This window comes from Amaranthus tricolor, chromosome 13, assembly GCF_026212465.1.
Source record: "Amaranthus tricolor cultivar Red isolate AtriRed21 chromosome 13, ASM2621246v1, whole genome shotgun sequence".
Taxonomy (NCBI): Eukaryota; Viridiplantae; Streptophyta; class Magnoliopsida; order Caryophyllales; family Amaranthaceae; genus Amaranthus; species Amaranthus tricolor.
Genome location: NC_080059.1, coordinates 802085 through 874173, shown reverse-complemented (window position 1 = coordinate 874173; position 72089 = coordinate 802085). Strand labels below are relative to the sequence as shown.

Below are 72089 nucleotides of genomic sequence, written 5' to 3'. Positions count from 1 at the left end.
TTCGTTTTCATTAATATATATTTGATTAATATATATTTGTTTTGTCAATATTTTCATAAATTGTAATTATTGTTGATGAAAAATATTAAGCGTAACTATATATAAAGTTATGTACCTTTAATTATATTTGACTATAAAATGACTAATTAATTTATATATACATCTTATTTATTTAAAATTACATAAGAATTTGTTACTATATAAAAAAAAGAATTTGTTACTAAAAGCCAATTAGAAACAACCATTTTATTGTTGCATAGATGTGGAGTATAATTTTTTTGTCACTTAATGACATTAAAGTAATAATATACTAGATAGTGCCCGTGCGATGTACAGTTTTATTAAATTTTTCGACATAAATTACATTAATTTATATAAAGTATTACAACTATTAATAACACATTTCAAAATCAAGTTTAACACAAAATATATGTAAAATTATTTTATAAAAGTTTAAATGAAGAAAATAGTTTTTGTCACGAAAAATATAATTGACTTACATAAAAATAGTCACAACCTGAATCATATTAGAATTACACTGCATTTAAGTAACCAATTGTATAAATAAGAAAAAATCCTAATAAAAGTATATTATGTTTTAACCATCTCAAAATATACACTACACTAAATAATACTTATTTAATAAATAAAATAAAAAAGATTTTATAAATAATTAAAAAAAATAATATATATGATTTTCTAGTACATTAAATGATGTGAGTAATAAAGTCACAGATAAAAAAAATAATCACAAAAACAATGACTATCATCATAGAGTGTTGGAGGGAAAATTTTTATTGAGATTATGAGAGTAAGCAATTTTAAATAGTGATGATGTCAACAGTGTTTTCTTTTAGCAATAGTTATAGATTATTGCAATTAACGTATGATTTTTTTACAAATTCTCAAATGAGACAGTCTTACGGTGAGACTTTTTCTATTAAGTTGATTTAATATACACTTACTGAGTTATTGTCTTAAAGTGATTATTTATAACCTTAAAATGATCAATGAAAAAATTAGCTAATTATATAGACTTATCTCATGATGAGATTGTCTCATACAATACTTACTTAAAAAAAAAAGCTAATAGTTTTCATAGACTAATGGACATGGGCCAACACATGAGATCCAGACGTAAAAACCTTAAACTTGCCGATTTGTAATTGTTCATTGAACTTGTTAGAAAGTCCAATCATCTCGTACTTCAATGAACTTCTCCGAAGTCCAAAGTCCAAACTACACTTTGTAAATCATATTTTAATCTTAATTACTGAAGTATGACTTAATTTATCACAATTCTTGCGAGAGACGGTCTTTTTGAGAGACCATTTCTAATTGGGCTGGCTTATTATATATTTTTTAAGATATTGTAAATAGGTATTAAGAATGATGTAAGTTAATATTTAAAATATTATAAGTAGGCATTAAAAATCCGTTAAATAGGCATTAATCTTTAATGGATTGGGTTTGAGATATGTCTCTCAAGAAACAAACTGTTAATTTATTTGTTATTAGTTAAGATTCATTGTATTGTAGGAGGATATCACTTATATGGATGATCATTATTAAAAAAATCGATCTTATCTCGGTTGAAGAGTAAATATTTTAAAATAATTTTTAGATAACTCTTCTTTTCTTAACATAACCCGTTAAATAAAAAAATCAATATTATCAGATTATAAAAAAAGCAAATAGTGTTCCTAGTTCACCCAACATGAGTGTCAGTGTGTCTTACTTTAGCCTAATCAAACACTTTATCAGTTTATCTTAATTGAGAACACATTTAAGATAAAACAAGTTTATATTAAGAGTATTAGAAGGATAAGTTTAAAGGAAAAAATATATTTGGGTAAGGACGAGCAAAAGCATAAGTTTATTTTAGAAAAAAAAAGTTTATATATATATATATATATATATATATATATATATATATATATAATAGAAAAAATTGATGAATAATCTAATTTTTTACTCGTCCGCTGTGAATAATCACACATATAGATTATTTTCTAATGATCGAATATTTATCCTTAGTTCGCTTTGAATAATTCAACTTTTATCTTAGTTTGTTGACAACATATTCAATTATTACCTATTATTAATAGTATGATATATTGTAGGTAAATATATGACAAATGTTAAATTACTCTGACAACAATTGGAACTTGATGTTAGTCTTAGATATTGAAGCGCTCTGTGGAATAATTTGTCCAACAAAGTTGACAGAGTTGAATACTCGTGTTCAAGTGTTAATATGTGAAATTGATTAGGGATTTTGGATTGGGCCTTATTGAATACAAATTGGGTTCCATATCCTATATTTCTAATGGATTATCAACTTGATAAACATTTTATATAATTACTGATCCAATTTTAAATTTCTTAAAATTTAATGAGAAAATCGTTTCTATCTAATTAACTCCTTTGTAACTTTAATTTTGGGCATATGAACTCATTTTAAAGTGAGACGGTCTCATACAAGACTTGTAGTAATTTTATATTTCTTTCGTTTTTTAAAAGTTTGTTAATTTTGCACAATTTTTAAAATATATTTTGAACTTTAATATCTTTGAGTATATGTTATAAAAAATTACAAAAATTATATATCAAATTTTATAATTAATAAGGACAAACTTTTAAAGACGAAAAGGGAGTAATTTATTTTCATGCTTTGTTGTCGTTAAACTCTAGCTAGCGTTACAATCAAACCACATTTTCATGACATGTTCTTCCTTAAATTATCAAATTGAACTAAATTTATAATCAATCCAAATATAAACGATAATTATTAAGATTAATTCTTTTTAAATCTTAAGCTAATAATTAAAGTCTCAGTACGCATTTACCCTATCAGAAGAATCATGCCCTAATTAGTCATTTATTAGTTAATGTCAAAAATAAAAAGGTCCCTCTTTTGTTGTATACTTGTTTACTTATAATTGGGAAATGTGGTGATAAAATGTAGGTTAACACTTCAATCAAGCCACAAATCATAATTTCAAGGAAGTACTATTACTACAATTATGGGGAATGAGAAGTTGATATGAGGCACGAAGTTTCTAAGGAAAGCAACGCCACAAATTATGTAGACGAGGATTCTATCATTGCTTAAATCTCAAGTGTGTTCTATATCGATGGGTTATAGTTGTCCTAGAAGTTTCGATCATTAATTCATACAAGTGATCAACCTAAAATTTTTCATGTCATTTGGATACTTCGTATCACTTATATTATTGACACCGTCTTTATTTTATGGGTTATAGAGTAGGCTTGAAAGAAATTAATGAGAATTGTATTCATATCTCGCCCGAGAAATATAGTACTTATTTTCAATGAGGCATCATCTATTGGCATCATCGTTTTGTTATTTTTTTTATATTGAGATGGCTGTAAGAGCAAATATTATAAAAAGAATTCAGTCTAGAATTATATATATTATTTTCATTTGACTTATCAATTAAGTTAGTTAATTAAACTTTTTGCTGAAATTATATTAATTCAATTATAAGTTTTAAGTTTCATTGATGAAGAATTACGAGTGATTTTGAAAATATGTAGAGAAAAAATACATATAATGTATATAAAAGGGCTCAGAGCAATCATCTCTCTTATCATACCCTGAGTGAAACACCAAATAAATATAATGAATAGGTTATACTCTTGAATTGTTAAATTAGGCTGGACTTATTGTAAATGCCAGCATATTAACGGGGGGACACAAGTGCACATACTTCATAAGCCAAAGAGATATATACCATCCCAAAACCATATGGCAATGGGAAGAAGGTCTCTAATAGCTTATAAAGCGTGCACTCCATTTTCAATTTATCGATGTGGGATAACTCATCCCAAGATAAATAGTTAGATTATTATTATAATATAATGTGTATACAAGTAATATTATCATTATAAAATTAATATAGTTTTGTAAAAGTAATAGTTTTAAAATGGCGTAAAATGTCATTTTATGAAAAAATATAATATAAATAGCATTTAAAGAACTAGTTTTTAGAGTACTTAAATGTACAATTAATAACTATAAAAAAGGGCTCGTTGATTATTTAGTAGTTGGGTAAGTGCACTACAAATAAGCATATGCATGTAAAATGATGCTAAAATTGGTTTAATTATTTCCTTTTTCTACATATACTATAATAATAACTTTCTAGCCATGAGTTGGATAAATAGATTACTCTATCGAGTATGGAGTATTACTTCATCTTTTTAGCTACTAATCCATAGATTTATCAAAACCAACAAAGTTGCACGTAAACAAGGATCGCAATTAGCAACCCCATGGTTAATGCAAATCCATTGTTATTCATTTTTTTAAATTATTATAAAATAGAAAGTCTTGTATGAGATCATTCATCTCATCGTGAAATAAACGAACTCATATAATCAGCTTATTTCTTTAATTGATCACTTCAAAGTTATAAGTGATCGATATTAGTATATGTTTGTTCTTGGCTTATGATAGAAATTAGAATTATTATATGTTTGTTCTTGGCTTATGATAGAAATTAGAATTATGGATTATTCAATGCATTACTATTGTCCTATATTAAGTAATTTTCAAACTTTTTGTTAGATATTGAGGATAAACAAAATAAGCAAAAATTATGGAGAAGAGTTGATGAATATTGTAAATCATATAATTTTTGTGGACAATAATAATTTTTGTGAAATCATGACAATTTTTAGTTTGTACGTTTGTGCTTCAAGAGAACCTCAATCTCAATAAAAATAAAAGCAATTTTATCCTCTAATTTTTGTTGTTTTTTTAACTTGGGTGTTTTATATCATTATTATCATAATTCATAGGGGCTTAAGTTAGACCCGCAGCCCACAGGCCATATCACTCTTCTTGTTACACTGCCCACTCGAGTCCATGCAATTGGCATTAAGTGGTCATTATCAGAGTATATGTGATTCAATGGATAAAGCATCTGCATGTTGAACAGAAGATTTGGGGTTCGACTCCTATTGGGCGCAGGTATCAACTGGGGCTTTCTTGACTGCGCACATCCTCTTTATTCACTCCTTGAGGGGAATACGTATGGCTTGTCCGCATCTTTCAAGAAAAAATACCCCCACTGGGATCCTATCTTGTGCGAGATATGTATTTTGTTTCATTTTTCATTTGGGCTTGAAAAATAGTTCATCCTAAATATTTTGTCTTTCTCTCTTCTATGATTGTTTGAGGGGTTTTTTTTTTTGATAATAACAATTTTTTTTATTTGACATAATATTAGAAACTGACATTATAAAGTCATTGTTCAAAATCACCCAATAAATCTTTCAAATAGAATATTAAATTAGTGTCAATTTTTTTAAAAACAAATACATTAGCATTTCTTATCCAAAAAAATCTTTCTACTACGGCATAATAATATGTATAGTATATTGTTAAATATTAATCAAACTAAATTTCATTTTTATTAAGAATATATTACGGGTACCATCAATATCATCATTACTATATTTTGTCATTTTTAGGTAATATTTTCATTGTTCATAATCATAAGTGATATTTTTACTTAAATTTGGCGGATTATTAGTATCGCTACTTCTTGAACTGACTAGTACTAATAATCATAATATTATGTACGTCCACCTAAATTAACAAATTATTTTGGTATTGTTTTAATTATTAGCCATTGTGGTGGTAGAGCAAACTACTAATACCTTATAGGAGATTGGAGTGATTGATTTGACTAACTGATATCATTAACTGATTCAACCTGCTGATTTTGAACCCGAAACTATGTGTAACTTTATCAAAAATAGCTTGTTGATAATAATAAGTTGTTTCACTTAGCTAATTTATAAAATAATAACAATAGATGATTCGGCCATCCAACCTTCTAACTATCCATTTCCTAATAATGTTCTATTAACATGGATTTGGTCCCCTTTGTACTAGAGAAGGTATTTTGGTGGATGTATTTTTGTAGCAAACTATACAACTTGGATGCTTTTTAAGCTAGGTTGGGTTGAGTCTGGTATAGAAGAGATATGAGTACAGAATTATTAGTGATAGAAAATAAAAAAGGTGATTAATTTAAACTTTTTTAAAGTTTGATTAATTTGATCTCCTTATTTAGAATATTATAAAGATTAGAATAAAAATAATAAAATTTTATAAATTAAAGTTCAGTGATTAAAGTGGCGTAAAAATGCAAAATTTAGAGTTTTTTATTCAAATTATTATACAATCTACAACTGACACTCTCTAGTGTCTATCCCTTTGTGTAAGCAACATCTTTGTGGTTAGTTGTTTTAAATTTGCAATATTTTCTTTTATGAAAATGTCAACACCATTATCTTTCAATTTCATCACGCACTCTCTCTTTCTTTTAATATCTTCCACCTAATTAAAATTTTTCTACTATTCCGTAAGTATTGTATCATTCTATTATGTTATTATTTTAAAAACATAAGAATTTTAATTTGCATTTATATAACATACTTTATTAAAATAATTATTTGTAATTAGTGTATCACTTAATTGAATATGGTTATTTTGCTAACTTTACAGTACCTATGACCAAATACTCAGTATTTAGGTAAGATTTACAGAAAAAATTAATGGATGTTACTCCTATTATTGTTTTCCTTTTATTTCCCCAACAGAAAGTGTTCTAAATTATAAGTACTACTTCTAGTTTTCAAACTTTGCGTGGTAAGTCCACCAAGTATATCATTATTGTTGTGCTTTATTAGCCTTTTCTATTAGCCTTTTCTATTGCTAGCTCTTTTCTCATCCTCTTCGTATTACTTGGTTTAATTTTGGTTACTTGGTTTATCGGGTTTGGATATTCTCGGGTTTATGTTTTCTAGGTAATATAACACTTTTCTATACCATATTGGGTCGATTTAAATTTCAGATCAGGTCAATTTTAATTCGGATTTATATCGGGTTAGTTAATTACAGTTTAGATCCAAATCGATTATACTGCAGGTTGAACCTAAACTACAAGTGGGGTCATTTTCTTTTTAGGTTAGCATTTTTTCGGATTATTTTGGATCTTTAAATTGGTCATATTATTTTTAGAGTTATGCATCGATTATTTTTTGGATTCAGATCGGTTAAAATCCAATTCAATTGAAAATATGTAAATTAAGTAAAAATCTCAAAAATTATAATATATTTTTACTCAAACTCTATACATAATTATAGGATAATGGATGGGAGTATATCTAATGAATAAGCTCATCTAGTACCAATTATTTGATGAAAATTAAGATAGATATTGAGTGTAGTGCTCCAATAATTAGACTCATATATATACCAATTATTTTATACATTGTAGCCTTTCTTTTGGGTAGCTCTCCTTTTGGTTCACCATGAGCTGTATGCAAACTCAAATAAACAACATTTTAGTTACCAACCCAACACGTTTTTCAGAAAGACCCGTCCAAATTGTTCTTGTTTTCATTCCTTAATAAGTCCTTGAATCATTCATCGAGTTTGTTTTTTATTTTAGTGATTTTTAATATACAAAAATTTTCAAATAATTTTCTTTTTATAATAATTTTTTTTTCAAACATCAAGTTATTAGTAAATCAAATTCTATCTCAGTTAAACAGCAAGTACTCTTAGGTTCAATGCTCACCTAGTTCTCCTCCCTCAACCTACCCTGTAATAAAAAATAAAAAATCACATTATTAATTTTTCTTTAGATCAAAGTAATATCTGTAAATTTTCATTGTTACGTTAGTATTTAATCATCATATGACCTATTAAACGCAAAGTGTCAAATTATTTTTTCCATAAAAATAAATAGTTAAAACGTTTATATATCATCAAAATAGAAATACTTGAAAGTAAAAGTTATACAAAATGATTGTATAAATATAAAAGAAGTATTTTATAATGTAATTTTTCATATAAAAAATTACTGTAAAATTGACATCATAAATTATTTAATTTTATATTTATGAATGCGTCCCATTCATCCACGTCATAAGTCAATGACCCAATGGTCAAGATTGAATTGGCCAATTTCCTTAACTCGTTGTCATTTTATATTAGTCATTTTTAAATAATTGCATTCAAAAATAATTACACACATCATATCAAATAGCTTAATTACTCAAGCAATGACATGTAATACGGCCCACATAAAATAATTTTTTAAAAAAAATTAAAAAAATAGCAGAAAAATCTGTGCTTATTGGGCCTATATAAAGGATTCAGATTAGAACCATTTTCCTTCCCCCTCTCCTCTTTTTTTTTTTCTTACATTTCGTTGCAATTACATATTCTTCTCTCTTGAACACCCACAATCTTTCATAATCTGGTATGTTTTACTCTTCATATCATTGTTAACCTTTTATTTTCATCTCAAACTTTTTTTAACTTCAATGTTGGTCATATATACGCATATATTTTTAAAAGACAATTAATTTAATCAAAATCCAACCCGATATAAGGTGGTTAAGGATTCGAATCTCCATTAATTTTCATTTTAAATTAAAGTGAAAAAAGTTAACATCATATGTGAAGAAAGTGTAGGAAATAAGGAAGATAAATTTAAAATATTTTGTTTTTATATTTCCTACAGAAAGTATAACCTCTGATGATCCATACTTCTAGTCTAAAAGATTTTAGTATATGAGGCGCGTAATAGACAATATTTTGAGTAAATAATATATACTAAGACTTTAATTACGGTGGATTTTCCACTTTGAATTCTTATTTAAAATCTAAAAATAACCCATTATATGCAAATATTTATATATAGTAGAAGAAATGATTAGTGAGGACTTAAAATTTGAAAAACAAAAACTCGTACATTGGAAATCAAATGGGAATAAGAAAACTTATTTTTGTTTACTAATTTTTTAACGTAATTCACTAATAATCAGACACACTAATAATGGTTTGATTAATTTTTTTTATATATTATTATAAAAAGTTTTTATTGGCCTAAGAAAAAAAATAATTACTTTTCATCATTATGTGAGGAATATTATACGTCATGTCTTTACTTTACTAGCCTATTATTATTATTATTAAGTAAATCTTCATCAAATTGACTTTTAATTAAGCTGATGCGAATTGTTTTTTCTTAAAAAAAGTTTTTTGTATTTTTTATCAGTACTTACAACAAAATAATTATGGCATACGAGGATAGATACGTGCAAGCTTCAAAATATGATTGTCTTTTGTTTGGTAAGTTTTCATCTCTCCCGATTTTACTGATTTACTACTCCGTCTTACTCATATTGCTGCATTACAAATATTATATAACGTTAAAATGATATTTTTATATTACTCATCTGAAATTATATTATTGGGAATTAGATTTTGTCTCATACTGATTATATATCAGTATTCTTGATAAAAATCTCGCGTTCAATAATTTTGATGGCCCCTTCATCAGCCCACCCCTTTTCCGGGCCATCAGCCTACACTATAACCAAAAAAATATATAATTATTTTGATAGCATTAATCATATATATGTTTCTATTGACAGATCTTGATGATACTTTGTATCCTCTTAGTTCTGGGTTGGCAAAAGGAGTTCTCAAAAACATTCAGGGTAACTAGTCTATTTATATATACATACATAATTTTTTTTATCATTTTTCATTATTAATTATTAAATAATATTATTTAATTTAAAAATAATTATTTTTGAAAAAATCCACAGATTATATGGTTGAAAAGCTTGGTATAGACAGGAGTAAGATTAATGATTTGTCCAACCTTCTATACAAATATTATGGTACAACAATGGCTGGTCTTTGTGTAAGTTAACTTCTTATTTAGAATGGTACATCATTTAATTATTTGAAATTTGAATTATTACATTTTAAGACTTAACTAGTACCTTTCATTAATTAGATTATTAACAAATTGTTTGTTTATTTTTGTGTATTTTTCTTGCAGACCATTGGTTATGATTTTGACTATGACGAATATCATAGGTGGGCAAGTTATTAAAACTATAAACCTTTTTATATTTTTAGATTAGTTTTTATCAAGTAAATTTATTTTGATATATCCAACAAAAAATATTACTTTTAACTTAAATGTTTAAAATCACCTTTTTTTGCAGTTTTGTACATGGTAGGTTGCCTTATGAAAACCTTAAACCTGACCCATGTCTAAGAAGTCTTTTGTTGAGCATACCTATTCGAAAAGTGGTAAGTTTCTTTTATAACTCGATTCTTTTTCTATATAATTTTTTTATCAACCTTAACATATGCATCCTTTTAACGTGCAGATATTCACAAACGCAGATAAGACACACGCTATTAAGGCTCTAAGTCGACTTGGATTAGAGGACTGTTTTGAGGGAATCATCTGTTTTGAGACTCTTAATCCTACCCATAAAAATTTCGCTTCCGATGATGAAGATGATATCGAATTTGTTGGATCAAAGCAGAATCTCAACAATAATAATAAAAAGAATGAAATATTTGACATAATTAGTCATTTTGCTAATAACCAAAATGATGCAACAACATTGCCTAAGACACCCATCATTTGTAAACCATCAGAATATGCATTTGAGAAAGCTCTTAAGATTGCCAACTTGGACCCTCATAGAACCGTAAGCTATTTTGAAATTTTTTTATACCATTTCACATTTTTATCTCATATTTTATTTTTTTTTTATTCCTAAGTTGAATTCAAATAATTGGAATATGTGTTTTGTCCTTTTCAGATATTCTTTGATGATAGTGTCAGAAATATATTAGCCGGAAAGCGTGTGGGTCTTGATACAGTTTTGGTAAGCAATTTTGAAGTCCTACTTCTCTTCTATTTCTGCTTCATATTTTTCTTCACAACATAATATTATTTTCAGTAATAATTTTAATAAGATAGAAGAATATCAAGTATACAAGCTGTGATTTTGATATTAGTAATATTACCTCTAAATTATAGTATCATTATAAACTTTTTATTAGTAGTAGCTAGTAAATTTAAAATTCTCATATCGACATAATAATTAAAAGACATATATTTAATTTCGATTCTAATAATACGTAAAGGTTAATCTTTATTGAAGCTCAAAGTGGCATGACCCCTCTGAAATGTTTTCAATCATTATAAAAAATAAATTTTTATATATTACTACTATAACAGAGAAAGATGTAGCTTAATAGTTAGGAGTATAGTTTTTAAACGTTTAAAGTTTGACCGTTATAGTTGTTTTGTTTAAATAATTACTTTAGTCCCTGGGCCAAAATTAGTCACTAATAATATGTGCTAAATTTGATTTGCATAAATTATTATAATAAATAATTCACAATATGAGGCAGCTAGCTAGGTTTATTGATAAATAGATGTGATTTTTTCTGATATTAGGAGTCTCTTAACCATCACAGTTTACCATGCACCTCTCATAGATAATAATCTTATTAATCACATCCTATTTTGGGTTTATGTGATAAAAGCCACATAACAATAAATTTTTAAAAAGTATTTATTTTTATTAAGATTATTCTTGTATATTTTTCTATTTTATAAATACGTAAAGAAAGAGTCATAGAAAATAATCAAATATAACAAGTCATTTTAATTTTGTTGTTCATACCCATCTGACTTGTCAAATAGAGAACTTAATCAAAGCATAAAAATGAATTAGTCTCCACATAGATAATTGTATGATAATCTTGAGATGTCAATTTTCATTAATATTATGCTCAAAATGGGACCTACATTTTGTTCATTTATTTTTGTGGTGGATCCAAATATCTCTAAAAATTTGTGGAGTTGTAATTTCTTTTAATAATTGATAATAAGATAATTATAAATTGTCAATTCTCATAATAATTTTGCTCCTTGTGGGTCCCTGTATTTTGGTGTTTATATAATTTTAATTTTGGAAAAATGTGGTGTATGTATTTAGGTGGGTACTTCTCAAAGGCCCAAAGGAGCAGATTATGCATTGGAGAGTATACATAATCTAAGGGAGGCATTGCCACAACTATGGGATGCAGATTTGAGGCCTGAAATTTACTCTGAAAAATTATCAATTGAGGCTTCTGTAACTGCTTAAAGTATCGATTATCTTTTGATTCGTGATTTTCATGTTCGATCCAAATTCTTATCTCTGGGCACGAAGCAGAATGAATAAAAAGATCGAATTTGATATTAAATAAAATTCAATGCGTTAAATCAATTTTGAAGCGCTAAAAAATTAATAATAATAGTAGTTGTAAATTATTATATTGTATTTATATAATATCAAAAAATTGATAAAAAATGAATTTATTAGTAAAAATATAAGGTTTTATTTTTTCCTAAGTTCTCCAATAATTTGGCATGATGTCAATTCTTTAGCTAGCATGTCCCACACTTAGGTTTGTTGGTTTTTTCTTCCTGTACTACTGGAGTCCATTAACCAGTTGGCAACTTGGCATTTGGCAGCCATTGCATGCATGTATGAGATTGAGAAATAAAAAATAATAATTTTATTCATTTGTTTATTTAATTATAGACATTAATTAATTAACATTGCTAATTATTTTATACACCAATTAGCTTCTAGAAATGTTTGTTGCGTGAGATTGACTATCATAGAATGACAACATATATTGGACGTAACCTAATAGCAATAAAAGACAACAAAAGTTAGTGCAATTTCGATTTATTTGGACATTCTTTATAAAAATGTCATATGTTTGAAGTTTTTATCGTTGAATAGTGTAGTAATTTGTTCAAATTATTAATTATTAAGGACTCATATAACCTTTAATTTAAATAATTGGATCAGCTGCATACCGATGCAAAAAGCATGAATGACCAAGTAGGAAATTAAGTTGATAAGAAACGATAAATGTTTATGGTGCAATTAATGGATTAGGTTAATATAAGCAAGTTAATGATGATTTAAAACAATAAATAAAGCTGCCTATACAACTAAAAACAATTATCGAGGCTCACCAATAGGCTATGTCCTTACTAAGACATAGATATATTGATTGTCTTTTTAAGGACAAATTTCATATCTTGAAGGAATTAAAATAAATAAATAAGTATCTAGAAGAGAGAATAAAACATCTGAGAGTTTTAAGCAAGCAAGGTAGATCTTTTAGACGTGATTTAGGCTTACTAAACAGGTGCCAAGATTGTAGGATTTATATTGACATAGTTAGGTCGTGAATAAAAAAGGATCACAATATAGATAGGATATATGTTCGATCTTGGTTGATTCAAGTTGTGTTCGTTCGAGCACATAACATACTCGTTCGAGCAAGATAGTCTTGGTAACTTCTAATAGATTTCTTGGCTCTTTTTCGTGATTCCTTTTGTCCCCACTTCATCCAAACAACTTCATACAAGTGTATCATTCATTTGCTGCCCCTCAAGAAAATTTTTTATTCAATCATCCATATTTGTTTTGGCACCAATTTTGAATGATTGTGCTACTTCTAGCCACCAATGATCAATCTGAAGTACTAACCTTGGACCCTTGATCTCATTCATCATACTACCATAACCTAATTAATTAAGTCCTAAAGGAAAATACTAAGTGAACTAAAAAGTCACCATAACCCAACAATTAGAGCGTCAGTTAGAGCTTTGTCTTGCTTGTTGTCGCATGCAATTGAACAAAACTTAAAATTTCATAATATTAAATTTTTTGTTGGTGATCTACATCGTATTTGCCTATGAATGTAGAAATCTGTTCTAAAAATTTTTAGAGTACTTCGTATAAATTTCTATTTAACAGAACCTTACTAAGGTCCAAATTATTCAATTATGAGAATATATATATATATATATATATATATATATATATATATATATATATATATATATATATATATATAATTCAAACTTATAAGAATTGTTTCATTAGACGAGCTAACTCAATGATATCATATACTTCTATATTATACATTAAATATCAGCATCATCTATAGGAATTAGGGGTCTACATGACAAATCATGAAAGTAAAACAAATTGTAATGGAATTATTATTGGATGTTGAAGGAAATTTCACGTGAAATTCTTTGCTTTAAAGTACAAACCTAAATACTATAGAAGACAATTTGTTATGATTTCCATATCGTGTGAACTTATAGATATGTAATTGTTCGTACTCAGGATGTTTGATCGTGACTCCTTACCTACTTCTATTAATCACATGATAATTTAAAGTACAAACTCTAAAATACCATAGAAGTACTAAAAATTTGATCATTACTCTTAACCTACTTTTGTTTAGGAACCAATTCAATCAAAAGCTTAAAGTTATGGTTGAGACATTAGGATATGTAAAATTTTCTAACATGTCCCTCACACCAAAACCCTTTGGCTAAAAGTGTAGTTGCAACACAAATCTTCCTCATACTTGATGCTAAATATTCCACTTTAAATGAGGGTTGATTGAGATTCGAACACAAAATCTTTTGTCACGTTGACTTCTAATATCATATTAAGAAACTAACTCAACCAATAATTTAAACTTATAATTGAAACCCTGTAACAGTCACTAGTGGAAAAAAAAACGTATTTGTTGCTTATCATTTGCTGCGGTTTATGTATATTCGCAGCAATAAATAGGAAAAAGAATTGGAAAAAAAAAGCCAATTAATTACTGCGGTTTTAAGGTTTGACCGCAACAAATACTCAGTACAATAGCTTAGGGCTAAAACCACAGCAAATAATGGCCAAAAATCGCTACAAATAAGGTTTTTTTCCACTCGTGAGTGTACTCTAACATACTTCTATTAATCACATGATAATTGTATAACTAGTCTTACTCATACAAGATGAAATTAAAGAAATTGAGTCCTTACTGATTTTGAATTTTTTAGAATTTCTACAACCCACAAAATCATATTATTTTCCTTTGCGAATTTCCAACTTAATTGTTTAAGTGGACATATAAAATTATTTTGAAAACACTACTTAGAAACAATTTGTGAGGTTTGCCTAGAAGCAGCCACCCTTGAAAGAGTGCGTAATAGCTCACTGATCGAGCGCTCTTGCGCCGAAGATGAACGGGGCTAAGCGATCTGCCGAAGCTGTGGGATGTAAAAAAACATCGGTAGGGGAGCGTTCCGTGTTAGGGGGAAGCATCAGCGCGTCTCTAAGCACGACTACTTGATGAAATGTGGAGGGAAGTGGGGTAAATGGCTGATACTACTGGAAGGATTCCTCTTTGGATAATAGGTACTGTAGCTGGTATTGTTGTGATCGGTTTAAAACGTGTTGATTTATAACAAAAAGTTATTTCAACCAACTAATTTGCCAAATACCAATATTAGATTATTAACTATTTAATTATGCATTTGTATCGAAATAAGTTAATATGTCTAATAAGCTATTTTACCAAATACTGTACCCTCAAAGTCTGAATTGATACAAGCAATCAAAGATACATATATACACACGAATAGAACTACTTTATTTTGAATCAATTTATATACAAAATCGAGTCAAATCGAGTGGCATGGATTCGATTAAATTAAGCAATCAATATGTTTAAAAGAAAACTTTATTGGACCAAAATGAGTTTATTATGCCTAATAAACATTTAAATTAAAAAAAACTTGGAAAATGTCAAGTTGGAAAAGAATTATTTTGAAAAGACAAATGTTAATTAGAGTACTCCTATTAAAACGTCATCCCAACGTAAAATAAAGTCCTAATTTTCAAAAGTCAAAATCACTCAAATATTTCAACGAAAACCTAATTTCTTTCATACATTATAAATAGGAATGACACTGACAATCTAATCACTAACCATGCACGTTTTAGAAGTTTTCTTCCTCAGGAGTTTACTCTCAATTTACTAAATTAGTAAATTTTAAGCGAGATCAATAATTTAGTTTAATTATTAATTGGAAGGACATATCATCAATAATTTAAACTTATATTTGAAACATTAAGATATGTTTTATTCTCATTCACGATGGATCTACAAAGGGGCATGAGGAGGTCATAACCAAACTAGATTTGTACAAAATTACGATGATCACGCTTAATGTATTTTGCTCATTATATAATATATATATATATATATATATATATATATATATATATATATATATATATATATATATATATATATATATATATAAGCAATGCTCACGGTTTGTGGAGAAAAGCAAAACGACAATTAAGGGAGGCTGCGTCTAGTGTGAGACCCTCGGCTCGAGAAAGACATAACAAAACAAAATACCTTGGGACTAAAGCTTTTGGTTAAAATCGCATAATATATTATATACTCCATCAGAAGCCAACATGACAAGAATTCACGTGTTCGATTCTCATTCACACCTCATTTAAAATGGAATATTTAATACTTTTTATAAAGAGAGAATGTGTTGCATTTACACTACAATAAAATATACTTTTAGTAGGATATAGGAGTATTAAGTGACATTTAATACTATTTTAGATTTCTAATGTTATATATAGTGAATTTAGTAACATTTATTAACCCTTTAGCAGCATAATAAAAAATCATATGAAATCTTTTTGCGACATAAGATCCAGTGACATTTCTCATAAATGCCCTTATAGACTATAGTAACAAATAACAATTACGTATGTCATTAAAGGCCAAATGAAATGTCAATAAATCTTTTTATAGTGGAATTTAAAATTAAAACCAACAATTATTACACTAAGAGTATAAATCAATGACATTTTAAAAAATGTCACTAAATTCTATATTGCCAAAAAGGTTAATTTTATTGTAGCGTTAATTGAAAATTAAACTTATAAATAAAATTTCAAAATATGTTACGACTCCGTCATATTTTTTGAATTCAATAGGATTAAAATGGGTATTTTCTTCCCCATCGTTTATGAATATGTTTTCATGGAAATTTTGGTGCACAATAATTAAATGAGTGGTGATATGAGTCTTATAGAGAAAGGTTGGGAGGTGATGTTGTGAGGTTGAAATAATTAAAATGTTGAAAATTTCAAAGTATAATGTCATCTTTTATGCTAAATAATAATAACTAACCATGAAAATGAAAATTAATAGTACTTGTGCTTTGCTCATGATAATCTCATTGCTCTATCAATGTATATTCAATCAACAATGTATAATAATACTTCTATTTGCACAAATTAATTAATCTTATTCAATGTTTTGTGTGGATGCATCAAAAGTATATATTAAAATGTTACATAATTAATGTCAGTTTGAATTATCTCTATTATTTTTTTGGTATCCACACTAACATTCAAGCTAAACCTAGACACATTAACCACTACTAATAAGTTTGGTTCCACTTAATAGAGTCAAATTTTTGCTTAAAGGTTTTACTTTTTTTTTTTTTGGATTATAAGTTAGGCCGAGAGCAGTAGCAAAATAAAGAATATAAATATCTAATTTTTTTTGGCAATTTTTTTCAAAAAGAATCCTTTATAAATAATTAAAAGATAAAATTTCTTCCAGTTTAAAAACTAACAAAATGTTGTTGAGTCAAGATCCAAATGTCACCTTGATGGAGGTGAATTCGATCACCTCATAGCGTACTTTTTGGCTTGCACGTTAGAGAACGAAATTGTGAGTGCAAGGAAGTATGCGAGCTTATATTTTGAGTCACTCAATAAAGTGGCTAATGAGATGATTTGATCTGCCTTGATGAAGGCAAGGTTCAAGCAACATGGTGCTCGACCAGCCGAGTTGAGAGAAACAAGTCGAGCAAAGCTTCAGAGATGATCCAATGAGTACTGGACTGCTGCTCAACCACTCGAGCATGTCTGCTCGCCCGAGCGAAGGTCAGCACACGAAAACAGTAGGTTTCTGTTTTATGTGCGAGATATTATGGGCTTTTAAGCCTTTTGTCCTAGGTTATTTTAATATATAAGGACTCTTAGAACATCATTAGGGTATTGAGAAAGGCATATACAAGATTGAAAGCTAGTGTTCACACCATAAGAGTTCTTCATCCTTATTTATGCATGTTGGTGTGAGATTGAGTTAAAGGTTCAATCTTTGCTTTGAGAGGTTGTTCTTAAAGCTTAGAAAAGTGAGTCATTAATATATTGTTGATTATATTAAAGATAAATACTTATTTTGAGGGGGAGGTATCCATTCATACCTCATATATTGTGTGTTTTGCTTCTTACATTGTTGTGCTCTGTTTTGGTTATTTTCTTTGCACTTGCTTTTGTACTTGTTTCTTCACCATTGTCATAGCCCATTCACAACAAATGTATTATTAAATCATATTCCAAAAGTTACCTAAATTTAGAAAGTTACAACATATGCATTTTTTTAGTAATGTGCATTCAACACTCGGTAAAACCATACACATACTTAGATTCTTAATGCTCTAATTACCTTATAATTGATCCGAAAAACTAATAGAGAAGACCGAAGAAAGGAAAAGGATGCAATTTTAGTCAATATTCTAAGAGAAATACTCTAATTGCCTTATACTATTTGCAATATATAATATTAAAGACTTTTTATTTTTGAGGGCTCTAAGCGGTCGAACACTTAAAATGAGCTCAAAATCTCTCCATAGTAAGAGAAAGAGAGTATTTTACTAATTAAATCTATATAGATTGAGGTTTTAGATCAATCTATGAATTTATTGTTAATTGTCTTAAATATTATCTTTATTCATTCCTTTAAATTAATTAGACATATGAATGAAAATAGGTTAGGTTTAATAATCATCTCTAGCTAAAACTATATTATTATTGGTTAAAGAGGACAAATAGATATTATAGGAACTTAGGAAGGCGGAAAAAAATGTTCTAGAATGTCAGCAAACATGTGGCATTTGAGTTTCCAACTTGTTCTTGCATTCTCTAGGGATTTCTAGCAATTGACATCATCAGAAAATATCTTTACATCCTTAGATATTTCTAGAGCTAATCTTCCATTTTTCATACTCCAAACCGATGACATCTTTATCATAATTCTTAATTCTCCCACCTTAATTCAACACCTAATGATTGGGATTTGGAATATTGAGCGATTAGCTCAACCACAATTCATTTTTTCTTATATAGCCGCTGATTTACTCTATATTAGTGTTTTTTTTTAAAAAATATTTTTAGATTATAATAAATAAAAATGATGAATAGCTTTTGCTAATATATTTGTAGTTGTGAGAATCAAATTTTGTTTAGTTAGAATAATTATATACTATTTTCTTTTGATAATGTCTTAATTTTAATTCTCATTCATCATTTCTTTTTGTCAGTAAATAACACATTAATAATATATATATATATATATATATATATATATATATATATATATATATTATAATTACAAGATGATTAAAAATATGTATATACGACCGTTTTAATCTTACTTAGACAGTATACTTGTAACACCCGAATTTCCTCCCGTCCTTTACAATTTTGGTTTCGTTAAGGGTTCGGAAATTCTGGGGTGTTACAGGATCTGAGAGGGTCAGCTAAAGAGGGTATGAGTTCATACTTTGCCATGGGCGCCGGGTGGCCGATAACGCCCTTGGCCGTGTCACTATGCCAGGAAGTAGAAAAAAGATCCACTGATAGAAAACTATTCGGTGATAGAAAGTTATTTAATGATAGAAGGTTCATTCTTTGGTAGAAAGCTTACGCGTTGATAGAACGTTTACTCTTTGATAGAATATTTACTCATTGATAAAACATCTACTTATTGATAGAATAGTTTGTGCTAGTGAGAAGTGTGCCTAAGTTAAGTTACCTCAAGGGTATTACAGACTATGATCACACTTACCTTAAGAAAGACAAGCTCTATAAGGTCATTTGTTAATGCCTTGATTGAGTTGATACTACATGTGTTTTACAAGAGTTTATGTTTTGCAAAGAGGAGTGTGAAGACCTGTATTTTACCCACGAACACATGGTTCGGGTTGGAAAGGACGTAATGAGATTAAGAAGTATAGGTGGACGATAAACGGTTAATGTTTGTGTCTCATGAAATCATCTTATGTTGTTGTATAACATAATGTTATCTAGTAGATTGGCCTTATTATGTTTGATGTTAGTTACTAACACGTACGTGTTTGTGTTTGTGTTTATGTTTGATTGTTGATGACTTTCTATGATTGTGTCCTGCTATGACACATTGGCCTTTTGTCTAATGTCGAGCAGCAGGAGGATCATAGACAGGCGTCGCAGGTACTGGAGCTTCTTTTGTATTGCATTGTATTTGGGGAGAGTGATGAGGGCGAAGCATAACCTGTGTCATACCACTATCTTTCGGATTTGTAGCTCTTGTTATCTTTTGTAAACTTTGGTTGTATATTTTCTGTTATGAGACCTTGTGTCCTCCCTCGTATATTTGTATTTCCGCTGCGTAGTTTATAACTCTGTATGGTTTTAAGGAGTTAAGTCTTTTTAAAACGCAAACGTCGACATTGGAACCACGATCCATGCTTGGCATGTTGATTTGAGGAGCCGGCGACGAATCATTCCGCCGTGATATAGTTTTGATAGGCCGTTGGTTTCTTTACTTTATTAGCTTCTAAATAACTTTTGTTTTTCTACAAAGGCGCACAGTTTTAAGGCAGATGCTGCCGAAATTTCCACTCATTTTTAAGTTAATATTAACATTTATCTAAATTCTTTTCCTTTTCTTTTAAAACACAAACACGTACACATCTCATTCAACAAGTTACAATATTGTTAAGGGTTCGAAAATTCTGGGGTGTTACAATACTTGATAATATATTGATATTGTACGTACAATATCGTTTTTGTTGTTGCAAGACTATAGGAGAGAATAACTCGACCCGCTAATAAAGGTGTTTATTAAACAGAGAATTGAATCTATATTCTCTCATTTCAAATATAATCCCTCCGATTGGTATATTGGTAATTTATGAAAAAGTGAAAGCAATATATGTATTCGTGCCTATTCACAAGTATGTTAGGATGATTTGTCCGTTAAAGGATTAAAGATTGTGTGAACTTGTCTTTCCTTACATCGTCATGTGGTTTTTGGATAGTATTTTCTTGGCTTATGGAGTGCACACACTTTGTGTTTTCGATTATATATTAACATTTATAATAAGTCCAGCTCAACTTAACATGGTATATATCTGATCTGAGTGAATTTATTTCTTATCCCTAGCAACTACTATTCTTCTAAGTGAAACAGATGAACTGTAAGAAGAAAGTTACATCACAAAGCAAAGGACATAATATGATGATGTAATTTTTGTGGGCCAATGGGCTTGTTTTTGGGCTGGAAGTTTTGGGGTTTCTGGGCTGAAAATTCTGAGGTTTCTTAGGCTAGTTCAGAACTCTCTGCACAGTTGCACTCCTATAACTGACCTTATTCCCATTTGCTGTATTGGGCACTGTACTATTCTGTTTTTTCGAATTTGCTATTTTACATGCTAAATTCTTTTGTTCTTATGAATTTGTTTTATCAGGCAAATCAAATAAAACTTTAGACATGAACTAGTTGATATCATTAATTGGCTCCTACTAAACTCCTACTATCATCAGTTTGCTCCTACGAAAAAAAATAAAATTCATCATTGTATTATCATTAATTGACTCCTACTAAACTCCACTTAGACAGACGCAACTAAACCTTTTTATAAATAAAAATGATGTTTCAATTCAAGCCGTAACAGTTAATATCATTAGCACCTTTACATAAATACGAGGTTTGCATGATTTAATGAGCTATAGTCCTTAACCAAGCAGCTAAGACTTGCTAATAACATAGTGACATGGTTTCTTTGTGGGTGAAATGAAAACCTATTTTTGACAGTGTATAAATAAAATGGACAATGAACAATTGCATTTTTGGTCAAACCCAAAACCCAAAATAGAAGGTCTGAATGATACTGCAAGCTCACTCAAACAGCTATATGGCATGAAATATGACATACTCCTCCGTCCCACTCATTTTAAATTATAATCTGAGAGTTTTTCATCTAAATAATGTAAAATGAGTAGGGCAAAACGAGTAGCAATTATGCTAAAACAAAGCAGTAGACACTTGAATGTGGCTCACACACAGGTAAAACTGCGCCAAAGAGGAGGTTTAAAGGACTCTTCATACAAAGTGCTCAAATCCCAACAACAATATCAAAACCTTAACTCCCAATCCGTTTACAAGTGTTCATACATCTACCATGAACAAGCATAAGAAAAGATTAATTGAATCCACAAACTTTTGAGCATATTGCATGAAGTACTTCACCATCAATAATCAGCTAATCATCAACACTAGTAACATGGCATGTCAGCTTAAAAAGGTTATAATGTACAAATTCATATACTCTCTTTATAGGAATTGCTATATTTCTTCTGCAATTCAGCAAAACCATAAGCACTAAGCAGATTGACATAGCACAGAAAAAGGCAGAATCGTATTCGAACAGAGCAGTGGACGAAGACATCAAAACGTGACAGCAAGTTTAGTGAACATAATGGCTCTCAAAGCCTGTTAATAGCTCTAAATCGATGCGCTTGTTGGTCGAGAAATTTAATCTCATACATATAATGCAGCCACAACCAAAACGGGCATCAAGACAACCGTTTTCGTTTATCAAAAGAGTAAAAAAATGACAACAGAGAATGATTCAATGTTTGATACAAGTAAACATATGCAGTTCCTGGTAAGGTAAAATATGAGAGAAGGCATCAAAACAAGACATAGCAACTAGCAAGAATCACAAACATAATTCCTCAGTAAAATTGTTACGACTTTTAATCAATGCACTTGATACAAATTCATCTACTGACCGAGTTAATGTTTACACACATATGCAATGCTTGTTCAACCGCAGAAAAACGTAACAAATGAACACAGAACGTCAAAGCTTAGTCAACCCAGATAGCAACTACAGAACCATTGAACACAGAACTTTGATGCTTAGTCCAAATAGAAAGCTATATGCAACTTATGCAACCAAAATGTAATGCTAATCCCACATGTGCAGAGGCACAAACATCGCGGGTGTTTGGCAAATGGCAGATAGCTGATTACAATGGCTAATTTGACCAGCTGATTTTTTTAGCTGGTTTGACCGCCCATTGCTATGAGCAACTTGTTCAAAAAAAGCTTATTCATAACAATAAGCTATTTCAACCAGCTAATTTACCAAACATGAAGATTAGCTGGTTTGACCACCCAAGTCTCTAAATAAATCATAATAAGCAAAAATTGCTCAATAAGCTATTGTCAAACACCCCATCAACATTTGTCCTTGGAGTTAACCATACTATTGCATACATATACACCCACTAAGGCACAAGCATAAGAACAGTTGAATCAAAATTGTAAAGGTGTAACAATACAATGAAGCTATATATGCAAAATGAACAAACATTGATAGACTTAAATCAGCAAGACAATAACTTAAACTTGTAAAGGTGTAAATTAAATTGCACATTCATCAGAATACTCAAATGTTTGAACCCTAATCCCCAAAAAAACAAGTAAAGGGGGGAAATTTTACAGCTTAGCCCCAATCTCATTATACCCCAAAAGCTCCCTAACCAAATGAGCAAAACCCCCACTCCCCCAACAAAAATATATTCAAATCATACTCACTAATACTATTATCACAACACTACTCAATAATGGCCTGAATCACACCAGCACCAACAGTCTTTCCACCTTCCCTAATAGCAAACCTCATTCCCTCCTCACAAGCAACGGGAGCAATAAGCTCGACTTCCATCTTAACCCGATCACCAGGCATAACCATCTTAGACTCCTCATCCTTATCGTTCATAATCTTTGAAACCTTACCCGTCACATCGGTAGTCCTCATGTAAAACTGAGGCCTATAATTAACAAAAAATGGCGAATGCCTACCGCCTTCTTCCTTCTTCAACACATACACAATAGCTGAAAACTTGGTGTGAGGTGTAATAGTTCCAGGCTTAGCAATAACCATACCCCTCTGAATATCCATCTTCTGAATACCTCTCAACAAAATTCCAACATTATCACCAGCCATTGCTTCATCTAGAATCTTCTGGAACATTTCAACACCAGTAACAGTAGTATTCCTAGTTTCCCTCATTCCTACAATATCCACAGTTTCACCAACCTTCACAGTACCTCTTTCAACCCTCCCAGTAGCCACAGTCCCACGACCCGTAATCGAAAACACATCTTCTACAGCTAACAAGAAGGGTAAATCAGTTTGTCTAGTAGGAATTGGAATATATTCATCAACAGCATCCATAAGTTTGTAAATTTTATCAACCCATTCATTTTCACCCCTCTTAATATTAGGGTTTTTCATCAATTCTTCAAGAGCTAATAATGCAGAACCAGCAATAATAGGAATATCATCACCAGGAAAATCATAATTAGATAACAATTCCCTAACCTCAAGCTCAACTAATTGAAGAAGTTCTTCATCATCTACTTGATCTTGTTTATTCAAAAAGACACACATGTTAGGAACACCCACTTGTTTAGCTAACAAAATATGTTCTTTCGTTTGTGGCATAGGGCCATCAGCCCCACTAACAACAAGAATAGCACCATCCATTTGTGCAGCACCAGTAATCATATTCTTTACATAATCAGCATGACCAGGACAATCAACATGAGCATAATGCCTATTTTCAGTTTCATATTCAACAGTAGCAGTGTTAATAGTAATACCTCTTGCTCGTTCTTCAGGTGCAGCATCAATTTCATCGTATTTCTTTGGTGCAGAATTACCCATTGAAGCAAGCGCCATTGTTAGGGCTGCAGTAAGGGTAGTCTTTCCATGGTCAACATGCCCAATTGTGCCTATATTTACATGGGGTTTTTTCCTTTCAAACTTACCCCTGGCAGCACGAACTGTGAAGACACGGCCATGGGAGTAATGAGTATTGGAAGGTGATGATTTGAGGTTGAAAGATGGGGTAAAAGATGAAGAAAAAGTGAGTTTTTTGAGATGGAAAGTGGGGTTTGGAAGAGGAGAAAAGGGTTGTTGTGGATGGTGAAGATTGTGAAGAGATTGGTATGAAATTGTTGAAGAAGTAGCTGATAAAGCCATGGAAATGGAGATTGAAGATAAGGAGAGAGAAATGGAGGAGGGCTTTTGGAGGAAATGAGAAGGGGATAGATTGAATGAAAGGAAGTATCTTGAAGAAGTGAAATATGGAAAGGATTGAAGAAATCGAGGGTAGAAATGATAAGAAAGGAGGGCCTCTTGTTTGTAGTGACTTGTGTGTGGTTCTATCCAATTCTATGTGGTGTGGATATGGGTCTCTTTTGTGATTTAACCCTAGTTAGATTATAAACTCTTAGTTAGATTGTGTGGGTTTCTAAAATTTTGAATTTATGTCATTAATACTCACTCCCTTAATGACACAACACACAAATATAAATCATATTACCAATCAACACACAAATAAATTTCAAAAAAAATGTGTTTTTAAAATAAAAGATCTTTGGATGAAAATTAACTCTTGTCTCACTTGGAGTAAGTATTGTCTTTTTCAGGTAAGATATATATTTAAATCTTACATAATCTCAAGGCTATTGACCTATTGTAATTTAATATTTTGGCTTAAAATGTCAAATTTTAAGATTATATTTATCTATAAATTACTAATATTGTTTATTTATTACTTCTATTTCAAAAATACTTCTATAATTTAGCAATGAAATATCATTTATGTTATTTCTAGTCATTTTCTCTTTGTATATTATTTTATATATAAATATACATGCTCTTATAGTGTACTCTTTCTAAAGCATTATTTTATTTAGATATTTAAGAGTTTTTTTTAGTCAAGTGATACTATTTCATAGACAGTATTATTTGTTATATATAATTTTATTATTATTTGTTTATGATCTAATTATTTTTTTTTATAAGATGTAAAATAATTATTCTCCTTATTTAAATTGAAAGTCAATCAAAAAATTACTGTTATATGCAACAAAATCTAGGAAGAGAGAAGTGCAAGTGTGCAACATGAAAATTGAAAGAAGGTATTGAAAAGGAATGGATTAGAAATAAGAATATGGGAGTTGGGACTTTGGCTTGAAGGTGATGTGACTATCCATCCCATGGTCGAGAATGTACGGCTAAATCTAGTCCCCTCTTATGCCGCGTATCCACCCAAATCACCACTTCTTTCATACAATTTTATTTCTATTGTATCTGCTTAAGGAGTATTTACAACTAATCATATATTTTGGGTGAAAAAATATTATTATCAATTGTAAGTATAATAAAATGAAGAAAGTTATAATACATTTATATTTAATAATATTATGATCTGTTGAAAAGTAAGCCTTACTTTTTAAGAAATTTATGAGTTATATTCTTATCTAGCCTCTTCTCTTGTATAATATTTAATTATTCTAATATCATTAAATGACTCCCGATTAAGCGGTGTTTGGAATTCAGATACAAGTTTACACAAATTCTTATATGAGACGGTCTCACCGTAAAACATGTTTCATACTTGAGTTGAATAACCCAATAATAATAACTTTTTGCTTATAGTTTCTTGTTTTGAAATCGTCTCACCGTGAGACCATCTTATACAAGACCGACGAACAACTTTATCCTTATTTGTAATAAGGAAACGAATGTTTCCAATTGACAATAAAGTTACCTTAATATAATCCATAATAATTCGAGACCAAAAAAATATATAAATCATTAACCGTCAAGATAAGGTAGATGATAAGTATATAGAGCTTAAAATCCAAAACTTCTCACTCTATTGGAGGCAAAAAAAGGGACAAAATTTATGCCCATAATTCATGTTTCTGAGAGATGATATACATGAATCACACATCTGATTGTGAGACGGACAACTATCACAAAGTTAAAAGAAAGTAAAACAAATGGCTATATACAAGTATCTAGCCTAATTAAAGTAATTTTCATGAACATCAGCAACACAAGAATGTAATGTATACTTGATCAAGATAAGAATGTAACGTATACTTGCGTAACCACAAACGTACTTACGGTTCTTCTGAATCGTCTTTTAAAATAACCGCAATTCCCATCTCCGGTGTAGCTTCGTACTTAAAACTGTTTATTCTGGGGCTAGAAAGATCAAGAGTACTCGATGAACGTCTAAAAACTCTCCTAGAGACGGGAATGTGTGGAACACAATGCATCTTCTCATTCAATTTAGAATCGGGGATCTTTCGACTGCACAAATTAAACACTTTTAGACATGATTCGGGTGAAAGGTCCTTTAGAAGATGAGAAATAGCCACATTGTGCTTTAGCTTCAGCTCTTCTAATTCTTTTTGCTGCTGAGCAAGCAACTGGTGGAGCTCAGTAGAAATGGTCTTCAAAAACTCTTCAGAATGAGACTCCCCGTCAGATTTTTCGACTTCATCGGTAATACTTCCTTCACACACACTTAAATCCTTGCTACACTCGCAATTTAGTACAGACTGAAGTACATTGTCGTCTTTCTCGATTTGACAACTTGGTTCATCCTTGTGTCTTTTATCCTTATCTTCGTCGAAACCGGCTTCATGTTCATGGATAGCTTCAATTATCTGATTTTCATGAAAATCAATGTTTTCGAGATTTGCACCACTTGTTTCTCCATACTCATAAGCAATTATGTCGGTCTGTGATTCATTCCACTGTTGTCGAAACATGGAATCATATACGGCTTCTGATGGGCTCATAGGATTACACTTGATTGGAGAGTCCGACCAAAACTTACGTCCAGATGGTAATTGATCTGGAAAAATACTGCTAGTAGGGAAGTGTGATGCATCAGTCAACGAAGACGGTTCATCCTTACTTTCATTTACGTGCAATAAATCGTCCTTCAGTTCAGATCCGTGGCTATCGGAAGGAGAATCACCTCCAAATGAATCTCTAGGAGACCAATCTGGAATTAAATCCCGTATTTCAGAGTCGATCATGTCAGCAATGGTTGAAATATCTTGATCTGTCAGGTCCAATTCATGAACCATTTCACTAGCAACAGCAATTGATGTATCGGCTTTGATGTCAAACGGAAAATGAATATTCCGACTTTTACCTGGAAAATTGCAAAGCAAACCAAAGATATAGTCAATTCATTCTCGCGTTGTCATTTGTAAAAAGGTGTAAATAAACCGCGCTTTGGCCAGTTTCAAGAGATATGTCATGCTCTCCATCGATATTTGGTGTTACGATAACATCATTGTATCGTTACAGCGATCACGACCATTACCGCATTATTGCACTATGATAGTTAGCTATATGCTGCTAATGCATATCGTAAGACATCTCTCAAGCACACAATACAAGAATGAAGGACGAAAAAATAAACAAACCTCCAGAACTAACTATCCTCAATTTGATATATATAGTGTTGACATCTTTCCGTTCACCTTGTACTGTGACGTCTTTTGTTGGTCCGACATCAACATTGGCTACCACACTACTTTCAGATGTATTTTGAATGGAATCTGTATGTGTTTCATTATTAAATTAGAAGAAAGGCACTAGAGGTGTTTAGAAGTTTTCGGTATTTAAAATCATACCTGAGCCTGAATCTGAATTTGAAAAATTGACACGAGAAGATTGTCCAGGGTTCTCAGGAATCACATCTAACAAAAAGGGATCACTTAGAAGTTCCCTTGCAGACAATCTATCTGAAGCTTTAGCAATACATTTCTCTATAAATGCCTTGACATTAGGATCTGCCACTTTTTCCAGTGCTAATGGCTTGGTTCCCTAGCAAGGAGAAAACCATGAAGACAAATATATTATTTTTATGGCATGTTTGGCAACTTGGAAGTTCCAAATGCTAAATTGTCACGAATCCTATGTTTGGCAAATCTAAAATAAGTTACTCTTGTGAGAAATCGTCTCTTGGTGAAACGACTTCAAACAAGTTCATATTCTCATAATATATATAAGATGGGCTATTTAACCCAAGTATAAGGCGCGTCTCTCGCTGAGACCGTCTCATACAACAATTTGTGATCTAAAATTTGGAAATGTGGTGGAATTGGGCCAATTTCTTGAGATTCCAAGGACAATGTAAAATGGGCCAAATATCAAAATTGAAAATTCTATGTAGATCGGTATCCTGTACAAATCTTGAATTTGAATTCCAAAATTGAATTCCCCATTTTCAAATGAATTGCAAGTAGCCAAGTACCAAAATTAAAGGTGACCCATATCATGTGAAAACAACATAAAAAAATCCATGGTGCACCTAGAAAAGATCTGCTAATTATATTACAACAAACTATGTACAATGTCTTTAATTCAATATGGATTGAAAATAAAGGAGGGGACATAAATGCAAACCTCTAATTTTCCCTTTTAATAAATCATATTGTTCTAAAGTTGAAAGAGTAGGAGGAAAAACATAAGCTCACTTCTCTCTCCCTACCACTGATGATCTGAATTCCAGATTGTTTTAAGAACTTAGAATATATAACACACACCGGACATGTAAACTTTCAAGATATGAGATCCAGCTACTATTTTCCCTGGAATGATCCCTCCTCATATTTCCTTGACTTGAGAAGAAAAATCTTTCTCTAAGATAAGGGAAAGGGACGAAAATGAAACATACAGCGACACCAAGAGAACCTTCATCATTCAAGCTTCAAGTACACCATATCAAAAAAGATTAAAATATAAGAGCCTTAACTAATTTGAGATAGCTTCTCAACACATGAAAGGCCAATAACACAACATTCCTTACCCCAACGACATTAAGTGGCCCCTGTCAAAACTCCCACCTAGAAAGGGTTTGAGAGGTCGGATGTACAACCTTACCCTTATAAAAACAAAGATGTTGTTTCAGACTAACCTTTTATAGCATGTATCATATACAACTTCACATAAATAAAAAGTGAACATGATTTCCAAACCATATTGTGTACAGAGAAAATTGACAAACGACTAAACATGACAAAATCATGGCATGAAAATTGGAGTTTGAGGAGGAAGTGAACAAAGAAGATAACTGAAATAAACAAGACAAAGTATCAATTAAATGAGAGTTTGTGGAAGAATGTGTGATGCTTAACTGCTACCACTTTCTTATATATCTGAGCTGAGTTGCTACACTCTCTATACGGATACTCCAACGTAACCAATTCCAGCAAACACATACCAAAGGCATAGATATCAACGAGTTCGTTGTACTCCTCCTCATAAAGTTCTGGTGCCATAAATTGCGGTGTGCCTAAGGCATGAGAAACAATTACCACAAGGGATCAGCCAGCTCTATAATAATTGATAATGAGCTAAGTTAACAGGAATTTAGGATTTAAAAGTAAAGTAAAAAAGATACCAATGACACTATGAGCTGCATTTGCATGCTGAAGAATCGCGGCCAATCCAAGATCACCAATTTTTACCTCACCATGGTTGCCATTAACGAATATATTGTCACATTTAAGATCCCTGTGTATAATAGGAGGATCATGACTGTGAAGATACAAAAGCCCTTCTAAAATTTGTCTAGACCATTTCTTCACCGCCCTCAAGTCAACATGCTTATGCTTCCTTCGATACCTACCATGTAAAATAGAAGTCTTGACATGAAAACAAAGGATGCAGCTTAACAGAATTGATCAAAATATGACTAGAAATGTACTGGCTTAGATTGCCGGAGGTAAAAATCTCGGTAATGAAGTTTATATTCTCCTTTTTCGTGTCAACCCAAGAACTATAAAACTTGATGATGTTCTTATGCTTCAAGGTCTTAAGGAGATGAACTTCAGAATATAGCCGTTCTAAATCATCTGCATTACGCACTACTTCCGAAACCTTCACTTGATTCCAAGCTACTTCTATTCCTTCAAGCTCATCAAATGCTCGATATCTATTTAGTTCTTCAATTAAGAACTTCAATTCTTTGGAAAGAAATACAAAACTTACTACAATACTAATTATTTCCAAGTTCCAAATAAATAACAATAGGAACATGGCATTGCCCCAATACCACCAAAGACCCTGCCTAGGCATGGTAAGGGACATCCGACATACGTAACCTTAACCTTGTAACAACAAATAGATTATTTTAGCTTGGAAAGAAACACAAAGCTTATCACTTAACCTTCCAACTAAATAGCAACAAGCAGGGGCAATCCAGAAAAAAAAATTTATTATCCGGGCCAATATTATATGAACTCTCATTAGCATGGTGTAATTAGCTAGAAACGTCTTTGTCAAAACACATAGAAAGTCATGGATTCGAACATTGAACATGACTTTAACATACTACGTTATTTTTCATGACCCGGGCCATGGCCAAAGCCAGCCCAGGTCTAGATACGCCCCTGGCAACAAGGACATGGCATTTCCCCAATAATACTAGAGACCCTACCTAGGCATGGTAAGGGACGTTTCGACATACATAACATTGCCCTTGTAATGACAAAAGGATTGTTTTGTTTTTAGAAAGAAAACAAAGCTTATTACTTCACCTTCCAACTAAACAACAAGAAAATGGCATTGCCCCAATACCTCTAGTGACCCTGCCTAAGAATGGTAAGAGGTGTTGGCCGTACATAACCTAACCCTTATAATAACAAACAAACAGATTGTTTTGGATATTAGCCAGTAGCTTTGAACTTACACAATACAAAATGAGAAAACAATGTAAATCAAAACCTGACAAAACCAGTTTAAAAAAGGATACACTTTCTTGAAGGCCCCTTTTCCTAGAACCTCCTTATACTGTAAAATGAAAGGAACCAGCAAAATAGACAAATACCCATCATCAGAAACATTATATACATCCAAAATACAAATTTTTCAGTAACAAAATAAATAAATAAAATCACATAAATAAACTAAATATATTTACTATCTGAAACTAATTCCAAAACCCATCAAGTTGGTGCAATTTCTACATTTCTACAACATTGAATAAAATAATCAAATATATGAAAATAATGAAAAACTTACCCTACCGTAACGGCCAGTTGGATCAACCTCCACAAATTCAACCTCAAAATCCTCCTGTTCTTGCTCTGTATGTGTATTCCCACGCATAATTTAACGTTGATCAACCCAGAAAAAAATACAACGATAATAAATTTTTTTGTTGGGTTTTTCTAATTGGATACAAAATTCACAATCATTTTGTGTTTCCTTTGTAATCTGATCTGCAATTCAAACCCTAGATCAAAAACTGGATAAAATAACAGAAAAAAATTTTAAAAATTAAAAATTTCTGAGACTTTAAAATTGGGTTTTTTGAAATGAAGGATGTAATATTGGGGGAAAAGGGGCTAATGTTGTTCAGAAAAAGAGGGAAAAATGGAAATAGAGGAAAATGGAAAATCGAGATAAAAATGGCGAAAAAATGAAATGAATGATTTGGTTGAATTAGGTTGCGAGTCAAATAGTGAATAAAAATAAAAATAAAAATAAAAAAGATGACATAATTGTAGAATCATAAAAATGGCGTGTTAAAGGTTTGACAAATGTACATTGGCGTTTGGCCATAGGTAAGTGGCCATTGTAGTAGTAATACTACAACTTATTAAAAAGTCTTACTTTAGGCACGAGATGTGGGACCAATATAATAAAATAAAGTCAGTTTTGTTCTTGTGTTTACTTTTTAATAAATATGAATCCATAAAATTTTAATTTTAATTTATGCAAATATTATTAATGGAAAGGGTAGGAAGGGAGTATTAGAATTTATTTTCAGTATGATAGAAATTCGTGCAATGTACAAATTTTTAAATATATTTATATTTTAATAAAATTTTAGACAAATAAAAAAAAAATTTTAGACTATTTATATTGTAATTTCTGTCATTAAAATGTGTTAATATATTTTTAAAAGAAATAATTGCATTACCGAAAATCAGACAATATTTTAAGTTGATTGATTTTTATTGCACTATATTTGGTAGCTGAAATAGTCTAATTGCATATTGGCTACTTTTTTGAGTTAATTTATTTGTTGCCAAATTGTCATTCGGTTACCTTTTTCTTAAAATTTAAAATTGTAATTATGGTAGTCTAACAATGTAAATGATTAATTTTAATGATCTATTAAATAAAGCTTATGTCATTTCAGTTTTAAAAAATAATTGCTGGAAAAAAGGTAATTATGTACTTTCAGTAATTTCCTAAATTGTAGTAGATTTGAAATAAATGTAATTTATGATGTTGTATAATTTTCTACATAGTACATCATACATTTCGCATGTAGTATACCTTTTTAAATAGTACATCATATATTATTACAATATATAGTTTTCTACACAATACATCATATATTTTCTAGTATAATTTTTTAAACAGTACATTTTTGTATAATAATAATAATAGTGTATATGGAATAATTGTAATTTATGGCATCCATCAATGTATAATTTTTTTTTCAAAAAATGCAAATTTATAAATATGGTAAATCCAAAAAGAAATGTCAATTAGTTAAATTCCATTAATAGCGTCCAATGAAAAAAAATATCATGTTCACAATCAAACTGCCTTATGCTATTATACAATAAAATTAATAAATAGTATGATTGTGGTAGTACGACTTTTTTTCAAATAAGGTGGTGAGTTCTTATTTAAGACTTAAGTCTTATTTCAGTTAACATGTTTCCCTTTTGAAGAAGAAATGTTGATTTTTTTATAGTCTTTTTACTAGCCCTTTTATTGTCTTAGCTTACACCATTGTGCAAAAATAAGCCCGTATATCGTATTATAAAGGTTTTTGAGTTTATTGCGATCAAAATATAGGTTGTATGAACCACAAAAATCATTGTATTGGCTGTTAAATCCGCTTTGCAGCCATTACCGTGACCGTAACTGAAACTAGATTTTTACACTATGGCCTACACTAATTATAAAAATGTTTACATTTGTTCATATTTTACTCCAAAATACATTGTCAACAAAATATTAATTTCATTAAAATGATAAATTATATTCTTTGTTTATAGTTCCTTTGTAACAAATTAAATTCATTAGTAAATAAAATACACAAAATATACAAAATATTTATCTCATCATTATGATAAATTTAATTCATTTGTTTATACTATACAAAATACTCCATTAATACTACTAGTAAACAAAAATTCAAGGGCTTAAAATTCATTAATGTTCATTTAAATTACAAAGAATTTTATAAGCATGATTCATGAAACTTAAAACGAAAAAAGATTTATTGGCGATAAATATTCCACTTTAAATGAGGGGTAGTTGAGATTCGAACCCGTGACCTCTTGTCACCTTGGCTCTGATAACATGTCAAGGAACCAATTCAACCTAAAATTTAAGTTAATGGTTGAGGCTTCAGGACATGTTATATACTCTAACATGTTGAGCTGAAGAAGTCCCCTTTAACAAAGGGCATTATTATTCATCGCCACCCTTTTCATTTTATCGCCACCCTCTAATGAAATTATGATTTTGCCCCTGGACTTAAAATTTAACAAACGTAAATCTCACTTAATAACACTATTATCACTTTAAAAAACATTAAATTTGAAGTTTAAAAGTAATCCCGAATATTTTTATCGCGACCCTATATATTGAATTTTTAGTAGCGCCCTTGCATGATATATGAATTCAAACACGGTACTATCTCTCTAAAATCTTTCTAAAAACGTTCTTTGATTTTAAACAAGTTGATTGCTGGAATCGATTTACTATGGCTAACGAAAACGACTATAAATCGGATCGGGTACGTACTTAAATCGATCTGAATGGGCGTTTTTTTTAAAAAAACGGAGGAGTCGCACAAAACGTGCGAGTGGAACACGGAGGAATCGCACAAAACGTGCAACTCCTTTTTTTTGTATATATTTTTTTTGATTATTTACATTATTATTATGTAAATTACATAAATAATTTTTTATTTATTTAGTAATTTATATTATTATTATTATTATTTAATATACGTTTTATTAAATTATTTTATTTTCTAATTATTATTATTTTGTAATTTATTATTATTTTCTTATTATTATTATTATTATTATTATTATTATTATTATTATTATTATTATTATTGTTATTATTATTATTTTTTTATTGTTATTATATTATTATTATTATTATTATTATTGTTATTATTATTATTATTATTATTATTATTATTATTATTATTATTATTATTATTATTATTATTATTATTATTATTATCATCATCATTATATTATTATTATTATTATTATTATTATTATCATCATCATTATTATTATTAATTGCATAACTTAAGCAATGTAGAGCCGACAATGGCCATGTAATAGGCTGTCGACTGGGTCTCCATAGCCTGGGACCAGTGGCACAATTGCATAACTTAAGCAACATTGATGCCACCGCCGGTGAATATCCCTTTTCATCGTAACTCGGACATGGGCTCCCCAAATAGACCAGCAATAGCGCCCTTCCACTCCCCCTCAGCAGGTTTAGCCGGTAGTGAACCTTCAATACCTATGCCCAATATGCGTTGCACGTCGTGCAACATAATCGTCATCTCCCCCATGGCATGTGGAAGGTGTTCGTATCCGGCTGGCACCTCTCCACGAAGGCAATGTGCTGGTGCATAATGTAGGGTAGCCGGCCGAGGGGAGTGGAAGGTAGAACATCATAAAGCGTATCAGATATATCCCGCAGTCCGATAATCGCCTCCAACGGCTTCTTTCTACTACGGCAGTCCGAGGGGAGGGGAGTGGAAGGTAGAACATAATATTTAAAAGAAAAATAAAAAGTTAATAATAATAATAATAATAATAATAATAATAATAATAACAACAATAATAATAATAATAATAATAATAATAATAATAATAACAATAATAATAATAATAACAATAATAATAATAATAATAATAATAATAATATTTAAATAAATAAATTAAAAATAATATTTAAAAGAAAAATAAAAATTTGATAATAATAATAATAATAATCACAATAATAAATTAAAAACAACAACAACAATAATAATAATAATAATAATAATAATAATAATAATAATAATAATAATAATAATAATAATAATAATAATAATAATATCAATATTTAAAAAAATAAAAACAATAATAATAATCACATCAACAGCAATAATAATAATAATAATAATAATAATAATAATAATAATAATAATAATAATAATAATAATAATAATAAGTATGTTATTTCAAAAAATAAATTTAAAAAAAATAATAAAAATTGGGTGAATCGCATGCGACTCGGCCGCGGGTCAGTTGCACGTCGCGTGCGACTCATTTTTTTTCTTTTTTTTAATTTAAAATAATACGATTCGAATAAAAATTACCTCCATTATTTGTTTGCGGATTGAATTCCTTAGCTTTTGTTCCAAAATTTTTATGTTGTAATTTTGTTTTTTAAGTGTGATAAAAGTGTTATTTAGTGAGGTTAAAGTATATGTAAAAAATTTTTAAGTTCAGAGGCAAAATCGTAATTTTATTAGAGGATAACGATAAAATGAGAAGGGTGACAATGTTTAAGGATCGTGTTAACAAACTCTTTTACCGAGCATTGTTTTAGTTTGTTGATCTAAACAACCAGCATCCTATCATTTAATTTTTCACCAATAACCAGATTTGCCTCACACCTCTTTAAAGCCTATAAAATTTACCCAAACGCAGATTATAATGTTGACTCTTAACTTAAAACATACTCCCTGCTATTCACGTTAAGAGTCTCATCTGACTTTTTACAGATTTTGAGGAGAGTTAAAAGTGGGACCCTAAGGGTAGGAAAGAGAGTGGAATTGAAAATAGGATAATGCTACTAAGGACATAAAAGTCAAAAACTCACACCAAAAATAAAAATAGGACAACTAAGGTGAATTGACCATAAAAGGAAATGAGACACATAAGCTAAATAGGAGAAGTAATAAACTTTTATATCTGACTACGTTAAAATAAAATCCGACAAAATCTCAATAAATAATGGTGATTTGTAAGGTTAACAAATCGCTCTTATGTGGGAGAATTTGATAAGGTGAGAATTTTATTGTTTTAAATTTATCTTTTTTTATTTTGTTTATTTTATTATTAATATTTTTATTTTTTTATGATAATCTACAAATTACAATCATTAATTACGAATTTTTAAAACTATTGCCTCCGATTATCGACTTTCCTCCTCTTGCTATACTGTTTTCATGAAAATAAACTCTTTTTCAAACACTTGAAGTGAAACATTATAATAAATACACATGGTGCTATAACCGAAACACTTGGGGGTGTATCCCTTAATTATAAAATAATTCACTTAAAATAAAAGATGGGTAGATACGAATTCGTGATTTTTTTATGTTATATTGACTTATTTATTTATAATACCATGTCTAAAAATCAACTTTATCAAAAATTTAAAATGATAATTGACATCTTATAATATGTTATATATTCAAACATTACGGACGTGCACTAACCTTAGAGTAGGAAATATATGTTAGAAAGTGGGTTTATCGATGAAAAGTGATAAGTGTAGGTTAGTAAAAAGATGATTGATATATGATGCATAATAATAAAAAATTACACACTAAGTTCATATTAGACTTATTCATTAGTATCATTATTCACATATTTCTTCTATTTTTCTAGATTTGTTATCTTGAGCTAAATAAATTTTATTAAAATTACTATATATTTTTTTATTTTAGTTTATTTCAATCAATTTGCTAAATTTTATTTATGAATATCGGTTCCATTCAATTTTTTATTCTTATAAATTCATATTTATATAATTGTTAATACCGTTCGATCCCTTCCCTACAAAACAACATTCTCTTACAAAGCGAATTTGTTACAATATGAAAAAAAAATATTATAAGAAACTATCTAATTTATACGTCTATTTGCAAAAAACTATTTTATGTGTTTTTTTTTCACAAAAAACTACCTAATGTGATATATTTCTCTGCAAATGACTACCATTTAACGGAAAACGTTAATTGACCGTTAAGTTTGAGAAATTAACCAATTTGAGAGGCTAAATTGTCTATGTGGCAGTAACTCAATAGTCCTTGTATTTTTAAATTATTATAAATTAAAACACATAAATTAACAAAACACAAATAAAAGATATTTGACGCATTTTTAACGATCATAACGATTTTTTTCAAAAAACATATGTCGCGATTATCCTTATATGGTAACTCTTTCGAAAATCTGGTCGAAACAAGTACTTATTCGCCTATTTTCTGATACGTAAACCGGAATAATATTTAACGTCGTTTTTATCCATCATAATGATATTTTTTTAACAAACGGACGTCGCAATTATCCTTATGGGATAACTTTTTCGAAAATCCGGTCAAAACAAGTACTTATTCGCCTATTTTCCGATACTTTAACAGAATAGATATTTAACGTTGTTTTTACCCATCATAATGATATTTTTTCAAAAAACGGACGTCGCGATTACCTTATGGGATAACTCTTTCGAAAATCCGGTCGAAACAAATACTTATTTAAAAGTATGAGGACCAATGAGATACTGCCACATAGACAATTTTACCTCTCAAATTGATCAAACCCTCAAACTTAACGGTCAATTAACGTTTTCTGTTAAGTGTTAGTTATTTGCAAAGAAATATATCACATTAGGTAGTTTTTTGCAAAAAAAAAAAAAAAACAAAAACAAAAACGCATAAGGTAGTTTTTTGCAAATAAACCTATAGATTAGGTAGTTTCTTATAATTTTTCCTATAAAAAAAATAAATACTCCATTTTTTTATTTGTCTATTTTACTTTTTACACAGTTTTAAAGTAAATTTTAAACCTTTATATATTATAAAAAATTATAAAAAATATATAATAAAATACATTACATAAGATAAAACTAAAATAAATCTCATATAAATATATTTTGTAGTTGATTTATCCTTCAAAAATTTTATTTGAATTTCTCTATATTATGAAGTGGAATTTTCTAAAATGAAAAAATAAACAGCTCGTCTTGTATGAGACCGTCTCACCATGAGACGGTTTCATATACTAGCCCATTTCTTCAATTAATTACTTTAAGATTATAAGTATTCGTTTTAAGGTTATAAGTAATCACTCTAAGACTATAAAAAGTAATAATATTAAAATTATGAGTGATCATTTTAAAACAAAAATGTATTTGAGTCAGCTCAATAGAGATGGTCTCACCGTGCGACCGTTTCATTCAAGACTTAGTGAAAAATAAAAGAAGCAGTCAGTCTCCTAAGAGACTGTCTTTTTGAGAGACATCTCTCAGGCTCAGCCCATTTAAAGTTAATGAAACTTAAAAATGATAATAGATTGATCAATTAGAGATAATCTCTCAAAAAGATTGTCTCTCACAAGAATTTATATAAAAGAAAAGAGGGAGCCCCGAGGCCCACGACCCACGTCCACGCCAAGATGAACTTGTGCAATAAACTCAAAATAAAGGATGTAATGGGTTGAAAATTTGAAAAACATAAGTGAAAAAATAAAAAAACATAACAAAATAAACTAAGAATCAGACTTATTCCAAAAGTAAGCGTGAAATTCCCAAACCTGAGCTTTGGGGCTGTTCGCAGTTAGTAACTGCGAACAGGTCAAAACAGACAAAATAGTTGATCGCACTTACTAATTGCGAACAGCTATTTGACCTAAAAAAAAAAGTCAAAATAGTTGTTCGCACTTACTAACTGCGAACAGCTATTTGACCTAAGAAAAAAAAATTTCATGCTTACTTTTGGAATAAGTTTGATTCTTAGTTTATTTAATTAATTTTTTTTAGCCTACAGATTTCAATTGTACTAATGGGTTTATGGTTACCCAATGTTCAGCTTAAAAGAGGGATGGATTTAAATGGACCAGCTTAAATCCTGAAAAAAGAAATATTCTAGGGTCTAAAGTTTTAATCTTTATCCCTAAGAATCGCCCAAGACCAATGGTAAGGGTGTTTAGTGCAATGAAACAAACACTTTAATAATAAGCAATGAGAAACAATAAAAAAACAAAGCAAAAATCAAAGACACAAGATTTACGAGGTTCACCCCAATGTGGGCTTCATCCTCGGTGGTGGTTAGCTTGCTTGATTATGTGAAGAAACAATGAAGTTCTCAAAAACTCTTACCAAGAAGTATTACACTTTGGAGAAGAGAAAAGAAAATGGTTTGTATTTGGCTAGGGTTAGAATGCATCTTAGAGTGAGTGTTTGGACGCCTATTTATACTAGAAGTCATATACAAATGATTGGGCAAAAGTCCACACTAAAACATTCCCGTATAACTTATCGCGCAAGAAAACAGAGTACGTTCTGGACCTTCGCTCAACCGGTTGAGCAAAACACGCCTTGGTCGAGCGGCTTGGATTTCAGTCGAGCAGCAGTTCAGAATGCTCACTGATCTAGTCGAGCCAACAGGCTCGGTCGAGCACGCCATGATCTTGGTCGAGTGGCTCATCAGAAGCCCACAAAGACTTTCTCATCATCATGCACGCACATACCCACATCCACACACCATCAACCTCATCATACACTATTGATGCACTCAAAGTCACACCAAAAACTCCAACAAATCCAATTACAGTTTACGACTAAATTTTAACTAAAGACGTTTAGTGACCATTTATGTAGACCACCTGGGATAGTCGCAAAATAGAAATTATAGATCCTATAATAACCATTTTGCAACTATTTTTATGGTCATAACTCAGGAGCTTTATATATAGCGTAAATTTAGTTTTATCAGTTACACAAAAAAAAAATTGTATTAATTTCAAACTTTAATTTTTATCAATGTGTCTCAAGTAACCAACTAACTCATAAGCTAAACCTTCTGGTTAAAGTCTCAAAATATGTTATACACACTATCACACCCTTTCACTTGACAAGATCGATGGCTCTTTGAAATAGAAGTATAGATACACATATCCTCTTCATACATGTTATGTAATCAACTTAACTAAAAATTTAAATTGATAGTTAAATATTTAATATATGCTATATAATCTATCAAAGTGAGAATGAATTGTCAATAATTTTAACTTTTTCTCATATATGAAAAATATATTGCTATAAGATAAAAAAAATTGAAAGATGTATATTTATAATATAGTAAATGATTAACTACCAAGTTTTTCAGGCAGTTATGAATTATGAAAATTATTGATTTTATCACCAATATAGAAACCATGGGACTGAAATTATTCCCAATCAAGGTTGGAACAAAAGAAAACAAAACAGACACAAAAATATATACAAGAAATTAGATGCCTTGAGGTAAGAAGAATAAATGACCCATGTTGTTAGTTGTATGAAATCCAATCTGTCCTGTCTTATTGCCCACTTGAGGACTATTCCCAGGTGTTAGATACCTTTTTCCAGCTCCTTCTCTTTGTCTTGCGACCCTCTTTATACCTTCCCATGTGCCTCCCACTCAAGTTTTTATGTCGTTTTTCTCTTGTTTTTTTGAGTTTGCTCTATTTAAATCTTAAAATAGATGTATTTTTTGGGCGAACTCAATAGGCAGATGCATATTACACCCTACATATTATTCTTCATTCTAGCGCGTTGGTGGAGATTAAAGAGAAAGCTAAGACATCATGCATGATCACCCCTCAACCCTCATATACATATGACTTATGAGTCGAAAATATGTGCTTCGATGTATACTTCTCCGTCCTGTTAAAAATAAGACAAAAAATTGAAATGCATGGATCAAAAAAAGAAACTGTTTTTCTATTGGAGTATATGACATATCTTGTAGTCTCAACTCTCAACTATAATTTTAAGCTTTTAGTTTAGTTAATTTCTTAATATGGAATCAAAAGCCAACTTGACAAAAGGTAAACTATGATGGAGTTTGTGAGGCATTTACACTTAGTTTCTAGCCCAAAGTGTTAGGCCGTGACAATTCGTCACAGTCAACCCTTACGTCCACTCGTATAAACACACCCACGAGGCACTCACAGGCTCGGGCCCACAAACCAACAAGCAATGAGTATTGACTTGCACATACACTTGATAAGGTTCATTCTTTTCCAAAACCATTAAAAGGATTACTTACCAATGCAAATTCACAATCTAATATTTTTAAGTAACGTGACATTTTTTTCGCAAGTAAAGTAATTCCAACACAAATAACTCTAAGAAAAAAGCCTTGAAGGGTGACTTACCGATCATTAGAGGATGATTTGATTTTGTTACTCAACCTTCCAAGCATAGAGAAACAAGCAAAACTGAGACAACCCATCAACCAATAACGACTCAGAGCTCCCACTTTGTGCTGACAATGGAGTCGTTGATAATGACAATGATGATGGTAATGATAATGGTGATAAACCAATAATTGAATTAGATGGAATAAAAGGCTTAAAAATAAACAAAGCATGCCTTAATCCAGGACTAAACAACCAATCATGTACATCCCAATAAACTTCTAGTCTTAACCTATTAAGATATATACTTTCATTCCCTCTAAACTTCCATTGTAAATGCTTAACATGAATCATTAATTTCCCGTCAATTTTTACACCCATCTCTATATCTGACTCGGTTGTATTGTCACACTCGACCATAATGTTATGAAATCGACCTTTTTCATGTAACTTAGCCTTAACTATAAACTTTTTTTTACCAAAAATATGCTCTTTTTTTGAGACTAATATAGGCTCAATAAGGGAAGGCCTACAACCTGTTTTCTTATAAGCATCATTTTTCATGTCACCAACTAATAAAACGACCTCGTTTTCATAAACCAATGCTACATAATACTCTGAACTTGGTTCTGTTTCATTATTATTAAATTTTGCAGACTTCAAATCCCAATAAATATCTACCTTTTTACCATCATTTATGGTAAAATGTTTTGCCCCTTGTTTCCGCCAAAAGTACCATGGCTTTAGTTCCACTTTACAATTGTATTGGTCAGCACTTTCTGACGATGCAGAATCGTCTGCATCGTTAGAAAGGTTGGATATACACATGGATAATCCGTGTAGTAGCAGGTGGTTCCTGCACCATGTGATGGTAATCAGACGACTGTGATTACCTAGCTTGGTTTTGTATATTGACATGATCACACTTTGACCTGCTCGAGTCACAGCACTATATTGATGGTCGTCAGTTGAACTTGCTCCAGATGAGAAGCAAGCAGAAATCTTGATTGGATCCGCTATCATTTTTATTGATTGACAGAGAAATTAGATGTACGCAATATTATTTTTGCAATTTGCCAAGATGAATTCTTAATTGTGGACTTGTGTTTGAAGTGGAAGTTGAATTTGATTGACTTGAAAAAGAAAGTTTAAGAGTACTTAAAAAGAAAAAAGAGTTTGGGGATGGATAAAGTGGGGTGAGGAACATAAGGAGGAGACTTACAGCTCATAATATGTTAATGTGATATGAGTCATTGAGACTTATGAGATACTTCCAATCTGTTTTGTCTTTCTATAATAGTACCATTTAACTTAAAAAATTCTTACAAATTTAAATTAAATAGTGTTATTTCAGAGGGATAAAGACACAGAAGTGGCAAGATAATAATAGATGGATAGATGCTGCCAGCATTAATGGGAATGTTAAAAAACCTGTATCAAACTGGCAAATAGATGGCACAAGTCATGCTATCTATAAAATAATACTTTATAATATTGGTGGGATCGGATTTTTTTTTATCAATTAGTAAGGAGGAATCTTGTATTAAATTGAAAATTTTTAGAGGTCTATTTGGTCGGATTATACTATTAGAAATTAGAATATATAAATTAGAATGTACAAATATTTTGAAATTTTAACTATTATTAAGTTTTTGGTTGAATTAATTAATTAACATTATATTGAACTGTAGTTATCAGACTTCCGATTCTATTCAACGATTCTACGATCTTACGATTCAAAAATAGGCGACCGATCCGGATCGTAGCTAGAATCTTAATGTGGTAGAATCATGCGATCCTACTTAGCTCAAGAATTTAGGTTGTAGGATCATAACACGATTCTACGATCCTACGATCCTACGATCTTACGATCTAACGATCCGATCCTATATGGGTAATTTCAACTATAAAAGTTCTCATATAATACGAATTTTACTTACGTATAAATACATATACATTTAAAATAGTTTTATCAATACCTTTATAATATTCAAGTTTTTCATGATTTGCAGTTTAAAAATGATTATTAAAAGTATTATTTTTTCAAAACTTAATAGACAAAGTCAAATAAGTTTTTAGTTACACCTTAAAACTTAAAAAGTGAACAAATATAATTGATAATCACTAATCCAAAGCACATTGATACATATTTGTAGAATCATACGATCCTACGATCCGATTCTACCGATTTTGACCCTACCCTATCAACAATCCTAATAACCTACTTGAACGTCAATGTGTAGGATTAAGGATTCAAATCTCATCTACTTATAATTTCAAATGGAATATTTAGCATATTATAAGAAAAGGACTCTCGTAGTCTTTGAAGGCATAGACTAAGAATCAAATTTCATCTAAATTTAATTTTTGGTTTGTGAGTATTATTATTTATGTGACTGTTTTTTGGACAAATTTAATAATAATAACAGTTCAGTTAAATAAGTGATATTCCTTTAAGCTAATGAGTTTCTTGCACCAATAATTGATTTGTTATTAATAAAAATCAATTATAACAAATAAAAAATAAATATAAACTAGATTTAAATATCTAATATTGCCTTTTATTCCAACCAAATTTAATTATACTGAATTATAAAATTTAGAGCTTATGATGGAAAAATTATACACAAACACAAAATCTTGGGTGAGACGGTCTCACTTGTGAGATGTGTCTTAATGGGTCGGCCCAATAATATATTTTTTTTACCAATTTTATAAATTTAAATGTCAATTTCAAGAGTTAAAAGACCAATTTTAAAGATTTCAAATTAACATTTTAAGTTATGGAATTTAATAATTTCAAAACTTAAAAGGTCAATTCCAAATTTTCAATACTTAAAAGACCTATTTAAAGACTTAAAAGACCAATGGCAATACTTAAAAATTCTCATGTCAATATTTTAAATTTTAAAGTAGGATGACTCAAATATTGAAATTAGCTTTTTATGTCTTGAAATTAGCTTTTTATGTATTGAAATTATCCTTTTAAACCTTAAAATTAGTATATTAATATTTTTTAAAAAATTATTAAATCTGAACCAATTACACGACTTGCCGTCTCACAGGAGAGTTAATCAAATTACATTTTGTATTTAAATCGGCCCACAAAGTATAAACAGTCCTGTGCTTGTAGAATTATACAGCCCAATGGGCATGTGCAGCTGTCTTTACAAATTACAAGAGCTACTAGAAGCAAACAAACACAAATGGCATGTAAGTGTTTGGGACTATAAAAAGTAAAAAAAACAAATGTCTTTTGAAACTAAATCCTAAATACAACTCTTTATTAAGACCGTCTCATCGTGAGACGGCTTAATACAGATATCTTAATATTTAGTTTTTAAAAAAAAATTGAAAAGACATTTTTTATTTACTTAATTATTTAAAAAAAAATTAATTAGACTGCTTGTATGGACTCGTCTCAATGTGAGACGGTCACATATAAAAAGTTTCGACTTCTAAAAACCCGTCCTATTATGGGGTAGCTCGTTGTTAATAATAGAAAAAAAGAAACATAATTTAGTAAAATAAAAAAGACAACAAATCTTTTGGTTACTGTTTTGTTCGATATTACGAACAGCGAACAAGTAAAGGTTTGGTAAGGTAAGAACCAATTGTAATAAACTTGTTGGCTTGCGACGCTGCTGTTGGTATGTTGATAAAGGTACTACCAGCTTAATGGTCATGTCCGTCCGGCTTGGGTGTTGAAGGGAGTGTGAGCGTGCTGTTGGTGAGAGTGTCGATGGAATAGTTAGGCATGGAAGGTTTGTAAGTATGCTCAATATGTTTGACTGTATAGGTTATAGGGCTTCGAAAAATTAGAGACTTCAATATTAAATTACTTAGTATATATATTAGGTGTTTGTGGTTGTTGTGGTCTCGATGTGGGATACTAAAAGTGCGCATATAACACTAAAATAATAAAAATGATAGGGACCAATTTTAAAAAATACAAGTGTAATGCGAATTACTTTAAAACTGTAAGTGATCACTTAAGTGATTACTTTATTTAATGTTATAATTAATCAATTTAATATTCAGTATTAAATACTTTAATGTTAAAAAGGATCACTTTTAGGTTGTATGTGTACATTAAGTTAGTCTAATAAATATGATCACATTGTAAAATCATCTTATTTGAAAAAAAATATTAAAAATTTTGGTTTTTTAAGGCTAAAGTCTATAAATTCAAAGTTAATTTCATGAACTTTTGTCCAACCTAATCTGACCAATTATGTGTATGAATTGATTAGCGTCTTATCGGTTATTTCAATTAATATTTAAGGTGAAAATTAATTTTTTAAAACCTATTAATAATTCTAGAATAATTCATAGCCATTGAGAGAAATATATTTTTGCATTCCAACAAGCAAGAAATACAAGAATAATGTGAAGGGAATATAGCACTACTGTAACACAAAAAATATTCATGAAAAGATATGAAATCGTGCACACGCTTAACATTGCAAATCTAGCCAGCTCGCATGCCTGCCTAGCTAGCTAGCTAAAGACTACAAGTATAAAAGTATTCCTAAGTGACGCCAACTACGTACCAAGTTCATAAAGTGAGAAAATGTCCATACTATCCTTGGCTTGGTGTACACTTGTAACTTATAAAATAGGAAAAATTACTGTAAATAATATAATTTTTTGTTGATTTTTCAATAATAATAACAATTATTAATTAACCATAAATAATACCAACTTAGTTGAGTATTTTTCTATTATAATACCAATTTTAGGTTATTAACTAATATGCCATTTTTTTTATCTTATAATCACTTATAGTTTGATTTTTAACATATTATGAATTTTCTAGGAAATACCCCTTTAAATTGGTATTATTTATAGTTAGTCAATACTTGGTAGTTGGTATTATTGTAGGAAAATTAACAAAATATTATATTATTCACGGTAATTTTTTCTATAAAATACTCCATTTTGATTTTTGAGCATTCAAAATAATGATGCATATACATGTAATTTTCCACAATTTGTTTTTGACACCAAAGTTTAAAAAATTTATAATAAGTTAATTTGTGGAATATCTAGATATAAAAGAATGCAAAGAGTATAAATATTAAAATCATATTCAAAAATAGAATTGAGACAAATTTATTAAAACGAATTAAAATAAAAAATGAGACAAATTCAATAAGACAAAACACTAATCATTTTCTATGTCACTTGGTTTAATATTATAATAAAAGTCTCTTAATTTAATCGATCACTTTTGAATATATTTAAGCCGTATACTATTTTTTTTTAAAAGATAAAGATAAAAATGTGTTAAAAAAGTATAATATGAACTATGAAGCATATAGTTTAAAGTTGATCACTAATAGCGAATTGTAAGCTTGAATTTTGAGCCTAATACACACTACTATATATGATTAAAATAAAATGATTTATGAAATTATGTGTATTTTTTATTTACGTGAATGTTTGATATTAAGGATAAATACATAAATTTTTTGTTAGTTTTATTGTTAACAAGACTAATGTTGCATATATTCAACACTCGCAAATTATATTTTAAATGAGAATCACTTAATAATATTGAGATAATAAAATATATTATTATTGTATTATTCTAGATGATCTTATTGATTGTGATAGGATAAATTTACACGATTATTTTTTTAGTATCTCTTATAACTAAATAGGATAATATCGTATCATTTTTATATCTTGTAGATTGATCTAACGTATCTAAGTCACATTAATCACAAAATGCTCTAAGAAGACCATTCTCGAAGTTTAAAGGGCATAATCTTTGAAGAGATGGTTGAATTGACATTTTTGCAATTAAATATGAATAATGTAAATAACATGACAAAATAATGTTAAATCTCCCAAAAAAACATGACAGAAGAATCAAAAATATTCTCATTGTTGAAATAATTTGATTAATATTTTTAAGACATATTTAAAAGATAAAATATATTCATGTGAGATCTCGTTAGATCCGTCATAATGTATACTCTTTATTATGAATTTTTAAAATTTTTTATCATGGGTTTTTAGAAATAGGTTTTAAATTTATTTTGAAAACTGTTCAAAAAATCAATGAAAATAACAAGAAAGAACAAAGAAAATAATAGTTTTATAGTTTTATTTTAGTTAATCGGAGTACAATTTAAAACCAAAATTGTAATTTAAAACAAATTGATAAATAGTATTTACTATTCAAGTGTAATCATTTAAAAAAAAAAAGAAATACTTATAAATATTTGATTCATCATGATTAGCTAAATTAATGAGTAGTTGGTTTTTAGTTGGCTTAATAATAATTTTTTTCATCAATAAGAATTTAATAAGCAATATTTTTTGGCAATGCTATGGTGTATGGCTATCAACAAAGATTGTGTTATCAAATATCAATAATTTAAAAAGGGCGCACTATCTTAAAAGCAAATCTTCTGATTAGGAACAAAAGCATAGAGATTAGAGAAAGATAAAAACAAATGGCAAATCTACTTTATCATAAATAATTCATAAATATATAGAAAGAAAGAATTTTTCAATACTTTATAATGTTATTTATTTCCTACTATAATAATCAAGCCTAACCTATTAATTATTAATTATTTGATTAAGACCATAGTATTTAGTATTTCTTGAGCTAACCAAATAATTATTTTAATCTTAATTAAAGACCATAAAAGCATGAGATAATACTACTTATCTTTATGTTCTTGTAGACATTCCTTTTGTTCTTCTACACAAAAAAAATGGCAAATGTTTTAGGGGAAGAAAATGTAAGCCTTGATCAATTGAAGAAAAAAATGAGAGATTTTGCTGAACAAAGAGGGTGGCAACCTTATCACACCCCAAGGAACCTGCTTTTGGCTTTGGTATGTAATTAATATGTATATATATATTTTTATTTATCGGTCTTTTCTTATTTTTTAATTTTGTAAGCAATGATCATTCATGATAATTTAATTTAATTTATTTTATTTGATTGATTTATATTATCGAAATTATGAATTTGGTACACTTTTTTCTTCTTTTTTTTTTAATGTAATTTTGGGTTTTCTCTATTTTTTAGGATTTGATATAGCCTTTGGAACAAAATGAAATAAACTCAAACATACAAAACAAGCCGTAAATTAATTTACTTTCATATGTCAAAAATATTACTCCTTTAAATTTAACTTATACAGTAGCCGAGAAATTATGCTTAGCCTTTTCAAATTACAATTTTTGTATCAAAACCTTTAAATAATGGAACAAAGACATACTTCATTCATTCCAAATTACTTGCAACATTTATTTTTTTCCGAAGTCTAATGCACTAATTCAATTTTTAATTTTTCATATTATATATTATAAAAATTAATATTAATAATTTTACATTAAGACGAATCAAACAAGATCTCACTTGACTATATTTTAACTTATAGATTAAAAACTAATCACATATTAAAAGTAATGAATACATAGTGTAAAATCTCAAATGTTACAAGTAATTTGGAACGGAGATAGTACTTTCTACTCCTCGATACTTGAGCAATGTTCACTTAATTGTACAATATTTCTATTTTAGGTGGTGACTCTGTCACTTCTTTTAGTTTTTATTCATATATTTTTTTTTCACTTTTAATACTACCACGTAATTTAATAGTCTTTTTTATTTTCTTATTCTATCAATTGTTAGGGTTAATTGTTAGTTTTTTCCTACCAGGCTACCACGCAATTTAATAGTCTTTTATTTTCTTATATTTATGTCAATTGTTAGAGTTAATTGTTATATTTGTTATAATCACTTAGGGATGATGGAGTGCAATACAAAGTTTGAAAAATACTCATTTATTCTTTTGATTTAGCACCAAAAAGAAAGTGAAGTATTTCTAAAAAATGTGGATATTCAATAATACATAAAGACAAGGATTGAATTATGCAGAAAAAATTAAAAACGAAAAAATAAATGCAATTTAAAGAAAATATTAAATTTATTTTAAAAAAATATGTAAAACAAGAAAAATAATCCAAAATAAAAAAAAGTTATTTTTTTGGGACCAGGGAGTACAAAGCATGAGTGTCCTGTTAAGTAACGTCCTTCTATGATTTATGTCGAATGATGGACTGATGAGGCATAGCCGCATGAAAACCGGAGAATTAATTCTTTGATTTGTAGCCATTTAGGTTGAATGATTTGTCAAACTAATGTTGGAAAATAAAAAAAATTTCAATTTGTGATTCACCAAAATTTATTTTCTAAATTAGTGTCTATTAAGAAAAAAATTAATTGATTCTAATTGATTGTGGTTTGGAAAGTTCTAAACCTATTAAATCTCTTCCAAGTAAAACTAAACCAAAATTAAATTAATTCTAATTCCAACAGCAAGTCTATTTATTTTCTCAAATCCCTAAACTAAACATTAGTAAGACTGACGACGGAGTAATTTATTTTTTTCAAATCCCTAAACTAAACATTAGTAAGACTGACGACGGAGTACTTGAAGAGACCGATGACAACCACCATCCACGCCAACCGTCGGCTTCCACCATAGCCCCCACCTATACCAATCACCGTAGTCTAAATCCATTGTTCTAATTAAGATTTTTTTTCCAATGTGCAATTGAGGTAATTTTCAGATTTTCATCTCTATTTTTAATTGATTTTCATCACAACGATGATGCTAACAACAGATCACAAGGGTACGCTATCTTCAACAAACATCTTTATTGATTTTGACTTTTGTACTTGATTGAGATTTTCGATTGTACGTAGAAGTATTTTTTAGGATGTTTTACTCTTTCTGTAAGATTTGTGGGGTTTTTTAAAATTTGTTTCGCATATATTTGCTTGACAAAATAGCTTTATCCTTTTGCAGGTTTGGAATTACCAAACCAAAAAAATGTAGTTTAGTAAAACTATTTTATTACATGAACACCATTTTGAGAATTATGTTTTAAAGAACACCAAAGTTAAAACTTTTTTAATTTTTTCAACCCCAATTAGACAAATCACTTATTTAGATTAGATACAATCATACAAAGTTTTTAATTACTTCATAAAAGTAATTTTAAGTGATTGTTCTATTCAATACAAAATACTCTTTATAATTATAACTTTAATATATTTCCTGTTCTATTTTATTTGATTTGCATTACTGAGAAATTGAGTTATTTTAAAAAAGTGGTAATAAAAATAGAGAGAATGAATTGTATGGATAAAATTAAAATAAAATTAAAATGTATGGATGAAATTAAAATAAAGTAGTGGATCATCATCCCAAAATAGAAATGATGCAAATTAACAAGAACAAACCAAAATAAAAAATGATAAATTCAATGGGACGAAAAGAGTAATAAACTGACAATATATATAAATCAAAATGGTTGATGAAAAATCTTATAAAAGTAATTACTCAGGGTGTAGATTGTTATAAAAAAATTATAAAAAAAATATCTCACTTATCAAACAAAATTCTACCTGATTATTTTTATATTTTACATAAAGCAGAGAATGCAAAAACTATAGCGATTAATAAATAGTAATAATTAAGATTTAAGTATGTATAGCAACTAATTTGAACCAGATGTATAATTATACTATTTTATTAATTAAAAAGGCAAACAATAAAAGGTGAAAGAACAAATATTAGCTATACTTTTTTCTTTATTTTTATTTAGTTTAAGTTGAACAACTAATTATTTATTGACTAAAAAATTTTGTAGGTGGGAGAAATGGGAGAATTATCAGAAATATTCCAATGGAAAGGAGAGGTGGAAAGAGGTCTTCCAAACTGGAAAGAAGAAGAGAAAGTTCACCTTGGAGAAGAACTTTCTGATGTTCTTCTGTATTTGATCCAACTTTCTGACAGCTGTGGAATTGATCTTGGTCAAGTTGCCCTTAGAAAGCTCCAACTTAATGCCTTTAAGTATCCTGCTCATAAATAATTAATAGCTTCAATTATGCCTAATTATCATTAGTTATTCCATTCCATTGTTTTAGTTTTTATTTAAAATAATAATAGTATCAATGAAAAAACTTTTAAAACTTGGATACTCTCTATGGGTTTGATTCTAAATGGTCTACAATTTGTTGTATAAAGGTGTTTATTATAAATTATGTAAGTTGTATTTTTACGTGACTAAACTGATGATGTTTAGATGGATTTCGTTATCAGGTATAATTTAACACAAAAACTTATTTTTAAGTAATTTGTTTTTTAAAAATATTCTAAGTACTTTAGGGCAAAAGTGTACTTTTTATTAGTAAGTATTTTCTAACAATTTTTTAATTGTTTAATAAACTTTTGTCTTGAATGATTACAAATTTTCATTTAAAAACATTAATTTGTTTCTTAACTTTGGTTCCCATCCTTGTTTCATCATACATAGAATAAAATTACACCAATTACTTTTGTAAGTTAAATAAGTATTATTTTCTTTAGCTAAGATCTTAACCTCAGTTGTTACATAACTTTTAGTAAGTAAAAGTGAGCATATGGTTAGATGGATTCTCAATTTACATAACTTTTTTATTATTTTTGTTTTTAAAATATACAAATATCTTTTTAATAATTTTATTTTTTTTTTGGTTGTTAAATTTACTAAAATTAACAATTCTCAATTATAACTAAATTGTATAACTAATTTATTGTCAATTAGTTTAGACTTTTGAAAAATTTTCTTTATTTTTATTTAGTTTAATTTGAACAACTAATTATTTTTGAAATTGTTTTTTAAAAAAAAAGGCTTGACTAAAGAAAGAAAGTGAAATGAGTTTAAATAGTTATGTCGAAAAAAAAATTGCTTAAAAAAGTTGAAAATCGGATATTCGGTATCCTATTTTTTCGAACCAGAACCGGATAGTGATTTTAACTATCCAAAAAACCGAATTTCTGAATTCGAGTCGATCCGATATCTAATTTTGAACACCCTACTCGTAGCCATGGCCCACGTTTAGCATTTTTTTTTTTCTATGGTGGATTGACATCATGAAGTTTTAACTATTTTTGTTGTCTTTATATTTGACATTTTTCAATAAAAACAATACACTTAAAATCAACCACGGAGATAAAGATATCGAATGAGGATTGTCGGCAGAAAATTTCCCATATGAAAAATATGGTTTTAGGCGACACAGGTCAAATTAATTTGATAGATATCGAGGAACAATAATTTTATTATTATGTTCATGTCGTGACTAATGAGTTTTATAACATAAACATAAAGTAAAACTAATTTATTGGCTAAATATTTCATATATATTATATTTTTTATTAATTTATAATAATGGCCATTCACCATTGTCAATCACATGAAATTCTAGCACAATTGCATAATTAACTGCATCATATATCGTATTAACTACAACTGCATCATATTTCATATATATTATATTTTTTTCTGCGAGAATAATAAGATCATTCTAAAAGTGGTGAGGAAGACGCTTTTTGAGAATAAGCTCAAGTGGGGTAGCTTTAGAGTTACTTAGTCCAAAATCCTCACTCATATCCACCATTTGATTCAACGAAGATAAGACCTGAAATTCATGTAGCAAACTAGCAAGCGTAAAATGCATAATCCGAAGGGCGTAAGAAATACCCGGACATAACCTCCTACCACTTCCAAAAGGCAAATACTCAAAATTCTTCCCTATAAAATCATAATCCTTATGACTTGTAAGAAACCTATCTGGATTAAATTCCAATGGATTTTCCCACACATTTGGATCTCTATGTAATTTGTAAACATTCACTAAGAGTTGGGTTCTTGCTGGTATGTGGTAACCTCCTATAGTGCATTCTATAATGGCTTCTCGAGGGACCGAAAGGGTTCCAGCAGGGTATAATCGTAATGTTTCTTTCAATATTGCTTGCAAGTACACTAAATTTTTTATGTCTGATTCTTCTACTTGTCTTTCTTTACCCACTACTTTGTCTAATTCAGCTTGAGTTTTCTTGAGGATGTCTTGATTGTTGAGGAGTAATGCTAGTGCCCATGTTAGGGTTGCTGCTGATGTGTCTGATGCAGCTAATATCAAATTCTGTACGTATAATAAAATAAGATATCAAATCGTTAAATTATTTATAATTATATTTAGGCCTATCCATACATGATTATCCTGTGGGTCCACTTGGGTGGATACATCCACAGGGTACCCTTGAGCTTAGGTTCCACAAATCAATGAATAATGAGCGTTCACTTGCATACATTCTTGATGTGGTTGACTATTTCCCAAAACAATATGACATCAAGCATTATATGGCAGTCCATAACTTACTATTTTAATAATACGAGATCTTTCTCAGATGTGAAGTATTTTCAACAATTATTGATAAAGGCCCAACTTTAGCAAAAAGTTTATACATATGGTTGAAGTCCTAGTGAACACTCTTTTTGTCATGCCCGAGATACTAATAAGAAAATGAATTATCAAAGAATTCATCAAACTATTGATGAGAATATTGAACACAAACTAATGTTAACAAGTAAAAGAAAAAACTTCTTACCATGCAATTGGCTTTGATAATGGTATCTGTATCAAAGATGGAAGAAATTTCTTGCCCTGTCTCAAAATTATTAAGCATCACATCCATAAAATCTTGTGGTTGTGAATTTTTATACCCTCTTCTTTTTTTGTGGTCCATTAACCAATCATCAACTATTTGATCCATAACTTTAGCAAGTTTCTTCATCTTCTTCTCATGTCCTCCAATATCCATCCATCTCAATAAGGGAAGTGCATCACCAGGGAGAAATACACCAGCCAATTCAAAAAATTCCCTGAATGCCTTTGCATATTTATCATATATCTCACCTTGATAAAATTCCTTCATTGACTTGCCTGAAATTAACGGAAAAGGTTACGAAGGTTTTAAATTTAGATACCAACACAATAGAAAATTGAAATGAATGGAAAAAAAAATTCATATAAATAATTATTGAAACTGATATATTGGTAGCAGGGCCGTCTCGTAAATTTTGGGGCTCACGTGCCAAATTTATGTTGTAGACCTTACAATCTAAAGAAAAAAAATCAAAAAACTAGTACTGTGTGGTAGACCGATTTGCATATGCTAATCGACGGCCATGATTGATAGTTGTAAAATATCTCGAGGCTTCAACCATTAGCTTTAGCTTTTGGTTGAATCGGTTCCTTCACATGTTATCAGAGCCAGCGTGACAATAGATCACAGATTCGAATCTCAATCACCCCTTATTTAAAGTGGAATATATTCTTTCAAGTAAGAGAAGGGCATGTGTCGCATCCTCACTTCTAATCTAAAGAACTCTCGTATGAATAAACGTGTTAGAGCATATAAGAGATTTTGGGGCCTCAATCATCAATTGTTCACCCTGCTCTTTAGAAATTAAGACTTTAATATTCTTATTGTTGACTCACCTGCAATCAATCTGACTATGGAATTCATAGATACGTCATTAAACCATTTTTTCATGTCAACCGTCATAGAATCTACTGCATTTCCCCTCAAATTCTCCATCATACAGTGATCATGAAGGACTTTAATGGCTGATTTAACCTCATTAATTCTAACATCTTTAAACTTCTCGATTCGATGGTTTGATAGGAGCTCAACGGTAGTGATCTTACGAATCTGTCGCCAGTATTGACCGTACGGTGTGAACCCGAACATGGCAGACTTATAAGTAAGATGATCAACAAAAATGGTGTGAGGTCTGTTAGCAAAGACTCGGTCATTAGTGCCTAGACATTGTTTAACCATCTCGGCTTTGCTGACGACTAATGCTCGGTTGACACCGAGCTTAATCATGAAGATTGGGCCGTATTGATCGGCTAGATATCCTAAGGTTATGTGTGGAAGTTTACCTAGGAGTGGTAAATGGCCTATAAAAGGCCAGGAACCAGATGGTTGAGGTGGTGTGTGTTTGGTAGTGTGATAGATGTTTTTCAATTTTAGTAGAGAGTAAAAGAAGAATAGTAAAATAAGTAAGCTTGTGGCGGATACACCATCGTGTAGAGGGAAATAGGACTCCATTTTTTATCATAAACTAATTCCTTCTCAATCCTCACATTAAACTTTCCTCTTAAATAGTAAGAAGTATTTGAGAAAAGGGTTTAAAGATCTAGAACCATGAGCTGGCATCAGCAAGTATCACTGTAATAGTATTTAAATTCTTCATCATCATCGTACTCCGTATATTCCGCCTATAAAAAATTATATTTAGGAGAAAAGGAAATGATATTATCAACCCATACATATAAGTATTTAAACTTTTTTTTTATTTTTTTAATTAAAATATATCAAATCATATACTACCTCCGTTTCAATTTAATTGCAACATTGGAAGTATATATACTATTCACTTAGCTCCTTTAATTTGTGATTAATTTTTAATCTATAAGTTAAAACATAGTCAAGTGGAATCTTGTTTGATTCGTCTCGGTGTAAAGATTATTAATATCAAGTTTTTATAATTTTTATTATACATAATTATAATTATTAAGGATGGAATCAGTGCATTGGACTGCGTGAAAAATCCTTATGTTGCTACTAAAATGAAACGAAAGAATTATCATGTAGCTTTATAAGAATGCCATATGAAAATTTTCAGTCTTTTAATTAGAGGTGATCAAACATCGGGGCGGGCCGGGCCGGGCCGAGTGAGAAAAAACTGCCCATTGATGCGGGTCGGGCCAAAGTGCGGGCCTAAAAGTTCCTGCCCAAACCCGTAATTTGCGGGCTTGCGGGCCTATTTATATATTATTTAATTGTATCATACAATAAAACTAAAATTAAAATATTATTTTTTCCTTTTCAAATTAATTGCAACTTAGAAAAATGTCATTATTAATTCTTTACTCTTAATTTTTGTTTAATTTTTTTTATTTATAAGTTGAAATATAATTAAGCGATATCTTATTTGAATCATTTCATTGCAAAAATTATTAATATATAACTTTTGTAATTTTCATTACATATAATTAAGAATATTAATAATTGAATTAGTACATCAAACTTCATAACAAATAAAATATTGCAAGAATATTAATAATTCTTTACTCTTTGTCGGGCCGGGTCGGGCTGTGGGCCAAATGTCAATCCCAAACCCGTCCCAAAAAAATTCGGGCCACTTATTTTCTGCCCAAACCCGCCCATCGGGCCATATTTTGGAACCCAAACCCTCACTTTTTTGGGCCGGGCTGGGCGGGGCCGCCCATGATCAGGTCTACTTTTAATAGATTATATAATACTCCTTCTATTCACCCTAAGTGTCTTCTGATTAGGTCGAGTCACCATAAATGTCTCATTTCTATTTTGGATTTGTTAACTTTATCAATTTATCCCTACTAAACTAACTTTTTTACACCTTTACACTTACTAACCTCACTTTACACCTATAAAAATTTAAAAATTCTACACTTTTCTCTTCACATATGGTCCCATTGGACCACCTAAAAAATAGTAAAAAGTTAAATGGAACCTTGCAGAAAATATGATGGAGTATTACCTCTATTTTTAAATGGTTGTAATTAATAGTGAGATATATTGTATCTAGTATATATGACAGGGAAAAAGTATGATATTAATTTAAAAATATATGCAAGTTGGCTCATAATAACAGTACTTTTATTTTAATTGTAACTTAAAATTGGACAATTTGGTTTTTTCTAGTTATCTTCTCCAACTTTATTTTGATGTCCACTTATTATCTTTGCAAGACTTTTATGAGAATGCATTTTTTTTTACAAAATTTTTAGACTTTTCTAGTGATAAGTCTGATAACGTTGCTAGATGAATAGTAACATGAAAATACTTTGTCTCATGAAAATTATCCTACTTTTTAGTTTTCTTATTAAATTAATTAAGTTTTTATTTTTTGTTTATAGCGTTTTTTAACTCTCATCATTCATTTAAATTACAATTTTATCATATTAAGATATTTCTCTTATTTTCTCATAAAATATCACTTTATTTTATTTTTTTTAATTTTCTGACCAAGGTCCTTTGGGAAAAAATTAGTGCAACAAAGGCAATAATAAAATAAAAAATAATCTTTAGAAAAAAATTCTTTAAAAAGTTAAAACCAAAAAATAAATCCTCAAACTGTATTGGAATTTAGGAAAAGTTCTCAGAAAATAACTTTTAAAAAAAATTTGAAAAAAGTATCTAATAAAAAAGTTTTTGTTAAAAAATATTTATCAAAATTTTTTTTGTTAAAGAGTAATAATTAACACTTACTTTCATTTGACAATATTTTTTGCCTTTTTTCCCACCAAATTACTCTTTCATTTGTCACTCTAATACTCTCTGTCCCATGATTTACAGTATTTTTCATTTTAGTCTGTCCTATTTAATTTGTTTCATTTTTATGTTGGATTATGTCCTACCATTTTCTTTTAATCTCATTTATATATTTTAACTTTTTTTAATTTCATCCACACAATTTATTTTCTCTCTTCATTTATTACCATTATCCACCATATCCTTACAAAACAACAGCTTTCTCGCAAATTATACAAGACAGAGTGAAAATTCATTTTCATGGGTTTTTTTATTTTATATCATTTTAAAATGACAGCTTAAGACTAAAAAGTTACTTAAATAGACTACTTTAAATATGAATAAATTTACCTTGTACAATTATATGTCAAGTTACTTTGTAAAAATATTTACTTTTGTTTTGGAAAGATATGAGTGGTTCATATACACCGATAATAATCATATATTAGTTTTTCCTCTCATCATTTCATAACAAAATAATATAATGTATTATGATCAAAATTTTATAAAAGAAAATATTTTTCAAATTTCAATAAAATAGTATTTTACCACATTAATTCCATGTAAAATTATATAAAGTAAACATTTTTGGATTGATATGAGCACTTATAATGACAAATTGAATTAAATCACCATACAATCTCAATTTAGTCGGTTGTAGCATGTGTCCAACCTTAGCAAAGATGTTATTCGAAATTATTCGGTCTTTAAATAAATTACATGATATGATATTAATTTGGAAAAATGTATATACTTTTACTGTTTTACTATACTTGCTATATATTTTATATTATTATGTAATTTATTATGTTGATTTAATTATGTATATTGTGATTATGTATAACCAAAAATTTTAAAATTTTAATTATGAAAATACATGAAAAAATAATTTATACATATTTTCATTTTGACTATACAAAAATACTTGTGTAAGACGTATTTTATAACGAAATTAGTACAATTTGGCAATTTAGGGTTAGGAGTAAAAGGACAGAAAATTTATAGCCAGCGAAAAGGGAGGATTTGTTATTTTTGGTAGGAGGAGATTCTATTTATAGGGAAGTAATAACACTATCAAGTTCTATAAAAAAAAAAAAAACAACCATGGTAACCAACGTCACCACTATTGGATCTATTCGCTTTTATAAAAACAACAACAACTACCGTAATGCCATCACTGCTCGATCTCTTCCAAACCCTTCACACAAAACCTTCTTTAAACCCTATTTTATTCCACACCAACAATTCCAAAATCTATATTTTAAACCCAACCTAATAAAACCCTTCAACTCCCATCAATTTACTCATAAAAATGTGGTGAAATGTTCATTAGGGCCTCTAATTTTTGCCTCAATTAAAACTCCGGAGTCGGCTAAGGTTATAAAAACTCCATTATTAACTGCTGCAGCTTCTGCAATAGCTAAATGGTTGAATCTATACAGTGAGATTTTAGTAGTTAGGATTTTGTTAGCTTGGTTCCCTAATATGTCATGGGAAATGCAACCTTTTTCTGCCATTAGAAACATTTGTGATCCTTTTTTGAGTCTATTTAGGAATATAATTCCACCTATTTGTGGTAATATCGATGTTAGTTCTCTTTTGGCTTTTCTTGTTCTTGGTATTTTGGGCTCTATTCTTGGCTCTGTCAAGGTACCATAGATTAGGGTTATGCTTCATCAATAGTGAAGCATTTAATTTTGAAGTACATTGTTTTTTTGTTTTCTTAATCAGTTGGAGTTTTTAATTTTGCATTAAGATTATTTTTGGTATTTCAATTATATATATATATATATATATATATATATATATATATATATATATATATATATATATATATATATATATATATATATATATATATATATATAAATTTAACTATTTTGGTACAATAAAACATGTACTTGTTTTGATTTAATGGTGTGATTGAATTGCATCACGCAAGTTTCCATATATATATATATATGATCAAATAAGAAAGATTTTAAAATGCGATGGGTGAAAAGAATTATTGTTTGATTTTGTTTGGTTACTATATATACAAAAAAATACTATGTTATAAATTGAGAACATTTTAAAAATTATTTCATAGTTATCTTTCTTTGTAATATAGTTACTTTTACAATTATGAGTTTTGACTTAATCGTGACCATAGATTCCTTTTATTTTAGTGAAATTAAGTGTGTAAAGTCTTTCTTATCCTTTTCATTTTCAATCCCTTCTCAATGGATCTCTCCCCCATATATACATATATATATATATATATATATATATATATATATATATATATATATTTCTTCCTTTCTAAAATACTTGTAAGTTCCAATATTTTGTTTTTTATGCAATCCATTGCATAATTCAATTTTTAATATATTTGATTATGTATAATAAAAATTTATAAAAAATTGATATTAATAATCTTTATATTTAAATCTAAAAATGAAAACACAGCCAGCAAAAGAAGAAGAACGACGTACCTCAATTCACGAACATATGAACCTGAAATGAAGATGAAATTGATTAAAACTCTGAATACATGAAGGAGTGGGAGGAGTGGGAAGAGTGAATTAGATGAAGGAAGTTTCACCTGTGGGAAATTGAATGGGAAATGAAAAAAAAAGGAATGGGAGAAGTTATTTTTGGAGAAAAGGGTGAAATTGGGTGGCAAATGAAAATAAAAAATAAAAAGGGTCCAAGGGTCGAGTTTGGGTCTATTCAGACCCGAAACCTTATAATATTTTTTGGACCTGAACTCGAACCCTTAGGGTTCAAAAAAAAATAGACCCTTACCCTTAAAAAAGGCAGGGTCCAATAGGATCTGAGTAGGGTCTTAGACCCTTGTCCACCCCTAAGTAAAAGTCACTTTTAACAGTATTGAGATAATAAATTATTGTTGTACAACATCAAAGGGAATAGTATAATTAGAAATGTACATTATTTCAATGAAATCAAAGTAAAATGAATTATAAAATCATAAGTACTTCTTTTTATGTGAAATTACACATAACATTTGTTACTAATGGTCAATTAAAAATAACCCCTTCATTAGTTTTATCATTTAGTCTAAGGGTAAGATTGCGTATGTATAACCGTTCCAAAATTCCATCTTATAATATGAAAGTTACTTTAATGACATTGAATAATAAAATGTTATTGTTATATAAGATTTTGTCAGAAATAATTGTCATAATAGAGACCAACTTTTGTTTAATGACTAAAAACCTATATTTTTTATATACTAGTTAAGCTACTATAAACATAAAATGAGATTACTCTAGACAAATATTTCGTAAATTTACGTTAATCAAAAATAATTAATATAATATAAAAATTGATATTATTGATGATAATTTTTCACATAGAATCCTTGTACTTAAAAATCTTAGAAAGCCCCAAGCCCCCCAATACTATTTTATACTGTTTAAAAACCAAAAATTTGAGAAATAAACAGTAATGAACAGTATCGTAGGAATTCCCCTTCCTGTCCTCAACTATTGCCCTTTCTTAAACCCCATTCCTGCCATTGTTCCTCTTCTTGTCCCTCTTTCTGAATTCATTCATTTACGTGCTTCAATCCTTTCCTTCAATACTTTCCTCTTTCTCTCTCTTTAATTTATCAAATCTACTGCTCTCTTCTCTATGCAATTGATTTACCTCTTCTTCATCTCGAAATTTTGTTGAAATCAAGCGAAGAAATCCATGCATTGACACACAGCTGAAGGTCCGTCCTGCTTCCTCTTTCTGTTCAATTTTATTCAACATGGATGCTATTTGAGTGATCAATGCTGAACTAAAGTTGTAAATTTCTTCATCTTAATCATTTTGATTTCTCATAATTTAGATTGCTCATCTTAATTTAGATTGTTAATGGGTTTAATCATTTAGAGTTTAGGTTGGTGGTTTTCTTGCTTCTCCCCCTCTATGTATTATGAATCGATTGAGTTTTTAGGGGTTGCGAATTTCTATCCTTCATCTTTCTCTGACAAATATTGCAATTTTCTAGGGTTTATAGTGTATTGTATTCCATTGTCAAAACTGTTTTCCGAATTTACTTTCTAATTTTTTACTGTGTAGCGATTTTTTCAATTTTGGGTTTTAGTTGATTGCTTCTAAATTTTTTCATAGAACAATACCAACTTAAGGATGTCATCTGCTCAAGTTATGTCTAACCCAGCAGTTTTGTCTCGCAAAAAAAAGGATTTGGCAGCTGGAGGAAAAAGGGTAAAAGTATGACCTTAATTTTTGGTTTTCATTGCTTACTTTTGAATGAAAAGAAATTGGGTATCGTTTTGCTACAAATTAAAATTGTAATTGGCAAATGTGAATAGTTTTGAATTATTTGAGCTTTGTTGTTAAATCTTTTTATACTCTTATACCCTTCAAGTAATGGTTGATTTTTATTTTTATGTTGATGAGATTTAGTTGAGTTTTATTGATTCCACTCTAAATAATTCAAAACTGCAAGCTCCATATCTTGAATCACACTATCAACTAATGCATGTAATAATCTTCTACTAATCTTTGACATTCAACAAATGAAGGTTGTACATTGCTTCCATCCATTTTTTTATCCAATGATTAGCTTGCAATTGATAATAAGTCTACTACTACTACCCATCTTTGATTTTCCTACCATTAATATGAAATTCAATCAATATCTTTTTCATTTTCAGCACAAAAACCCAGAAAAAAAAAATTCTAGAGCTTGTATGTTTTCATTCTCCCTAATGTTTTTTAGTTTCAGATTAAGGTGGCCTCATAACATTCTACGATTGACACATTAAAGAAGTTGCATCTTTTTGTTCCTGCTATATACTAGGTTTGTCATCCCCTTGTGATTATCTTATTATGAGATTATACTTGGCAAAGTCTTCATTTTTTTTTTTTTGAATTGTATTCTTTATATCATGATCTTCGTAAGTTGTTTTCTTTTGACATTGCAATTGTTCGTTATTGTGATTATAGACGTATTAAAATCGTATTGACATGTATGAGAAAGCTACATTATTGTCTACTAATTTCAATTTCAATATCTCACATATTTTTTAGGTTTTTGTGGTTTGATTTTTGTGTTTTGGGTAGGGGAAGAGGTGATCATTTTTTCACGAATAAGTCATACTTGAGTCTTGAGGTTATTTGCTCTAACATAATCAAAACTAAAATACCAGAACAAAAATTTGATCTTATAATTTGAATGTCCACTTTGACTTAAGATTATTAAACTGGAAAGGAGGGATGATCATAGATCAAAATTAGCTAAATTCAACTTTATACTTATTTTTTTAGTAGATCGTAGTCGTATGGTACAAAAATTTGAACTCAATTTCATTAAGTTTGATGGACTCAAGACGAAGAATGCAAAAGGAGGCGGAGGAAGGAAGACTTTTAAGTCTTAAATTAGAGTAGAGTTGAGCAATTTATGGAACTCTCTAGATCTTTTTTCAAGTATAAGAGAGTGTTATCCGATGAACGAGTAGAATATTTTGGCAATTTGCTTGTTGCTAGCTTCTTTTCCTTTCCAGCATTAGGATGCTTAAACATATGCAGTTTCTTTGGAATCATTTGGACATCACTAATTTTGCTTGACATTGGTTACAGTTGTAGCAACCAAGGCATTTGGTCACAATCTCAGAACAACTTTCTATAGTTGACTTAGTTTGTGTTATTTGTAAATAGGTTGGATTGTGACTTTGCTCAGATTGGAGCAATTGCAAAGTTGTGCCTCTAATCTCCACATTGTTGATGTGTCCTTTCTATCTTTTGTTTCTAAGTTGTTATGACCTCCAACTCAGACATTGGATTTTGTAAATTTCATTATCTTTTTTTGAATTCATTTATTTATTTTTAAGTTTGTTAAGATTAATTATGTTAATCTCAATTTAACTGAAAGAGGTAGTAAATTGCTTAATTAAGTCTGTCTACCCTGAGGTTTTAGACAATATGCATAACCACTCTTTTTTTTTATTATTATTATTATTCTTTTTCTCATTGGATATTCTTCTATCTTAAATCAATTAGTATCCTACAAAAAGAATTCAAATCTCAATAACGGTCCGAAATTTCTCAGTTATATATTTTGCATAAGAAGAATACACAAGAGTGTTAATGGTAATGAAGAAAATTGGATGTTCATTCCTTATTAAACGTCTTTGTGGTTCTTCATATGATCTTGGTTCTTTATAGTCAGACAATTAGACTTCGCCCCATAGCTTACGAATTAAACTAAATAGAGATCACGTAAATCAAATTGATCATTAATCTTGATGTGATTAATTTTCAACCACAGTAGAATTTCTATAATTATAATTGACATATTTTATTTGAAAAATAAGAACCAATTTTGTAATGGCGAAAACAATTACTCCTTCCGTTCTGTAATGTTCTTCTCATATTGAATATTCCACTTTAGGGAAAATTTAATTAAAGTTTTTTAGAAATATATTGAAGATAAAAAACGTCCATATGAGATCTTGTTAAATTCGTCTTAATGTATACTTTCTTATCATATATTTTTTAGAATTTTTTATGATGCATGCTTAGAGATGTTGAGACTCGAAAATTGTTTTGAACGCTGCACAAAAAATAAATGGGAATAACAAAAAAAACTAATTAGTAAAATAATAAAATATATTTAAATGTTTATATTTACAAAATAAAAATAATATTAAATTATATAAATAAAATACAAAACTCTTTCTTATTTACGGCATTTAAGACTAATTATAATACGGTTTAATATGAATAAAAGAAACATGTAAAAACATCTAAACCACAAAGTATGAGGCATGTCTCACGATGAAACTTTCTCATACAATAATTTGTGTAAATTAATTAAATCACCTATTTTGAATATTAAAACGCAAATTTTTTGATCCTGTGATCATTATATGTCGTGTCTCACAAGGAGACAGTCTCATATAAAATTTGAGCTTTGAGCCTTGGGTTTGGGCTTGGGCATAGGCTTTTGACAATTATTTGGGCTTGGTCTGACATGGAAATACTACCAACCAGGAAAACAACTCATTTCTTCTTCAACCCAAACATAAAGCCCTAACCGAAAACCCACTATTACGGTATTACCCTCACAGCCTCATAAGTTCATCTTCTACAAAACCCTAATTTTACTTCTCTGCCGTTCTTCCCAAAAACCCATTTCTCATCGAGACGAAAGAAAACACACAAACCCATTTCCATGGCGACTCGCTTGAAGAAGAACAGAAAGAAGAGAGGCCACGTTTCAGCTGGTCACGGTCGTATCGGAAAACATAGAAAACATCCAGGAGGAAGAGGAAATGCAGGAGGTATGCATCACCACAGAATCCTTTTCGACAAATACCATCCTGGATACTTCGGTAAGGTTGGTATGAGGTATTTTCACAAATTGAGGAACAAATTCCATTGTCCAATTGTTAATCTTGACAAACTTTGGTCACTGGTACCTGAAGATGTGAAAGAAAAGGCAGCTAAAGAAGGAAAAGCACCTGTGATTGATGTTACTCAATCTGGGTATTTTAAGGTTTTGGGTAAAGGTGTTTTGCCTGAGAATCAGCCTGTTGTTGTGAAAGCTAAGTTGATTTCAAAGATTGCTGAGAAGAAGATTAAGGAAAATGGCGGTGCTGTTGTTCTCACTTCTTAAGTTGGGTAGTTTTTTTCATTAATGTCATCTTGAAATGTTATATTTTTGGTACTCTATGTTTAATTTTGAGAACCTTTTGGCATGGTTAAATGAAATGAATTAGTTTGATGACTATTTTCTTTCAATTTATTCATGAGCATGATTTATTGTAGTTCGCTTTGGAAACCCTAATTGTTTTGTGTTGTATGATTGGATTTGGTCAATTGTTGTAGTCACGGTCTAAGTCATGGTTACCTATGGAGGTGTAATTGATTGATGCATCTGTCATTGTAATCAAAATCTTTAATTTGGAGTGTTAAGTATATTGGATAGAAATCAATTCCAATAGCTGTTGTAGTCATCGTTGATGATTGTAGTTAGCTATGGTGACGATATTGTTGGTTTCATCTGTCATTGTGATTATAGAGTCTATTAGTTCAGAATTCGATGTTTATAGATGTAGTACTCATGTAGATGATTGTAGTTAGCTTTGGGGACAAAATCGATTGACATAAGGCATTTTGAATTGAGATCATAGTCTTAGTTCTTGGAGTGTTAAGTATATCGGGTAGAAGTCAATGTCAATAGCCGTTGTAGCAATTGTAGATGATTGTAGTTAGCTATGGTGACAATATTGTTATTATTTTGGACGTTGGAGTGTTAAGTATATGGGGTAGAATTTGATTTTTCTAGATGATATTTTTGATATTAGGCATTTTGAATTGTGATCATCGAGTCTTAGGTCTTGAAATGTTAAGTATATCAGGTAGAAATTAATGTCAATAGCTATTGTAGTTTAAATGATTGTAGTTTGCTATGGTGACAATATTATTTGCGAATTGCGAAATCTTCCACTATGATTATAGAGTGTATTAGTTTGGACGTTGTAGTGTTAAGTATATCAAGTAGAATCGATGTTTCTAGATGATTGTAGTTTAGTTTTCATGACAAAATTGCGATAGTAGGCATTTTGAATTGTGATTATTTAGTCTTAGTTCTTCGAGTGTTGAGTTTCTCAGGTAGAATGTGAACATGATTGTAGTTAGCATTTGGGGTGTAATTGATTGATATATCTGTTGTGATCTGATTTTGGATGTGCTTTTGATAGTTATGAGCGGTTTGGGGAAGTGATATTAAGAGACTTGAATTTCAGTATCAGAGTTGTATTGATAATCAAGTTAGAGGATTTTAGTTAGCCTTTAACACTGATTAGTTTGTCGAGAAGATTTTAGCTGTGAAGATGCTTCATCTAAATGTAGTCTTCCGGAAGATCGAATATGGGACTGTTGAATGGTTTCATCACTTCATGTGATGCTCGTTATCGATTGATATGATCATCGAATGAAGGCTATTGTGCTGTTTGAACACTTCATGAGAAGCTTGGTCTTTGCCCCTGGTGTTTTTTCTTTGTATGGAACTAGATAATCCCCTGTGTCGATGCACGGTTTTTTTTCAATTTGATGTAAAAGACAAATAAATTGGATAAGTACAGCATTATATTACATTAATTTCAATTATTTTTAAATACACATTTTATTACAATAATGAAAAATAGAATTCAAACTTATTTTATAGTTATCATTATAATAATGATAAAGCAATGGACCCATTGTAAATTGTATCTATAATATAATCAATTAGCATTGTCATGAATTTTTTTGAAGTATATTTAAAAATAATATAATTAATTTGTAAATGAATGAATATTGTTTTTAAATAAGTATAGTAGTCAAATTAATTATCTTATAATCATCCTAAACATTTAAGATTCCTATAATCATCCTTATTCAACTATATCATCCTTATTCAACTATATCTTCTTTACTTAAAAGAAAAGAAAAGAAGAAATTTATCAATTTTTTAAGTTGTTTATGTCAGCCAGATAAACTATGCCCTATGGACTAGTATTTTTCTAAATTGTATATGGTCTTTAGTTTTGCTAATTTGGGGGTTGGAAGGTGAGCTTTGTCATGGTTTTTTCATGAGATATATTTATTGTGTGTTTTGATGTATCCTTCAACTTAAAAACTTTACAAAGCCCCAACACTAATTGCTACTGAAGTAATGAACAGTATTTATCTGCTTTCCCATCTCATTTGCTTCTTGCACTTGTCATCTGATTCTCCATTTCTTTCACCATCTACTATGATCCCATGATTAGTTTCATGGATTACCTTCAAATTATAAACTCAATCGCCCAGGTGTGATGCAAAATACCCACAATGAAACCCAATCATTTTAATTGAAAATAATGAATCAAAGAATGACAGCCATAAATATCATGCAAGTTTAGATTATAGGATCAATTGCAATAAGCATGAAGCATCCATACAAATTTCACCCAAAAAAATAAAAATACTGTAAATATAGGAAATTTTGATAAAAAAATAACACAAAATAAATAACAAGAATATCCAGCAGGCGGCAACAACTTTATGTACAAGATGAATTGAATCAGATGAATAAGTATAAAATTGAAAGCTGAAGATCATGTACAAAAACAAGTAGAGAAATAAGAAATGTTACCAAATTGAAGAATATTGAGAAACAAAGAAGTGGGTATGAGATTGTACGATGATTGCAGGTACACCCACAACACTACGCACCAACAAAGTTTTGTAATACAAGAGGAAACCAGGATCAGTTTATAAATAATTAATTTAATAATCCAGACTAAGTTGAAAATTGAAAATAAAATGAAAGAGGTTTAAATGAAAAAAGTAGGTGGGTCATTAATTGTGGGTTGATAGTGATTATAATGGAGCACAATTTTGACTCTTGTTTTGCTCGTATTTTTAGATTTATAATTATTTAAAAATCAATTTAAATATAAAATTGGATTTTAAACTGATTAAAAACACTTGATTCAAAATTAACTCAATTATCTGAATGAACGCCGTTAATGACAATAATACTTGTTCTGTTTTCCCTTTATTTCTATTTTTTTTTTTTGCCGATAGTTATAATCATTAAAGAAATTAATAATGCGGAATTGAATTGGTTTAAATACTTGTTTTAATTACTGTTTTCCCTCAACATTACATCGCTTATAAATACAAGTGTTAAGAGCTAAATATTGAACAAATCTTAATATAATAAAAAGGGAATATGCTAATATCCTATACATGATATTAGCCTAAAATACCGGCTCAACTTGGAATCTTAGGATCTCCAATACCCAACTTGCATAATATTTCATTAAATGTTTCAGTATTGACTGCTTTAGTAAGAATATTGGTCAATTGATCCTTTGCTCTGACAAAAGGAAAACTGATGATTTTCCCCTCCAGTTTCTCTTTAATGAAATGTCTATCAATCTCAATATGTTTCATTCTATCGTGTTGCACTGGAATCCCTGAAATATTAATAGCAGCCTTATTGTCACAATATAGATTGCAAGCTGTTTTTTGTGGGAAACCAAGTTCATTCAAAAGTTTTCGAATCCATAGGATCTCTATTATTCCTTTAGCAATTCTCTTGAACTCTACTTCAACACTTGATAGAAAAATTACCTTCTGTTTCTTACTTCTCCATATAAACTGATTCTCACCCACTAAAGTAAAGTATCCTACACATGATATTTGCCTAAAATACCGGCCTAAATTACCGGTTCTTTCCTACAATCTTTTTCTAGTTCTCATACACTAAAGGGAGTATTTAGCATGAGAGCATTACTCTCCAATTAGCTCAATTTATTTTTTTGCATGTTGTGTCTAATGTTCTACATTTTTATGGGATATTCTACATAGTAGCTATGTACTTTTGCAAAAGGTCAGTGATAAGAAATTAAAAAAAATTTCTACAAAATAGCATTGTACTCTTATAATTTAAGTTGCCGTAATATTAACATTCCAAAAAGTTCGTGCCTACCATTTAAAATATCTCTATTTTTATTTTTATTCATAATTTATTTTTTCAATTCTCATCTACACATAGCTTATATTTCCTCTTAACCATGTATTTTCTCAACTTTGATACATTAACCATCACTTTTTTTTTTTTTTGTTGATTTTTAATATATACTTGATGCTAAGTCAATAGAAATAGAATAGAGTATCAAGCATGAGAGTATATCACATAGGAGTGACTTCCTTTCATTCTTATTCAACTTAACGTGTTTCTTTGCACATTTTTTTTTTGAATATTTTCTTAAAGATAATTTTTATTGCATGTTAATTTTATTGCATGTTGTAAACCAAAAAACACATAATAGTTCATTATATTATACGGCATATTTAGATCAAATACTATTAATTTAGCTCAATAGAAGTTTCAATAATTATATAATTTTAGTTTTTTGGATGAAATAAGTATACTTAAACTATAAATAATGCATTTTAAAGCTTGAAATGTTTTTTGCGGTGCTGTGTAACACACGTTGCAACAACTAGCTCTCAGAAATGATTTCAGAGCATTGTTTAGCTTGAGTTGTTGGTTGGAGTTGTTGGCTTATTTGATCAGTTGAAATAATTGTTTACTTTTAGTGGCTTTTTTATAAACTAATTGTGTTGGCTTTTTAAAAATGAGTTTGGTTCGCTATTGTGTGTAGCAACCAAATCTAATTTAACTCGATTTTAAAATGGTTTTACAATTATATAAAACACTAATATGAACATATAATTTAATTTTGAGCAGACGCGAAACATCTTTATATATCCCATTTGTCGAATCAACATCTTTAGTTGGCTATTAATGACAAAATTACCTTTAAAACATCAGATTTTAAAATATGATTAATGTTACTTTATATATCCCATTTCCCACTAATAATATTAGAAGAACAATTTATATTATTTACATTTAAGTTACCAAATACTTCATTATTTTTGGATATTTAATCTATTATAAAGCCGAAAGTTAAAAAACATTCAAAAAGTCGAGTAAAAATCTAGTTATCAAACAGTTTCATTATTTTCTTCCATTTACTTTCAACATTTATTTTTGATTGTCAAGTATTTATGCGATCTTTTTCTCTTAAAATTTATTCTCTGTGCATATTCTTAAATAAGGTAATTTTGGATAAACTACCATTATTTATGGGAGCAGCTTGCAGGTGTGATGACAAAGATTAGTAAATCTTTTTTTCTATTTTAATCAAATATCTCATTTAATTTTTCATCCTTGTCAATGTATTATTTTAGTTCTAAATATCTATAATTGTACTTGGTTAAATTATAAAAAAATTAATACAACTAAAATTACGTTGACTTGAATCAAACCTTGCCTTTTGCTTAATTACACCATTTTGATATAAAAAAATGCCCACTCACACACTCTTTACGTCAACGATATTTTGAGAAAAAAATTTAAAGACTTTTTGGTAACCCTATTTGAAATGTGTCTAAAATTTCAAATTAACATAACAAAGATAAAATAATAGCTTCTCTTGCGATAGATTGTCTTCACCGTAAAAAATTTTACAATAAAGAATTTATATTCTGATTTTCTTTATAAATTGTAGTATTAGACTATTTAACACATTTATCAATCACATGTTGTGATAAACTCATCACATACATTTGCAAAGATAATGCTAACACGTCATTCTACAAACCTGTTTCTCAAGCACTAACAAATAATGGAACAAGAAAGGTTAATCTTGGTAAGAAACAACACTACTAGGATAAATGAGATCACATACACAACCTTATACTATCAATTGAGATTTATAAAAACGTTGTTTTAATCAACTTTGTTATAGAACAGATGCGAAAACTTACCCAAAAAACTAGTTAAGTAGGAGTTGAACAAAGTCACATAATCTTTTAATAGCCTTAAATCAATTTCATTACAATCAAACAGCCAAAAGCCCCAACGTCCTCATAGGTTAACTCACAAGCCACAACTCTGAATCGGCTCTAATATTATGATTATGTAACAAACGAGTAAACTCATCCAAAAGATTAGTCTAGTAGATCAGAAAGTACGTTGTTCTATTAAAAAACCACATAACATCCATTCCATTACAACATCTTTAAATGCAATTATGCAAATAATTTTCTCCCTATGAATATACAACTTAATTAATCCATCAACCTACTACCTACCCTCAACTCAAAAATATGCAGTTGATTCCCAAGATAGGAGGATGTGAAAACAATAAAAACAAGTTGATACGTCATTAGCATTAATCTTATTCACAAATCATTATCTCTTTTAATTTCTAAAATATTTCTTTCATTTATTTTTTGTTTCTTAATCTTTAAAGAAGTAGCTCTAATTTGATACACAACAAAAGAGACGAAGAGCAAATAACAGTAGAAATTAACGCACAAATTTTGTC

The 72089-nt window shown here is 29.5% G+C and overlaps 7 protein-coding genes across 7 annotated transcripts; 3 read left to right on the top strand and 4 right to left on the bottom strand.

Annotated features, from left to right (window-relative positions):
* The first annotated feature begins 6522 nt into the window (after positions 1–6522).
* Positions 6523–12446, top strand: LOC130798297 (uncharacterized protein C24B11.05-like). Its single transcript, XM_057661227.1, has 9 exons — positions 6523–8309; positions 9111–9184; positions 9490–9555; positions 9667–9764; positions 9906–9943; positions 10075–10162; positions 10243–10572; positions 10687–10752; positions 11875–12446. The coding sequence occupies exons 2-9, from the start codon at positions 9130–9132 to the stop codon at positions 12022–12024; spliced, it is 891 nt and encodes a 296-aa protein (XP_057517210.1). The 5' UTR covers positions 6523–8309; positions 9111–9129; the 3' UTR covers positions 12025–12446.
* Positions 12447–23293: 10847 nt separating this feature from the next.
* On the bottom strand, positions 23294–25075 carry LOC130798162 (elongation factor Tu, chloroplastic-like). Its single transcript, XM_057661045.1, has one exon. It carries the CDS (start codon positions 24939–24941, stop codon positions 23508–23510), a length of 1434 nt encoding a protein of 477 aa, XP_057517028.1. The 5' UTR covers positions 24942–25075; the 3' UTR covers positions 23294–23507.
* Positions 25076–26601: 1526 nt separating this feature from the next.
* On the bottom strand, positions 26602–32360 carry LOC130797917 (probable serine/threonine-protein kinase WNK3). Its single transcript, XM_057660705.1, has 8 exons — positions 31806–32360; positions 31537–31574; positions 30490–30717; positions 30184–30407; positions 29918–30075; positions 28412–28604; positions 28202–28336; positions 26602–27924 (listed from the first exon to the last, which is right to left on the bottom strand). The coding sequence occupies exons 1-8, from the start codon at positions 31890–31892 to the stop codon at positions 26876–26878; spliced, it is 2112 nt and encodes a 703-aa protein (XP_057516688.1). The 5' UTR covers positions 31893–32360; the 3' UTR covers positions 26602–26875.
* An 8529-nt stretch (positions 32361–40889) lies between these two features.
* LOC130798285 (uncharacterized) lies at positions 40890–43275 on the bottom strand. The gene is made up of 2 exons (XM_057661208.1): positions 41984–43275; positions 40890–41489 (listed from the first exon to the last, which is right to left on the bottom strand). The coding sequence occupies exon 1, from the start codon at positions 42986–42988 to the stop codon at positions 42011–42013; it is 978 nt and encodes a 325-aa protein (XP_057517191.1). The 5' UTR covers positions 42989–43275; the 3' UTR covers positions 40890–41489; positions 41984–42010.
* Positions 43276–48527: 5252 nt separating this feature from the next.
* On the top strand, positions 48528–52059 carry LOC130798284 (uncharacterized). The gene is made up of 2 exons (XM_057661207.1): positions 48528–48822; positions 51656–52059. Exons 1-2 carry the CDS (start codon positions 48700–48702, stop codon positions 51875–51877), a joined length of 345 nt encoding a protein of 114 aa, XP_057517190.1. The 5' UTR covers positions 48528–48699; the 3' UTR covers positions 51878–52059.
* A 1031-nt stretch (positions 52060–53090) lies between these two features.
* Positions 53091–56040, bottom strand: LOC130798283 (cytochrome P450 CYP82D47-like). The gene is made up of 3 exons (XM_057661206.1): positions 55332–56040; positions 54439–54773; positions 53091–53972 (listed from the first exon to the last, which is right to left on the bottom strand). Exons 1-3 carry the CDS (start codon positions 55945–55947, stop codon positions 53355–53357), a joined length of 1569 nt encoding a protein of 522 aa, XP_057517189.1. The 5' UTR covers positions 55948–56040; the 3' UTR covers positions 53091–53354.
* Positions 56041–64950: 8910 nt separating this feature from the next.
* LOC130797952 (60S ribosomal protein L27a-2) lies at positions 64951–65941 on the top strand. Its single transcript, XM_057660752.1, has one exon. The coding sequence runs from the start codon at positions 65384–65386 to the stop codon at positions 65825–65827; it is 444 nt and encodes a 147-aa protein (XP_057516735.1). The 5' UTR covers positions 64951–65383; the 3' UTR covers positions 65828–65941.
* The last annotated feature ends 6148 nt before the right edge of the window (positions 65942–72089 follow it).

Bases quoted from the DNA above. Each gene is read 5' to 3' on its own strand.
- LOC130798297 (XM_057661227.1), top strand. From the start codon at position 9,130: ATGGCATACGAGGATAGATACGTGCAAGCTTCAAAATATGATTGTCTT. The intron at 9,944-10,074 runs GTGGGCAAGTTA...CTTTTTTTGCAG, and splicing joins GACTATGACGAATATCATAG to TTTTGTACATGGTAGGTTGC. The intron at 10,163-10,242 runs GTAAGTTTCTTT...TTTAACGTGCAG, and splicing joins GCATACCTATTCGAAAAGTG to ATATTCACAAACGCAGATAA.
- LOC130798162 (XM_057661045.1), bottom strand. From the start codon at position 24,941: ATGGCTTTATCAGCTACTTCTTCAACAATTTCATACCAATCTCTTCAC.
- LOC130797917 (XM_057660705.1), bottom strand. From the start codon at position 31,892: ATGCGTGGGAATACACATACAGAGCAAGAACAGGAGGATTTTGAGGTT. The intron at 30,076-30,183 runs GTATCTTTTTTA...CTCATGCCTTAG, and splicing joins TGCAGCTCATAGTGTCATTG to GCACACCGCAATTTATGGCA. The intron at 28,337-28,411 runs GTATGATTTTAA...AAACACATACAG, and splicing joins AAATTCAGATTCAGGCTCAG to ATTCCATTCAAAATACATCT.
- LOC130798285 (XM_057661208.1), bottom strand. From the start codon at position 42,988: ATGATAGCGGATCCAATCAAGATTTCTGCTTGCTTCTCATCTGGAGCA.
- LOC130798284 (XM_057661207.1), top strand. From the start codon at position 48,700: ATGGCAAATGTTTTAGGGGAAGAAAATGTAAGCCTTGATCAATTGAAG. The intron at 48,823-51,655 runs GTATGTAATTAA...AAAATTTTGTAG, and splicing joins GGAACCTGCTTTTGGCTTTG to GTGGGAGAAATGGGAGAATT.
- LOC130798283 (XM_057661206.1), bottom strand. From the start codon at position 55,947: ATGGAGTCCTATTTCCCTCTACACGATGGTGTATCCGCCACAAGCTTA. The intron at 54,774-55,331 runs GTGAGTCAACAA...CGTTAATTTCAG, and splicing joins CATAGTCAGATTGATTGCAG to GCAAGTCAATGAAGGAATTT. The intron at 53,973-54,438 runs GTAAGAAGTTTT...TTATACGTACAG, and splicing joins TTATCAAAGCCAATTGCATG to AATTTGATATTAGCTGCATC.
- LOC130797952 (XM_057660752.1), top strand. From the start codon at position 65,384: ATGGCGACTCGCTTGAAGAAGAACAGAAAGAAGAGAGGCCACGTTTCA.